Source organism: Chlorocebus sabaeus, chromosome 4 (assembly GCF_047675955.1).
Source record: "Chlorocebus sabaeus isolate Y175 chromosome 4, mChlSab1.0.hap1, whole genome shotgun sequence".
NCBI classification, from domain to species: Eukaryota; Metazoa; Chordata; class Mammalia; order Primates; family Cercopithecidae; genus Chlorocebus; species Chlorocebus sabaeus.
In genome coordinates this window covers 86,542,656-86,607,402 of record NC_132907.1, presented here as the reverse complement: position 1 = coordinate 86,607,402, position 64,747 = coordinate 86,542,656, and the positions used below count along the sequence as shown (strand labels likewise).

Genomic DNA, 64,747 nt, shown 5'->3' with positions numbered 1-64,747 from the left:
AAATTTAATGAAGCTGAGCTGGAGAGACTCAAGCACAGCAAGTTTGTGTGCCAAAGAGTTAACAGTAACCCTGGCCTAAGAAGCCGATTCAGGTCCCTCAAAGGGAAGACAAATGTGGAACGTTGTGTGCAAAATTCCCACGTCTAGAGCTCTGCAACTGAGGGGGATATTGAAGCTACTTCTCCATTGGTCAGATTGGCCCATGTGGCTCAGCTCATATAGACAACAGTTAGATGTTCCATTTCATTGAATTGATTTCAAACAACCAAAGCTTTAGAGAACAAAGTTTCTTAGCACTACGCCCTTGATGATAATTAACAAAGGCAGTTGTCAAAGGCTCACAGTGGTACAATACAGCCACGACGATTGCGTCCCCAGACCCTGCTCTCTTCCTTCTAAAACTCAGCTTACAAAGCACTGTGAGGCTCTCTCTCACTGCCCAGGCGGGCATGAGGTCTCTGTGTTCCCAGAGCCTTGCCTGTGTGTTGGGGTGCCAGAGTCCTCGCCACTCCCATCGCCTGCTCACTAACCCATTAATCTCACCTGCTTCAAGCCCCGCCAGGGCAGGGGCTTTTTCCTACTTGGCGCTGGAAGTCCTGATCAGCAAGTTAGTCATGTTCCTTCTTATAGACCATGCCTTATATGAACCCTCACCGCAAGCTGTACAATAAAGTTTAACTGAGAATGAATGAACACATGTGTACCAGTAACAATAATCGTACCCAATGCTCACTGAGTATTTACTGTTTTCCAGGAACTGGGTTAAACAGCTTACAAGATGTGTCTCATTTCACTCTCTACACGAAGTATTTAGACTCCAAATGGAGCTGGGTATATTCCCAGTTTCAGAGATCTCAGCCCTAAGGGGATAGTTGGCCTGGTTCCTCAGAGCCAAGACCCCTCTCTGGATTTGCACACATATTCTAGTAGGTATACCTTTTTTTTTTTTTTTTAAGAAGGATTGACTGCTTCCTTGTTTTCCCAGAATTCTATCAAATTGATGAATTTTTCTCCTTCCTGTATTTTCTTCCGCCTAACAAATATTTAGCAAGTATCCACATGTACCCAAGCGAAGCACATTCCTTACATAGAGGAAGGTAAGGAAAGGTAGAGAAAACTGTCTGTGTTGTTCAGGCAGAACTGTTACCACACTCTTCCGCAGCTCCTGCCTGCCTGCCATCTACACACACACTGACAACACACATTCAGAGAGGATCCACTCTCTCCTACAGAGATCCTCTAGTTTCAACTGCGGCAGCCCAAAGTCCTGAACTTTGCTGCCCCCTATTGATAGGCCCAAAGAATATCACTGCTGCTGCAAGGGTTGTGCTAGCAAGTAAAACAATTTTTTTTCACTCATTTTTCTTGTTTTGCTTTACTTTTGAAAACAAATATAGCAAGGTTATGCAATTATTAAAAGTATTATCAAATATATAGTTGCAAGAGCTATCATATTGAATACGTAATTGCAACTGACACATTCACATCACTTTTGCTTGTACAGGTATAGACATACAAATTAATTCATCAGCATGAGAATTCAGTTTAGCTTTATGATTTGACAAACTCTGATAATTCACACTTAGCTTTATGATTTGACAAAGCTTGTCAAATTCGCTCGTTAGTGAAACCAGCAACCTTATATTTCTCTATTAGCCTAAATTATTTTCATGTACTTCAGGATTAAAATTTGAACAGAGCCAGAGGCAGGTCTAGCTTCCCTCCCTGGGCCAATCTTGTATGCTTTACACTGGATGTTCCAGCCATGACAATTGCGTCCCCAGGCCCTGCTCTCTTCCTTCTAAAACTCAGCTTACTCTGAGGCTCTCTCTCACTGCCCAGGCGGGCATGAGGTCTCTGTGTTCCCAGAGCCTTGCCTGTGTGTTGGGGTGCCAGAGTCCTCACCACTCCCATCACCTGCTCACTAACCCATTAATCTCACCTGCTTCAAGCCCTGCCAGGGCAGCGGCTTTTTCCTACTTGGCCCTGGCGCTGGAGCACTGAGTGCCCCCAGCGTGATCAGAGCTGTGAGTGTCTGCTGAATGCGTACATGAAGACAGTAGGGGAGAGCCAAATGAGACAGGCTCAGCCGAGGCTGCAAGCGAAAACTGCAGGAAGAGCATCTGATTCTGACGAGTAAAGAGGGAAAAGCTTGCAATGGATGAGATGGACTTACATCAACAGCACAGGTAAAGAATGCTCGGGCTGTATTTTTCTTCAAAGCATTTATAACACACCATCATTATCTCTTCGTGTGGCTCTTTAACTGGTTAAGTCCCTCTCTGCTCCTTAAGCTGTATGCTTTTAACCTCACACCACATTTCTGGGTTGAGTTTCGCACCAAGAATTAGCTGAGTCATAAGGAGAGGTGTATAGCACAGTGAGGGTGGACCAGAGGCCAAGGAGGGAACCTGAGTTCACAAAAGGCAGAAAAAGACACAGGACTGGATATTAGCTGCAAGGAGGTGTGAAAGGGGTTTCTGAGGCCTGATGTGGTCTGGAACAGATCTTAGGCTCAGTGTCAGGAATGCCTGTTTTAAGTCATCGAAGAGCTGTGAAAAAGTGTAAATCAGCTAATTACCCAGATTTCAGAGAGATGTGAGAATCCTTCCAAGCCGGGTCCCAAATGACCGGCAAGGTCAGCTGGGTACATGGATACATCAAAATCTACCGTGCCTATCTCCCGCTCAATCTCCATTTGCTTCCATTGTCTCTCTTTATAACTGGAGACAAAAAGTGATCTTAGCTCATCCAGTTTCCATTTCCTATTCTAAAGATAAGTAAAGTGAAGTAAAAAGCATGATGGGGTGGACATTCAGACTACTACTAGCTAACTCACACTGTGTGCTTACTCTGTGCAAGGCACTTTTCTAAGTGCTTTATAGAATTATCATTTCAACCTGTTACAGGTTCAATTGTGTCCCTCCTCCCTCCTTCAAAAAAGACATATCGTAGTCCTGACCCAGTCTGTAAGAATGTGACCTTATTTGGACATAGGGACCTTAGAGATTTAATCAAGACAAGGCCATTAGAGTAAGCCTTCATCCAATATGGCTGGCATCCCTGTAAGAGGGAAATTTGGACACAGTCAAACCAGGAGAACACCATGTGAAGACAGAGACACATGCACATTAATGGCCACGAGAAGACACAGGGCCACACAGACACAAAGGGAAGATGGCATGTGAAGATGGAAGCAGGTAAGTTACGCTGCCACAAACTAATGAATGTCTGTCACCACCAGAAGCTGGAAGAAGCAAAAAAGGATCTCCCCTAGAGGTTTCATGGGGAGCACAGCCTGCTGACACCTTGATTTTGGATTTTCAGCCTCCAGCAATGTGACAGTAAATCTCTGCTGTTTTAAGTCACCCAGTTTGTACTTTGCTGCAGCAGCCAAAGGGACTAAGACAGAAATTCCATTATAATGTAAGAGTAGCTCTTAGGAAACCAAAGCTTGAGGTCACAGTTAGTTAGAACTCAAATCCAAGCTGTAGGATTCCTGAACCTAAATTTTTAGCCACTACATTTTATTGCTTCTTAGGGACAGATTCAAATCTGACATTCATCAGTGGTGATGAATGAAATATCAGGTAGAACATTCATCCTGAGCTAGCCTACTTCTCTGTAAAATAGGAACAATACCTAAATCAGAAGGCATGTGAGATCCACACAAGCACCATGCTAACATGCTCAGCATGGGCTCAGCACAGTCAGTGAACGATACACAGCAGCTGTCCCTGTCCAAGGTCACAGCACTACTTGGTGGTGAAGTCTGAGTGTCCAACCCCAAAGCTCTGCTACTCCGGTTGGCCCTCTTGTCCTCTTCTCCCTTGAAACTGTAACCTGTGATGAGGCAATGAAGGATCTGCAATGAACTAATGATGATTTAATTCATTCTTGATATACAATTTAGAAGATCCTCCCTCCAATCAAACACCTCCCCCAAAAACCTACCTAAATTGCTTTTCCATTTCTCTAAATGTTTATTTAAAAAAAGTTCCCACACTAATACATCTTATTAACTAAAGGATTGTTTCTGCCTAATTCTATGGTTATATCCAAAGCACTGTACTCTATTTCTCATTGCTCCTTTTCCTTACAGTACATCTCACCTCCACTCACAGAATAGAGATAAAATTTCTTCCTTACATCTGTTAGAAAACAAAAGGTCTCTAAAGAGCAAAATACTTTCATTTAGGAGATAACTATGACAAAATACTTAAAAATAACATTTATTCATTGAATTCCTTTACTGCACATGATCATTTGTTTGATGTATAAAAAGTATCTGTGACACTAGTATTAAATTAAAATTAATTTTACATTTTACCACAATAAATGTATATATAGTGTAAGGAAAACTATAGATGCTTCCCGATCACCAGTCTAGAACATATTCTGCGAAGTGGCTAATTCACATTGTATTCTTCTTTTAATACTGAGTTCCATAAAAATGCAAGTTCTTTCATTGTTTGGGTTCTGAGGCCAGTATTCGTTCTTGTCACCAATGAACAGTGTTTTGAGAAAACAGTTTTCTTTGTAAATATTCCACCAATTCACGTCTTGATTTTAGCATCCCAATCTCGTAATAGGGGATCTATAAAGGTAGAAAAGTAAAACTGGTCAAGATCCTTCAAGATCTGAGGTTCCTCTGGCTGTTGGTTACCTTGTTTGTTTCTTACACGCTTCCCCACAGCAGAATGTAAGCTCCTGGAAGGCAAATATCCCAACTAGCGTCTTCATCTTGTATCCCCAGTGTCTAGAACAGCGCCTGGCACTGAGAAGGGGCTTGGTAAATATTTGATGAATTAATATGTAAATAAGAATCAGACATGATGATCTCTTGTTCTCCAGGAGCTCACAACTTGGGTGGCAAATTAAATTACACAATAAATATAAAAAACAAGCTGTAGGTTGGTGATCTAGTGCTGAGAGGGAGTGGGCATTTCATTAGGTAAGGGTGGGGATGCCGACAAACTGCTGGAAGGTAGGTATTCAGAGAGCTGGAAGACGCAGCAGGGACAAAGAGGGAATGAAGAGAGACAGCAGGAGGCTCAGCGAAGGAGAGAGCCTGCTCAGCTGGGAGCAGAGGGGCCAGGTAGTAATCACGTGCCAGAAGCCTGGCTGCAGGCCAGCCATGGAGGGTCTTGAATGTTAAGATGTAGAGAAGTTTTTACTTTATTCTGTAAGCAGTAAAGAAACAATGAAGGCTTCTGAGTACACACTGGCATGATTAGTTTTAGGAATATTCAGCTGGGGATGTGCAAGATGGAGAAAAAAGTCAGCAGATATGAAACCACAGTGCTGCCTAGTACAGACAGCTTAGAGACTTAGGGCAGCTCTCCTTCTCATGCACTGCTGAGCCCTCACATAAGACATTCTTACATTATCTACAGTGAAAATACTTAAAAGGTCTTAAATATTAAGTGTTGGTGAAGCTCTTTATTTTAATGGATTATCTTGTCCACTTTTATTTATTAAATCAAGGAGAAATTAAAACAGAACATATATTCCAACAATTGAGTAAGTCTAACAGCAGAGTTAAGCAGAGCTTATAATGAATATAGGTATGCCCCACTTTTGAAAAATCAAAGCTCTGAAAATTCTGTATTTCAAAATATAAGTCAAGAGATTTAAGCCAAATTACCAACATTGGGATTTAAACTAGACATTAGATCAGTGGTCCACTGACTGGGCTGGCAGACCAGTGAGCACTGTAAAAGTAAATTAAAATGGAGCCTGTGCCTGAAAAATCCCTGAGCAGACCAAGTTAGTTAGGCCTTGAAAATAACCTTAACTTTGTTTAAAAGTGCAAATGTTAAGCAAAATTTAACTTGGGCTATTTCTTGTAAAAGCTTCTACTGGAGAAAAACAGAACTTAAGCTCAACCAGTCAGAAGCATCTCACAAACTAATAATTATATAACTAGGAACCTTCAACAGAATAGTTCAAACAAGGCAGCAAGAATATATAACAGTAACCAATCAAGTAGATTCTTTGTGTACTTCCATTCTTCCTATAAAAGCCTCCCTCTTGTGTTCCCAAGTCATTTTGGGTTTTGTGCTGTCTAATTCAATAACTGCTGTTTGATCAAATTCTTTAAAATTTTACTGTGCCTCAGATTACTTTTTAACAGTAACCTGGAAAAAAAATTCGAATTAGGATTTGCTTTTGGGAAACAAAAAAATAGGTGAAACTCTACCTGAACAACTTGATAACCAAGTAAGCGTAGGTGTCTTTGTTTAATAGCTTCTTTTCCCAGTAAGCGTTTGCTATTGGAGCAAAATCTTTTTGGACCATCAATACACAGTGCTATCCTGAAAAATAAAAAAAGAGAAAAAAACTTAATTTTTAAAATAATATGAAATATTTATTATATATTTTAGTTGCCAAAGTTTATTTGGGATTTGGCTATTACTATGTGCCAATATTATTTTCAAATGAATCATGAATTTGATCTTATGAATATTAATGCTTATAAAATATTACAAGGAATTTCCCAACATAGTATTCTGAAATGTAGTATTTTAATTTCCAGAATCATATCTATTTCTTTCACCTTCTTGAGAAAAAGATACCACTGCTTATTAGCCTCAACAAGTCTTATAATGCAAAAAACACAATATTTTTCTGTACCTTTCATGGATATCTTCATTAACTGTGAATGGCAATACAAATCCTTCTTCATCTAATTTAATTTCAACATCTGGTGAGAGAAGAAAGGAAAAATTCCTCGTGTGATACCCTCATAAACACTATCTTCCTGTATTCATTCCTTTGATCTGCTTTGATTCCTTCCATATTGCACTGATCAATTGGACTGAAGGCTGCAAAGTAATGACCACAACCAGACAATGGTGAGAATTTTAATTCAATTGGCTTTATGATCAATCAAGTCAGCCTTAAATTAAGAAAGCTCAACAACACTAAACCACAGAATGGGTTCTGAAGTTATCTGGGGTATGACAAGAACCACACATGCGTTCTCTTTCCCCTTATAACAGGTGGCAGAGATCCTTCAATCCAGACTGAAGAAAACCCTTGAGTTAAGCCGTTAGACATCTATGCAACTCATAACTTCCATCATTCCGACTTGCAGCGCCTCCATGGTAAGTAAAGAAAGCATGCTGCACCCAGACACCTGGTCTGCGGGCACAGAAGGCTTCGCTGTCCTTCCCCTCTGGTAAACTGCAGTTCCTTTCGTAAAGAGAAGAGAAGTGACCATCTGAAGCCTATGAACTGCTGTCCTTTATGAGAAGGCTTTCTTCTCCTCATCAAGTTAGAAGAACTGTAAGGACAGAGGACTTGGAGTCTCTAGTCAGTGCCACCCAGGAGAAATCTCTGTGATGTGGAAATCGTTATAAAGGCGCTGTCCAATTTGGCAGCCATGAGCCACATGTGGCTACCGAGCACTTGGAATGTGACTGAGGAATTGAATTTTCTTAAACGTTTAATAATTTAAATTTAAACAGCCACATGGTCTAGTGGCTACTATATTTGGACAGCGCAAGCCTAGGTTATAGTAGTAGCTAACTATTAGTGAGCATTTCCTATGTTCCAGGTACTATTTTATTTAATGCTTAAATAAGTCTTTGAGGTCACTATTACTATCATTTTACAGAGGAAGAAGCAAGCAGAAAAAGGTTAAATACTCTGCCCAGGACATACGTGGCTAACATGTGTGACTTAAACCCACACAGTCTTGACGCAACAGCTCTGCTGCTAACCACCTGTTTCAACTTGCCTTCAGGGAAGGGACCATTCCATTTTGCATTTCCAGAGACCTTCTATTACTTCTAAGTCCCATATATCTCCAAAATCGAACAGGATGCTTAGGTTTAAAACAACAAAACTCCTTATACTACTTACCTATTGTATAACAATAAGGTGTTAACACTTTTGAAGCAAAATATAATCTTGCTCCTAAAAGGTCAATCAGCCCAATCTTCACAGATTTATAAAGCTGAGAATCCATAGGGGTCTCCAGGGAACAGCATGGGGTAACAAATGACTTCACTTGATATTTACGAAGGAGTTTTGGACCCTAAAAAATCGTAAGCGCAAACATGAGAAAGAAAAATAAGATATAAAAACTGAGAATAAATTGAAGGTTACCTAGGTAGAAAAGTTTGATATAACACTACTTTAGAGGCATGATACTTTTCCAGAAACTGGGACAGGCATCTCTTTCAAAATGACAATGCAAACTTCTATTGTTATCATACAAGTCGAATAGTTCAAAATGTCTTTTATATGTGTTTTTACAGTAGTCACTAGTTACCATAAACAGAAAGAAAAGTAAAGAAGGAAGGTAAAAAAGAGTGAGGAGGGAGTGAGAAGAAACATAATAATGCTAACAGCTCTAGAAACATTTTTAGAACTAAGAATTGTCCCAAGGGTCTTAAGTACACACAACTCAAGTTTTCAACACAGGTTTAATTTCTCTAATCTGAAAATCCCAAATCCAAAATGCTCCAAAATCTGAAACCTTTTAAGCACAGACAGGCTGCTTAAAGAAGATGCTCATGAAGCATTCTGGATTTCAAATTTTTGAATTAGGGATGCTAAACTGGTAAATATAATGAGAATACTTTAAAATGTGAAAAAATCTGAAAGCTGAGACACTTCTGGTCCGGAGCATTTTGGATAAGGGATACTTAGTCTGTAATGGTAAATGTGACATAAGTGACATTCCAATTTAGGAAGAAAAGGATAGCAATCTAATAAACGATGATGGAAAAATGGTTATTTATTTGGAAAATAACTAAACTTCTGTCATCCGTTACACACTCTAATAAACTCCAAGAGTTACAACATGCTGACTATAGTTAATAAGAATGATTGTATGCTTGCAAATGGCTGAGAGTACTTTTTTTTTTTTTCTTTTTTTTTGAGACAGAGTTTCACTCTTGTTGCCCAGGCTGGAGTACAATGACGCGACCTTGGCTCACTGCAACCTCTGCCTCCCGGGTTCCAGCAATTCTCCTGCCTCAGCCTCCAGAGTAGCTGGGACTACAGTCATGTGCCACCATGCCTGGCTAATTTTCCATATTTTTAGTAGAGATGGGGGTTCACCATGTTAGCAAGGGCTCGTCTCGAACTCCTGACCTCAGGTCATCCAACCGCCTTGGCCTCCAAAACTGCTGCGATTACAGGCACGAGACACCGTGCCCGGCAAGAGTACATTTTAAATATTCTCACCACAAAATAAAATGATAGGTATGGAGGTAATACACATGTTAATTGGTTTCATTTAGCCATTTGACAATGTATACATATTTCAAAACAACATGAACACAATAAGTATATACAACTTTTACTTGTTAATTAGAATACATATACAAATAAATAAAAATTCAATTTTGCTTTTAGATCAAAGATCTAAATAAAATTTAAAAGATTTTTTTTTTAAATGTTGTAAAATATTCATGCTCTTAAGTTAGACGGGTAACTTGGAAGTCATAAAAGACATATTCGACTACAGAACATTTAAAAATACATCATAAGTAATATTAAAAAGTAATGAAAGAGTACAAATCAGGGGAAAATATGTACAACATTCACAATAGTTAATATCTGTTTTACAATGAATCCTTAAAGACAAACCATCCAACAGAAATAAATTAAGGTGTAGAAAGCAATTCAAAAGAAATGTAAATGGCCAACACATATTTGGAAATACGCTAAACTTCATTAATGCTCATTAATATGCAACTTAAATATATGATATGATGCCCTCTTTCATGCAGTTGAGTAACACACATTAAAGAGACTACTAACACACTGCAATAGAAGTGGAGGAGACATGGCCATCTTCATTCATTGCTGGGGACATGTGATATCTGTACTATTAGGGAAAAAAATTCTGCCATTATCCATCAAAAATTAATCCAGTGATCACATTTTTAGGAATCTAGTTTATTATGAAAAAAACCAAAAAGGCTCTAGTATGACAGGATTTGCAAGAATGTTTATTATAGCATTCTTGATAGAGACAAAAGTTGCAAAAAACCTCCAAGTGCATCGATAGTAGAATAGTAGAATAAACACCACGAAATATCATGTCTTTCTAAAAAGAAGCATGTGATCTGTACGCACTGGCCTCAAGGGATGGCCATGATATACTGGGCATAAAAGCAAAGTATACTTTGATTAGTCAGTCTCATTCCTTGAAAAGAGAAAAAAAACAGACAGCGTTTATGTATCTGTATACATTTGGGCACAGAAACTGCTTTTAATACTATTCCTTTAGAAATGGTAGGAGATTGGGATTAACTATTACTTATCTTTATATAACTTAGTACCGTCTAAGCTGTTTTTAAAAAGGGGTATTTTTCCATTCTTATTACCTTATTTCAAAAATCAGATACTCTAAACTAAGATTCAGAGTCAAGTAGAGAGAAGTGGAGAGAGAATGTTATAGTCTGGTGCACTATTTCTGATTCTACATAAGGAATATGACAGATAATAGGATAAATCTTTATAGGTCTTTATGGGAAGAGCAAACTCTAGGTAAACTAAACTCTATTAGATAAAAGTGAAATTTCACTTTTATCTAATTTCACTTAACAATGTACTGTACTTGCAAATAATTTAGGTATTTGTGCAGTCCAGACATTCACACTTTGATAACAAACAGCTATGGGAAACCTAGTAGTAAAACCCTGTAAAACCTTCAGAGAGAATGGAGAAATACTGTAACTCACATGCCTGCAGCACTTGATAAAACCTCCTAAGAAATCTTACACAGCAGGAAATTGTTCCTTCAAGAGCAAGAACTCGAAAATGGGGTCAATTTATCAAAGAAAAGCCTATCTGGTGGCAACTAACTCCAAGTAAATGAAATTCTGCTTTTTCAGGAGGTTATCGAGACAGATCAAAAGCAAAGGAACTTAATAGGAAACTACCCATAGGGAAATAAAGCCACATACAGTTCATGCTTTTACCTTATAGAAAGGGCATTCTAGGACTGAGGTTAAGAAAAGTTGGGTCAGTCGTGCCCGACTCAATCTGTCCAAACGAGATTCTTCACCTAAAACAGAAAGCATCCCAGTCACAGTTACATCTGAACTGAGGTATGTATGAGAGAACATCATGAACAGTCAACATCAATTTACACACTCCAGATAGAAGTATTGTACATTTAAATGACACTATGAAATGAACTTGTTAGAATTAATTCTGCCCTCCTCTTGCCACCAATGAAATTGGCTTCCAAGAACCCAGCTCCTAGCTACCGAGTACAATTAAAAGAAAGAAAATAAGTTCACAGAATTAGTGGAAATTTCCTTTAACTATAAAGTTCCGGAAATATGTGAGTGGCCTTGAATCGAGATGAACAATGCCATCCTCTCAAAAAAAAAAAAAAAAAAAAAAAAAAAAGATACAGTTGCTCACTCATCGAAGTTCTAATATGTTAATGTGGCTATTTCCACTACCATCACTGTATCTCCTAAGAATGCTGCAATTTCTCAGATAAGGCAAAAGTCAGTTTATCTGAGACAGCTTTCCTCCCTTTATATGAGTTCCTAGCATGCTTTAACTCTGTGTTTACGCCAGCATCTGTCAACTTCAGGTCTCATCTTCAGATCACTATGGAAGAAAAACTAAAGGCAACACACTGCCTTTATATGTGACTTGAAACCACTGCCAATTCAAAGGTTAACTTTTCCAACTGTCAGAATTTATAACCAACTCACCTTGCAGCCGTTGAAGGAAAAATGGGTTGAATATTTTTGCCATAAAGTTGACTGGATGGCATTCATTCAGTGAACATGAATGAAGAAGTTTCAATAACGTTTCAGGTGGAAAATAATCAAAATGAGTGAATAGTACATTTTCCAGCTTTCTAAATAAAGCAGAGGCATTTGGTGGCAAATAATTGAGTTTCCCAAATGGTTCCATTAATGCAGAAATCTGACTAGGTGAAAATTTTTCTGATTGGCAAACAAAAGTTTCTGCCACTGCATTGAGGATGGGTTTTGAAAGAATCCGTTTTCTACCGCAGTACTCCATGACTCCGCAGACAACTTCAGGATCCAACGTGAGGCACACCGCAGCTACACGATTCTCTAGGGCTTTTGTAAAAAATCTGTCATGGTACCCAAAATATATGAACGCCTCCAAGACTCTCCTAAGCTCCTCGTTAGTGAAATGTGGGACATGCCTCACGACATATCTGCCCAATTTTATAATCAGAGGAAATGCTTGACTTTGATCAAGAACCACCAGGGCAGTGAGCATTTGGCTAATCAATTTAGGACTCAGGTTGGAAACTATTGAAAGGGAAAAGTTGTTTATCTTATTTAAAAATGTTTGGTGTTCATCTACTTTTTCAGCACATGCCTGCAAGATTCTATAAAGGGCCACAATATCCTCTGGGGTAAATGTTTCCAATTTTTCACCTTGCAGTTGATTTATAATCAGTTCTAGTGTCACACAACCCGAACTGTGCAGTCTAATCAGACTCTCCCCAAGAATACAAAGATTGCGAACTTCCAGGCCACCTTTTGTGAGACGATTTTGGCATTCTGCCACCAGGTTCAGTAACGGGCTACTTTGAGGATCCACATGCAACAGAATCAGAGCTTGCAAAGCAGTCACCAAACTAGTGTTTGACAGCTGTGAGGGTTCCTTTTCCAACTGAAAGCATAAAGCTTGAAAGATGCTATTCTCCAGTATTTCTTTTGGCAACCCTTGATCACCATCCTTTTTTTCCACTTCACAAATTCGTTGTAAAGCTCCTGCTGCCATAGTGTCAGGCAGGGTTTCCATCGTGCTTATAAAACTTAGCACTTCCTCTGATGAAGTCAAGTTGCTCAGTCTCTTGTAAAACGTCTGACTCTCCCCATTTTTAACATTTTGTTCAAGCCTGACCCAGTCAGATACTTGAGAGAACACTGGCCCACTGAGTGGATGAAGGTCATTTCCATTTTTCGAATTAAACTTTTTACAATAGGCATGATGGAACCTGATCCTGAAAGGCTCAGATTGTCGTGAACAGAACCAAGGGCACAGACGCTCCTTGACTACCTTGTGAACATGATTTAGAGGTTGATTTTTCAAAGCAGCTCCACGCATCCGAAAATCAGATAAACGATAAAGGTTCTTCCTCAAGGTGATTAATGCCATGCCATCAGATTCTCAATTTGATAACTAAATTAAAACATTTGAAATGACAAGGTTAAATACATTGAGAACATGACTGACCCAACATCAATGTTGAAACTACAAACCAGTACCAGAAAAAGAAAAAAAAAAAAAAGGATGAATAACATATAAACACCAGAGGAGCAAGGTCTCTGCATCCTAGAATTAGAAAAGTGGCTGACATCCAACATAACAATCGCCACTACTTGCTAAACAGTTTCTATTAACTTACACAGATTAAGTACCTTTACCATCATTTTACATGAGGTAGAAGTTGAAGAACAAAGTTACTTTGCCCAGTTTATGCAGGTGGTTAAGTGGCAGAGCTAGGGTTCAAACTCAGGCAATGTAGCTCTTAAGGGTGGCCCCTTAAATGTTGGTTGAAGGAAGAAATTGCATTTGAATAGAAATCAAACAAAGAATAGGTAAAGCGCATGAAATTACGCGAGGTTAGAGTAAGGCAAGGGTAAAAACGCGCTGGAAAGGCCCTAAGCTGTTGGTTTCCCCTCGGTGTCCGGAGACAGGGCTGAAGGAAAGGGTCTACTTCAGCAATGGAAACAAAGTAGGAAAAGAAAAAGCACAACACAGATCAATGAAGGGAGAAGGTGTGGCGGCCAGTCCAGATCTAAAGACGCCGCGGGGGGATTTGGGAACACGAGTGTGCAGGACAGACAGGCGTGATGCCCCGGGGCGCGTCTTCCTAGGAATGAAAGGGACCCGCGGGCCGAGCACCCCCAAACTCGGCGCCCCGGGGACCTGCGCTGAGACACGGGCAGGGCGGCGCAGCCTGAGGAGAAAGCCGATAAGGTCTGTGACACCCAGCCGGGGAGTCCGCGTGGACACCTACCGCCCTCCGCCCGCCAATCATTCCGGGTGGCCGCGGAAGCGCCTGGGCGTCGTGGGCCTCCGTAGGAAACGCGGGGCGGGGCGGGAGCACGACTCACAGCCGCGCAATGTGATTGGCCCAGGTCCCCTTCGGAACTTCCTATTGGTCCTAGGTACCGAGCATGGGCACTACGGCAGTGCGCACGGGCGCAGCGTTGGTGGAAGTCGCGCTGTGCAGGTGTGTCCTCGCCTGGCGCGGCGCAGGTAAGCGCGCTGGTGGCTACGGTTTTCGGATTCCGGCCGCTGGCCCCGCACTAATCCCGAGGGAGAGGCGGCCCGGGCCGGGGAGCGGGGGGAGGCAGTCGGCCTGCGCCCATGGTTCCCACGCCCCTAGAGCTCCGGGGGTCGCCGCGGGGGCGGGCTCGGCCTCGGGCTCGGGCTTGGTCTTGGCCTTGGTTTCCCCGGAAGCGCGTCCCGGAGATCGGCGTCGATCTCTGCGCGCGGGGGCTCCTGGGTGGTGTGGGGCCTCTTGGCCTGTTCTGCTTTTGGTTCCAGGCACTTTCTAGGACTAGGGAAACCGCACTCGGGGACGTGGGGGACGGGGGAACGTGTCGGGTTGGGGCGGCGCGCTCCGGGGAACCGGGGATTTTCCGAGAGCCCACCTGGCGGGACGCGGCAGTGAGCTCTGCCCACCGCCTCCGCGCCGCCCCTGGGGCTGCTGGGGCCCGGGCCTCCTTTGAGAGTCGTGGGAACGTGGTGCCGGGCTGTGGGGCGGTAGCAGGGCTGAGGGGTTGATTGATCCTGGGAAGTCCTCAGGATGTGTGTGTTTCATGGGAAGTGGTAGAAATTTTAGCTGTAGTAAGATTTTCATCATCGTTTCCGCCGTTTTCTGTGAGCTGTAAATGTGTAGTGTTTTCATATTGTTCATTTACTCTTTCAGATAACTTGTCGAGTACCTTTTTTGTGCCAGGTGCCGTTCTGGGCGGTTCATTCACCAAAAGCCAATATTTTGGTTTGGGTTTCAGTTTAAATCTGTCTCCACAAATTGACATCCCACCAGTTTTAGCCATTAGATGAGTATGCAAAAAAAAATCTGTGAGTGTCGTTTGTTTTACTACTGCTTATCTCTTCAGGAAAAACATGTGTTAGTAAAATGTTTTAAGTGGATTGGAAATATTTTTTCTTTATACGCACCTGTATGTAATATGCCCATACACTCACATATTTTTGATTTCTATTAAATATAAAAAAGGTAACTGATGTGCTTCAGTTACCTTTAGTACTATGATTAGTGTAGCATTAGGATCAAGTAGGAACCAAGAATCCTGTCATTATAATATAATTTTTGCTTCTATATTTTTTAAGAAAGGGGACACCAAAAGATATTTAAGACTGTTAGGAATGATACTGTGCCTCAAGTTTTGTTCAGGTTCTTTTCTTGTGCCACATCCTTTTTCAGGTAGGTGGTAATAGTCTCATTTTTAGGATAGAGGAGCTGTGGTACTGGTCATTTGGGGAGCTTGCCTACAGGGTTGCACTTAGGAACCACAGATTCAAGCCCAAGTAGTTCCGAGCTGATAGTCTGATTTCTGAGCCATGGAATTAGAGTTTCATTCCTACACTCTCCTTAATTCGATGAATTCTTATTTAGGCTCATTTAAGATTAGTGCTAAAAACAAATTTAGAAAAGGCTATTTCATATTACGTTTGGGTATTGTTGCATTGTTTCTTAAAGATTGAGGGAGAATCAATACCTCTAGGTTGTTACTATTTCATTAAAAACAGGATCTCTCTTTTTTCCCCCATTTTTCAGTTTCACTGTTACATGCCTTGAAGGGATGAGGAGGTTTCTGTTACTATATGCTACACAGCAGGGACAGGCAAAGGCCATCGCAGAAGAAATATGTGAGCAAGCTGTGGTCCATGGATTTTCTGCAGATCTGCACTGTATTAGTGAATCCAGTAAGGTTAGAGCTGTTACAATGGATTTTTACCGTTTTGTGCTTTGAAGAATTTTGGTTGGGAAGTGATGTTTATGAAACAATAAAGGACACTAAATACCACCAGATAGTCCTTGTTTTTTAACAGAAATTGTTTTGTTCAGTGGTATGGTAAGATATCACTAGAATTTTTTTTTTTTTTTTTTTTTTTTTTTTTTTTTTGCCTAATGTAGAAGTGTGCAGTTGAATTAGACTAAATGGTCTCAAAAATTGAAACAAGTAACAACTCCTTCACTGTAAATGACAGAAGTAGCATATGCTGTGTCTATTTCACAGGGTGGCTCTGAGAACAACTGAGATGTGTGTTTGCCTGCTCAGATGTGCTTTCCGTCTGTTGAATCTCAGTGCCCCATTTTTTTCCCCAAAAGAAAGGCCTTGCCATTCATGTTAGAGTTCCTCCTGATCAAGGACCGCTTAGATTCTTTTGTGAAATAGAATTTAAAGTACTAGTGTAAGGATCTGGAAGACACTTGGCTGCTTCGTCAGGGACTAGTTGTTTACGTTCAGTCTTTGCAGAAGTTCCTACCTTAGGGTATTTGCAACTTTACAATCATATGTTCTTTTATTTAATTTGCTGCCTCCAGATTATACCATTTCAGACAATTCAGGTGATAACAGTTGGCAGGGCCTTCATACCACAAGCTGATTTGCCAGCCAGTAAGCGGTTAAAGTTCACTTCAACATTTCAGAGACTGCCCTGCCAGTGCTCTCTCACTCAAATGCACAACCCCCTCTGGCCTTTCCTGAGACTCTAGGTCAGAACACTAGACTGTATGCAGCTCAAGTGAATTATAAACCCAGCTCATGGAAGTAGACTCACCTAGTTCCTTTATGCAGCCCTGCCATGTGACTCTGGACACCAGAGAAAAGGGAGCTTCCTGGAGAAGACCGCCAGTCAGCAGACTCTGTCATTCTGCAATAACTTCAGTTCACATTGCAGTGCCACATGATGAAATACCTGAATCTGTTACTTTGGACAAAACCAAAGCCATCAGTATCATAAAACTAGTCCTGATTTGGCCCCTTGTGGTTGACCTCAGTAAGGTGATCAGCAGGTGTTTTGACAGTCAGATGAATGGTGAATTTTTTTTTTTTTTTTTTTTTTTTTTTAAAAACACCAAGTTAGTCATGCTGTTTGTCCTCGCTCGCTGATGGTTTCCTCTAGCTGTTCATAATCTAATCTTCCTAGTTCACATAGTCCTTTTCAAGATGACTTTACTTATACAAACTCTGTATGCAGAGTTTAACACCCAACTTATATAGAGTCTTGGAAGCATTAAATGCCTTGGTAAAAAGTTAGCTCAAGTCATTACCTCTTTTATCAGCATGAAAAATAAGGTGAATTATTTGGAGCCAAATTAGATGGTGTTCATGGGCAGTAGAGCTTGTGGAGTCCTTATAAGTAAGACAAGGAAGTGCTCTGTTTGAAATATTTAAATTTACACGAGAATGAGAAGAAACTTGATTTGTAAGAGTTTATAGCTCAGCTTATAGCTAATGATATTCTCAGAGTTAAGACAGTGAAATGCTCTATTTGAAATATTTGAACTTACGTGAGTATAAGAATAAACTTGATTTGTAACAGTTTATAGCTCAGCTTATAGCTAATGATATTCTCAGCTCTCGGGAAACCTGAGGGAATGAGGAGCGGTTCTTGATAGCCAGCTCGCTGATTTAGAAGGGGTAATACTTTTAATTTCCCAGTTTTAAAATGCCCTGTTGTCCCTCTGCCTTAGTGTCACATGCAGTACACGTGGCTGGTTTTATATTTTGCTAAAGATCTCAGAGCTGTGGTGTTTTTATTGCTGTCTTTCTTTACCACAGTATTCTACTTGTTGCTTCCTTGTCTTGCCATTCTAATCCTGAGTGCTTATGTATCAGTTCTCTTTACTTCGAGTCTCCCCATCCCCATTTTAACACCTCTTTCCTTGCTTTTTTTTTACTTATGAAAAGACGTTTCCACCCAGTTAGCTGCTGTTCCTCCTTGGCAGCTCATCACGGTGCCTCATTTTGGCTCTTAGCAGTGCTGATTTGCCTTGCAGATCAGAGCTCATGTTAATGTTTGGCCCATGACTTGGTGGCAAAGAGTTGACTGTATCCTATTTCGTCTGATTTTTCTGAAAATGAAGGACCAGACTAGATGGAAACCTGGGATGGGTCTTGTCTGTGCCTTTCTGGTGCCTGACTCTCATACACCACATGAAGAGAAAGACATGTTAATCCCCCAACTTCTTGATGAGCCTCAACAAAACAGACGCATGGTTTCCTTGAACGACATCCTGCATTAGGCAACTTGATTAAGCTGAGAGCATGTAGTCACTGGACTGGTCATCTCTAAAAACCTGGCAAGGAGGAAAATTGAAATACAAGACAGGAAACTAAGCTGATTGCTTTGCTGCTGTGTTAAATCAAAACTGCATGCAGTGTTAGGTCCCTGACTTGATATCCTTGTTTTGTAGTATGATCTAAAAACCGAAACAGCTCCTCTTGTTGTTGTGGTTTCTACCACGGGCACCGGAGACCCACCCGACACAGCCCGCAAGTTTGTTAAGGAAATACAGAACCAGACACTGCCAGTTGATTTCTTTGCTCACCTGCGGTATGGGTTACTGGGTAATGGTCTCTCTCTTCTGATCTTAATATAGTATACTGTTGTTATCTCTGGTATCTGAATTATCTTTCGGAACTATGAAGTGTGATCATAGAAGTTTTGTCTTTTTTATGTAAATATTATATCGGAACTATGAAGTGTGATCATAGAGGTTTTGTCTTTTTTATGTAAATATATTTATGTATATATAAATGTATGTAATGTGCTACCTTTTCTGAATCTTACCCAGACTACCCCAGAGCCACACCTCTGCAGAACCTCTTGAGTAGCATTTTAATTAAGGGTGCACCTCAGATGCAGCCTTGAAACATTTTCAGAGTAGCGGTGGCTGGGCCTCATCCTAAACCTACTGAAACAGTTGTTGAAGAAGCAACTTCTCAGGACATTCCTCTGTTTAGAAAAGCAAAGCGAAACAAAACACTCCCAATGATTTTGATAACTTCTCTAAGAACAATTCTCCCAGAATGAATGATTTTCATTCCTCAGCTACACATCAGGATTAGCTAGGGGAGTTTTTATTAAATTCTATGACTTACGCCCAGCTCCAGTGATTCTGATGTAATTATTCCAAGGTAGGTCCCTGGCATCGTTATTTTTAAAAGCTCCCAGGTGATTCTAACATGTATCCCAGGTTAAGAAAAACTGACCTAGGACTCTGTGAACCATAGTTTAAAAATGTTAAAGGATCAGAAGGACCAAATCAGCACAATATGATACCAGAGGGGAATTGAGAGTCCGCATTCCTGACTCGTGACCTATATATATATATATATTTTTTTTGAGGATTATTTTTTGGAGAGGGTATCTGGAAAGGATGGATTGAGTATAATAAATAACTGATTAGAAATTTGAGATTGTAACCCTGGCAATGATCTGTCATATATAACATGTTCAAGAGAGTATTTCACAGTATTTATAATTTTTTTTTACCTCAAGTTTTTATACTTTTTGTATTTTCAGAGAGAGAACACGTACTTGTTTAAAAATCCAGAAAAGACAGGAGCGGAAGCCTATCCCATTGTTCTAGTCAATGTTAGGCCCGAGCCTGGAACCACTGATTTCTCACCCTTTTGTAGAGAAAGAACATGGAGATGACTACTCAGCTGAGGAATTGAAGCTTTTTTATTTATTTATTTATTTATTTATTTTTTACCATGAGACATAGAAGCAATTCTTAATTTCCCCAACACAGAAACCTTTATAGCACATCGTTATTGTGGTTGTTTATACGGCAGGTGTACCTGTGTATATCAGGAGTCAGCAAACTCTATCTATAAAGGGCCAGATAGTAAATATTTTAGGCTTTGCAGGCCTACTCAACTCTTACTGTTATAAATAATATATACACAAATGGACCTGACTGTCTTCTAATAAAACTTTATTTACAAAGAAAGGCGGTGGGTTGTATTTGGCCCAGAAGCTATGGTTGGCTGACCCCTGCTCAGTATCAGAAAAAATGTACAGATAACAGATATTGTGGTTTTGCAACCTGTCTGACCCTAGTTTTAAGATTTCTATATTTTTACACATAGTCAAGGAGATGAAAGTGTGAAGTCTTTTCTTTCACCAGTGGCCAATAAGTATTTTGTTTCATTATATCTGGTACTTTTATATTGTAAAATAGAAGAAAGCTGCCTGCATGCATAGTATTACTCAAGGAGAATAAAATGTGAGGCTGTACATTATTACTCCATTCAAAAGAGCATGGAATAGTATTATTTTAGATACTTTATTTACCTATTCTTTATGTCCTTAAATTTAAACCTTATTGTGCATTAATTATGTATTTGGGCTCTTTAGGTCTCGGTGATTCAGAATACACCTACTTTTGTAATGGGGGGAAAATAATTGATAAACGACTTCAAGAGCTTGGAGCCCGGCATTTTTATGACACTGGACATGCAGATGACTGTGTAGGGTAAGGGCAGTGTTCTCTGTTTATTCCAATAAGCCCTCTGTGCATGATGAAAGTTCATTTATAAAACGTGTTGACTTTTCATTTAACACTGAACTTTTCCTCAGTTTTACTTTTGTTAGCTTTTTTGGCTTTAGGACCCAAGAGGGTCAGCCAGAGCTTGATTTACCTGTTTTGCTGATTTTCTTTTGTGTCTGTCTCATCCTTCTCAGTGTGTGCTAATGGCAAGCGTTAGAAAAGGTACCCCAGTACAGTTATCTTTATTTTAAACAGTGTAGGTATTTGCAGAAATCAGCTTGTTCTTTAGCAACTTGAATCGTGCATGCCCTTCTCCTTGCCGTGCACACGGAGCCTTTGGATTGGGCTCTTTACATGGAGGGAGCCTGTTGAGCCATACTTCACTGTTAGAGAACATGGGTCTGTGGGGCCTGCACTGTAGGCTGCATTGCTTGGCGTGCTCTTACCTTCTGAACGGCCATTTGCCACCATGCCAATCAGACGTTTACAGACACATGCTTTATCTTTTCATTACTTTTATTCTTGTTTTTACAAGTCAGTATTTCACCCAGTGTGGCACCTTTCAAATTATCCTGATGTGTTTATTCAGTGGTCTTACAGATGTCCTATAACTTACTTAGCCTTTAACTATTTTAGCCAGATAATAGCACACACCCTTGATTTTTTTCTACTAGGTCCATGTATTAATTTAATTTTCTCTCACTATGTTACTGAATAATCTGTTTATGAGAAAATGACAAATTCAGCAAACGTCTTGCTTTTCGGCATACTGTATTTCTGCTGAACTCACCCTTGTGCCCACTTCTTCCATCTTTCCCTTCAGCCGTGATGCTGTGGGTTTTTTCCACATCCCCAGCACACATATTGTTCCTGATTGTGACAAAGCTTTGTGACATTTCTTTGCGAATTCACTTTTAGCTCTGTACCTTTATGTTGAGTTTTCTTTTGCCAGAAGCTCATTGACATTAAATGCTCAGTCTTGTATGGGCTGTGTTTAACTGTTAATGTAAAGCTTGTGTCATCCATTACCATTAGGCCCATCACTCATCTATATTTCACTTCTCTTCAAAGGCTTTCATTTTCTCTGTTGATTTATTGGTGTCAGTATTAAAATGCTTGACTGTATATTTCAGTAGACTACACTGCTTAGATTTTTCAAGCTAACTACCTTACTTCAATTTTTCCTTTTTCTGAAACAAAGATATTTTCAAGACATTCTTGCTTGATGTACATACCACCACACTAAATGGGGTTACGAATGCACGCATGAGTCCATTACCTGGGTTCAAATCCTTGATCCCCCACTTCCCGACTGAGAACTTGATCAAATTACTTAAGTTTTTTGTTCCTCGGTTTTTGCCTCTATGCAATAAATAACAGTAATCTATTTACTGTGTAAGCTTCGTGGTATGATCAAACGGATTAATACATGTTGTCCTCTTAGAAGAGTGCCTGTCATCATGTGGTAAACACTTAGTGAACGTTAGCTCTCTTCATGGTTAACGCATATTATCCCCTTAATATTTCTGAGTTATGAAAGTGATATTTTAAATGTAGCTGTTATTATTGAACCTGTAATTTTATAAACTTGTTTTCACAAAGGCTCCTCAGGGCAGATCTAATATATAACCACATTTTGAGCAGTGTACTACATGAGCACTTACCGAGCACAGTGAAATGACAGCTTGAGTCATGATGAGACACAGGCCTGAAATGTGCGTCCTCTTAATACTCATTTCGCTTTAGGAATTAGAATTTAATCGAACCTCCTTTCAGTTGTGATTGAAAGTGGTGTTATTTCCACAGCCCTGACACGGTCTTATCCACTGACTCTACTTCTCTGTTCAGGGAATGGCTGTTGTTATCATCATTTGTTAATAGGTGGACTGCCACATTTAAAACAATCTATTTATGATGAATTCAGCTTTCCCAAAGGATAGTTGCTTTTTTTTTTCTCCTGTTGTCAGCTTCCCTGGGAATTTTACTAAAATGAAAATAAATAAATAAATAAAATGGTTCAGGACTGAGAGAAAGGCATTATTTATTTAGTCCAAGGACTTGGCATTAATCTGTAGTGATTTCTTGGTGATATTTTAATCTGTAGGAAAAACATCAGTAAATCGGCTAGGCAGAAAAAAAAAGGTGCATTTGATGGATGGAATGAGCATTTGCAGCATTATGGTGGGCTTGGATTTTGGTTAAGTTCTGTTAGCATTAGTATGCCTATTTAAAATGATATCTTCTTAAGATAAAGTTTACCAATTCTGGTTTGAGGAATTCTATTCCTATCATCCTATTACTAGAATATCTTCCTGTCCCTCTTCATTTCTTTTACCTTTATACATGCTCATGTTTTCAGCTGCAGTGCTAATGAACACATAATATATCCTGCTTTTTAAAACTTAATCATGAAGCATTTTTTGTACTCCGAATGGTCTTCGTAGTGTTTCTAACAAGTGCATACTTTGCCAGATGGACAGACTGTCATTGTCCTGTTCTGCGTTCAGATGGAGAACTTAGGCATTTGTTTGGTTTTTCCTTTGCTTTTACTGTCCAGTTTAGAACTTGTGGTTGAGCCATGGATTGCTGGACTCTGGCCGGCCCTCAGAGAGCATTTTAGGTCAAGCAGAGGACAAGAGGAGATAAGTGGCACAGCCCCGGTGGCATCACCTGCGTCCTCGAGGACAGACCTTGTGAAGTCAGAGTTGCTACACATTGAATCACAAGTCGAGCTTCTGAGATTCGATGATTTAGGAAGAAAGGATTCTGAGGTTTTGAAGCAAGATGCAGTGAACAGCAACCAATCCAATGTTTTAATTGAAGACTTTGAGTCCTCACTTACCCGTTCGGTACCCCCACTCTCACTAGCCTCTCTGAATGTTCCTGCTTTACCCCCAGAATATTTGCAGGTACATCTGCAGGAGTCTCTTGGCCAGGTAAGCAAGTTTTTCTTTATGCTGTGGATGCTTTTTAATCATGGATATTTGCTTTGGGCTTTTAAATTATTACATTAGAAGAGAGGTCAACAACCTATGGCTCACTGGCCAAATGTGGCCTAACACCTTTCTTTTGTAAATAGATTTCACTGGAACATAGCCATGCCTTTTCGTTTAGGTCGTGTCTGTGACAGCTTCTGAGCTACAATGGCAGAGTTAATGGTGACCACAGGGGCCTGCAAAGCCTAAGGCATTTGGCCCCTTCCAGTAAAAGTTTTCCCACCCAGGTATTATAAAAGGTCTTGTATTATTATTTCTGTATTTGAAGAAGTAAATAGTTAAGAACTCAGTTTTGTCATTATTTTGGAGAACTAACGACTTGGTTTCTCATTTTAGATGAGTCAAACAGAGGTAAGTTGTATGGGCAGTTAGTTGAGTATCACGTTGCATAATAGCTAATTTCTCGCCATAGTCAGTGTATGGTACCCTGAAGTTTTTTCTAACCTGCTTAAAATAAGTTTCCAGGGCTAAGTCCTCTTTCTGTTGAGTGGCTGTTTGGAGTTCCACATGGACTTTTCTTACAAAAACCACAGCCTTACTGCAGTTACTACCAGTTTTAGTGTCTTGTTCTCTTTTTTTAATGAAGACAGATGTAGACATTTAAGAAATAATTTGGATGCAGCATCTGTCTTGTATGTTAGCACTATTTGTAGACACCTCGTATGATAGCAATTTTTTTTAGCATCTTTTATAGTGTCTTTCTAAAACTTTCATACAAGTATGATTTTGTGTATAAACAACTATGGGCTATTGTTTTTGCACTTGTACTTCATTATTTTGTGAATTGTTTAGTGAGATAATTGCAGTAAGTGTATCTCAGTCTGGTTTGGGAACAGACACAATGTATGCCTGGTCTGGTGGGAGCAGATACAGTGATGCACCAGAGACAGGATCAGTTCATGGCAGCGGGGATAGAGAGTACTCATTCATCTGACTAGGAGTTTTAAGTTAGGAGGAAGATCTGTTTAAGAGTTTGTGGGTTTTTTTTTTTTTTTTGAGACGGAGTCTCGCTCTGTCGCCCAGGCTGGAGTGCAGTGGCCGGATCTCAGCTCACTGCAAGCTCCGCCTCCCGGGTTTACGCCATTCTCCTGCCTCAGCCTCCCGAGTAGCTGGGATTACAGGCGCCCGCCACCTCGCCCGGCTAGTTTTTTTTGTATTTTTTAGTAGAGACGGGGTTTCACCGTGTTAGCCAGGATGGTCTCGATCTCCTGACCTCGTGATCCGCCCGTCTCGGCCTCCCAAAGTGCTGGGATTACAGGCTTGAGCCACCGCGCCCGGCCGGGATTTTCCAGGAGGCGGAGGTTGCAGTGAGCCGAGATCGCACTACCGTACTCTAGCCTGGGTGACGGAGTGAGATTCTGTCTCAAAAAAAAAAAACGGTTTCTAGGTTTTTTCTTAATAGAAAGTGTCATTAAATAGACTTGAGTTGTAAATAATGTAGTTAAAAGATTTAACAAATCTGAAGTATTTAAGGGAGACAATATAAATATGAAATACTATACTGAGAGAGTGAAGACTTGGGAAAAAAAAGAATGTTTTGTAGGCATCCTCTTGGGACTATCGCCTTGAGGCACAGAGGGGTTGGAAGCAGGATTTGGCACAGTGAGAAGCTGAGCTGCGATGCAGTCTCAACAGAGGCCTCAGTCAGCCCCGTATGGTACCTTTCTCCCATGCGGAAGTATTACCTCTTATAACCAGAGGGTCTTCTGGGTTGTGTGGTAGAGCGGCAGGACCTGTTAACAAGCACCGTCACTTGGACCTGCTGTAGAGCCCTCTCCTGCTCTGGGCCCCATGCAAAGCTGGAGACCTTTTCTGTCACTTGGTATTTGGGTCTCAGCAGTCCTCTCAGGTATGGGATGTGCTATCCACAGATCCTAAAGACGCTTAGCAGTGATTCTGCTTCTCTCTAGGAGAAGTGAGGTACAAGGTGCACTAGTGTGGCCTTTACTTGGGAGGGGATGTCCTGACATGCACCAAACTGTTAGAACCCTAAAAATTGTGCTGACACTGCAAGCCCCTAAATTGCATAGGGCATGGGTCTTACCAAGGACTCCAGTATTCTGACCACTTCTCGTTGCTCATTCAGTCTGATAGCACAATGCCCCTGATAGAGTAAGCTGGTTAGTGTGGTGCTTTGCAGGTGTTCCACATTTATTCAGACTCATAACAGCAGGCAGACTTATGAGAGCCCTGGGGCATAATTGTAAATGTATACGTTGTTCCAACTCAAAGTGAACTGTTTCTGATCCTCTTTAGTGATAGGGTTGGGAAGGAGCACTTTGACGAAATCATTGTCCCTGTACCTGAGGCCATGCTAGTCTACTCTGTCAAGGAAAACCAGCTTGCAGAGAGGCTACAGCGGACCTGTTACTTGTTTGAGTTTCCAGTAGTTCAGTGTCATCCCCCAGGATTTGTGTGGTTTTTGCAGTGGTCAAACTGGTGAATTAAATGGAGATATGAGAGACCATCCCCTGTGTCCATCAGCTTTTTAAGGATGTCATTTCTCTCAGGATGCTATTTTGTTTCTCTTGTTCTATCTCGGTGTTTAGGGAGGAGGATGGCGTCAAATTCAGAGACTTCTTCTTGGCCTTCCCCATGATAATAGATCTTATGTCAGAGGCCAAGAATTCGGTGTTGCCCTGTGCCAGCTGCTGAGTGGCCACTGGGGGTCCTGGGCCAGGACTCCATTTACCGCCTGCCCCCCATGTGCCTTGCTGTCACAGACGAGCTGTGCTGATGCTTTGGGTCCCTAGGTAACAACATTCATTTGAACCCCCTCTTCACAGACTCTGGAATGCCTGCACATTCCCCTTAGCCCAGTGTACATTTCCCCTTTGAGAGAAGGACTGCAGAAGCCATTGCCAAGTACAGTTTTTCTAGTGTCGCACAGTCCCTCCTCCTAGGGACCTGTTCTCTCCTACAGTCAGTGGGTTGCTGGTCTGGAAACAGAGCAAAGGGTCGTTTTTATTGGAGCGGCTGCCTACAGCTCCCTTTACATGTCTCCTTGATTTCATTATAAGGATTGATCCAGTGCCTTTTTGAGCTGCTCATTTTTTGCATCTGTGTTCTGCCCTCCTCAATTTAGGACCTCAGCTGTCTTGTCGTGTGCATACTCTCCTGGCTCCTGTGGGGGCGTAGTGCTCTGTCCTATACTTTCTTAGGGGTTAGTCCCTTACCTTCCTTAACTGGCCCAGGGCTTTAGTGGCTGAGTGTGTCGCAACAACCCCAGTTATTGGTCTAGCGACCAGGAGAGGGGATGGGGTGTGGTAGTGGGGCACAGGCATATGCTGTGGGCAGAGGTCCCTACACCATCCAGATGTGAGAAGGGAGTTCTTACTCTTCATGGGAAGGACTGGCCGCATCTGCAGGCTCAAAGAGTTCAAGGGAATCTGGGTAGTAAGATTTTTCAGGGAATCTGGGTAGTCAAGATCCTTAAGGGATTCTTTGTAGTCAAGATTTTTAAGGGCTTCTGGGTATTCAAGATTTTTTTTCCCAGTTAGTCCTTGGCTTTCTCTGCCTTTGCTGTCATGAGCTGTGTGAGATGCCTGTGTCTTTCTAAGCTCCTGTGGATGTCCCCTGGCTTTTATACTTACTTAATTGTTGATTCATCATTTAAGCTTTTTGCTTTTTTTCAAGTATGAGTGAAGTTTAGCAGTAGCCCCCCCAAGTCCCACCAGTCTTCTCTGCTACTATTTCTCCATAGTTCTCAAGCACCTGATGGATCTTGCAAGGTAATGCATTTGCTTCCACTGGCTCTCCCTGCTACTTACGGTGGCATTGTTGCTGTGTGCTGGTGCCATCTGTCTGCTCTCTCACTAGTGTGGTGGTCTCATTGTCAACCAGGCAGATGATCCAGCTCCAGACTCCATTTTAGCATCTTTCCTAGGCTACCCTGGCACTGACTGTCACAGGCTGGTTCCAGGAGTCAAACAATGAGATGTCTTTAGGGCATCCTCTTGACAGCATCATCTTTGGGCATGGAGGGATGGAAGCAGGATTGGGCACAGAAGGAAGCTGAGCTGCTGTGCAGTCTCAGCAAAGGCCTCAGCCAATCCCACAGGGTTCTCTGGAGCTGGTGGGTCTTCAGAGTTGTCCTGAGTTGGAACAAAGAGGCTGGACGTTTGTAGTCATTGATTAGACATTGGATGTGGGCTGCCTCTGAAAGGAGGTGTGGGCAGGGGCAAGGTGTGACGTGAGAATGCTGAAGTGGTTCTTGCAGGTGGCAGAGATTGTCATTATCAGCACTGCCATAGCCTTTGCAGAAGGCAGTCTTCTTAGGGGTACATCTCAGTACCCCACACCCCAGACACCCAGAACTGACCTTCATCCCAGCTTTCCCATATAGCCACTTATCCATGATTAATTGACTAGTACTGTTAAAATGTTTTGTTTTTAAACTTAGGAATATAGAAAAGGAGTAGGGAGTATTATAAAGAATTGGGATTTTTTTGCAGTTTTCCAAGACCTACTATGTCTGGTACAAGAGCTGCTAGCCACATATAGCTACTTAAATTTAAATTAATGAACATTTGTTAAAATTAATTCTGTTTCTTAGTGACACTAGCCATATTTCACAAGCCATATTTCAGCAGCCATATGAACAGCATTACCCCACACTAAGGGGTTCCTGTGACCATCTACACACACACACACACACACACACGTTGCATTCTTAAACATCTTTCACATCCTTTAAGATCTCCTCTCCTTCCTGAAACATTTGCATACATACTGTTTCCCTGTACATAGTTTATTAGGAAAACTACTCGATCTTTATGTGAAAATGCCAGTATTTTGTATTTTCTAAGTGTATTTCAGAAATTCTAATGTCTAATAGATAAAGAGTTTGAAATAGAATCAAGCTTCTCTTCTGAAAAAGTTCCATATGTCTGCACTCCTTTACCTTGGAAATGAATACTAAGTAGCCAGGAGATTTTGTAAGTCCCTATGGATCTTGCATAGTCACTAAGCGAAAGAAGGGTATAATTGAAAATTGCACTTACATTTTGTCCCATTTGTTTCTAAAGGAGGAAAGCCAAGCATCTGTGACTTCAGCAGATCCAATTTTTCAAGTTCCAATTTCAAAGGCAGTTCAACTTACTACGAACGATGCCATAAAAACCACTCTGCTGGTAGAATTGGACATTTCAGTAAGTTGCAAAATTTATTTCTCAGCACAGTAATATTGTCAAGATGTGCAGAAAGACGTGTGGTGCTTGGTTACGTACGCTGAGCTGCGTGGTGCTTGGTTACGTACGCTGAGCTGCGTGGTGCTTGGTTACGTACGCTGAGCTGCGTGGTGCTTGGTTATATAACGAGAGGTCTACCGAAAAATGATTACACTTGTCCCTTAGTATCTTTGAAGGATTTGTTCCAGGACCCCTTTCAGATATCCAGATCCTCAAAGCTCAAATCCCTTATATAAAATGTTATAGTATTTATATGTAATCTGTGCACGTCCTCCCCTATACTTTAAGTCATCTGTTGATTACTTACAGTAACCACAGTGTAAGTAGTTGCTGTACTGTATTTTTAAGTTTACATTATTTTTACTGTTATTTTTTATTGTTTTTTTCCTCCCAAATATTTTCCATCCAGGGTTGGTTGATTCTGAGGATGGAGAACCTGAGGGTATGGAGAGCCCACTCTATATAGAAACATTTATATACAGTTTTAGTCTGAGATGTGCCTCTATGTACCCCGTCCATGGGCCCCTTGGCCACCCTCCACACCCTGCTGGAATCCATTGACCTTAGGTTAAGAAACTGACTGACAATCCTAAAATAAGTGCTTGAGCACCTCTTCAAAGTCATTTAGCTGAACCCTTTATTTTGTGAAAGTCTTGAGAGGTTAAGTGGGTTCTTTCAGAAAAGCAAGGGCACATTAAGGCCGTCTATGTAGATTTAATTGAACTTCCTAACAGAAAAAAAGAAATATAGTGTGTCAAAACTAAATGGTTTTGCATCTATAAATATTAATACTATGTACACCAAAATATTTTTTGTTCTGGTGTTTTACATTTTTGTCATAAAGAGGCAAGGTTTGGTCTGTGCTTAATCCAGTCTGTCGCCCTTGCTGGCAAGAAATGTGAGCTTGTGTCATTGTGAGAGGCTCCTTCCCAGAGCCATAGCCTGCATCTGTATCACTCTAGGGCTTAGAGACAATGGGCCTAGTAATAGACTTGACTTGGGAAGTGGTGGCTTTTTCAGCCCATGTTTGCTCACAGCCAGTATCAAGCCAGATGGTGTAATGTTTTAAACTTAAGGAAATAAAGTACTCTTTCCTGTCCCCTAAAGGAAAAGAGTGAAGTAAGGAGAAGAAAATTGAAAACCAATGCTTTTGATCATAATTAATTTCTTTGGGTCATAATGTATGTTTTCGTGTGTGTGTACATCTGTGTTTTTGTAAGAGGGATTTTTATATTTACATGGGTTACTGAAAACGCCATAGGACCTTACTTTGTAGAGAGCAAGGAAGGTCTGACTTCCATTCTTTAAGTATGCAATGATAAAAGGCAAAACACTGGATAACTGCCAGATTTCTTTTTAATAGTAACTGCTAATAATGAAAATATGTTTATTTGGTTAGTTGGGCTTACTTTTTAAAATCGTGTTGTGTGTTTTTTGAAATTCTATTTTCTTTCTGAGTTCATATATTAAAATCATGATATTGAAAACTACATTTTTGTTCCCCTGTAGCTTAAACTATGTAACACATATAATGGATTTTTTTTTTTTTTTCATTTTGGCTCTTCCCTAGAAAACAGACTTTTCCTATCAGCCTGGAGATGCCTTCAGCGTAATCTGTCCTAACAGTGATTCTGAGGTACAAAGCCTACTCCAAAGACTGCAGCTTGAAGATAAAAGAGAGCACTACGTCCTTTTGAAGATAAAGACAGACACAAAGAAGAAAGGTACAGGCTGTGACGTTAGGGTGTTGTGGGCCAGTGACTGGAGCTGATGGTGAGAGTGTGGTTCTAAGGTTCAGTGTCCTGTGTGGTGGCCGCACAGATGCCTGGGGCTCAGCTGTGCATCAGGGTCTGGGAACACAGGCATACGCTGGTATTGCTAGTTTCTTAACTTTCATGTTAATTACACTGAATAAGAAGATCATGGATGTTCCGATTATTGGACGTTTGTGGACATGAAAAATGAGTGTAAATGTAGTTTTTGAGAAGCATTGGCTTAGGTTTTTAAAAAAAATTCTTTTCCTATTATATTTACTTCTCATAGTATGTTTGTTTCTGCTCATTTATTATAGAAAATAATTGCTTTATCCATAATTATTTATTTTTCAAAATATAAATATATTATTTACTTAGAATCTTGAATAAGTCCTAAATTGATTTTTTGAGAATAATAATACTAATGGATTACTGCTATCTTTTTAGCTTTTTTTGTTTCTTAATTTTAAATAATTTTCCTTTCTTTTATATGGCCTATCTTGAATTTATAGTCTTTTATTTTTATTTTTTTGTAAGGTGGAGTTTTGTTTACTGTATTCATTTTGGGGAATTTTTTTGACTGAATAAACATTGCCACAAGTCGTATTGCACTTTGATGTGCTGTAAAGTACTACAGTAATTGTGTTTTGGGGAATGTGTAAAACATTTTATTCTTTATCTTCTATGTCATGAACCCCTTTCTTGTCTTTACCTGAAAAGGAGCTGCCTTACCCCAGCATATACCTGCAAGATGTTCTGTCCAGTTCATTTTTACCTGGTGTCTTGAAATCCGAGCAATTCCTAAAAAGGTACTTTTTTCTCTCTTCTTCAGGTAACTATTTTAAAATACGCTTAGCTTTGTTTAGGATTGATTAAACAAATCTAGAATCTGCCCTTTGCAGTCTTAAAAAATACGATCTTGATAACATGTTTTTAGTATTAGTTCCCAGAGGTATGTCCTATCATTGTAACTATCATATACAAATCTTTTTATGTTGTATTTGCATTTAAATTTTTGTTTGAAATGAAGTTGTTTAAATAGGGCTTTTTCTTAGTCTTATTTTTACTAGTCATTAACTGTGTAGCACATTCCACAGTGATGGAGGTGACTGCAGTTGACCTTGTGTTACCCAGCTACACGTTGCTGCTGCTGCTTTAATTGGTGACAGGAAGCTAATGAGAGCTTAGGATTCCCCACCACCACCACTTGCAACTTCCTGCAGTTGTTAAGATCTCCTTTGTGTAATACTATGTAACTATTTATTGCTGTAACAGAATGCTTCAGGAAAAATGGAAGGGTTTTGGTAGGTAATAATCAATTTTTAGATGAACTTGGAGGTAGAACGATCCACTAGATGTCAGTATTGTACCAGGAACTGTTTTTTTAAAACTACTTGTAACTGATTTCTTCTAACCAGTTCCCTGAAGTGGCCATTAATGGCTAAAATTTTTCACATGTCCCTTGCCACACTTGTATCATCAGTGAGCATAGAGAGTGTTGTAATTAGGCCACTATCTCTCCAGTGTGGTTTTCGTGTCATTTATTAATGTGTTTATCGCATTTCTAGTCTTGGATGAGTAAACTACTTTAGAGAGAGGCTCAGCTGTCTCTAAATATATGTGTGTGTGTGTGTGTGTGTGTGTGTGTGTGTGTGTATATATATATTTTTTTTTTTCTATCTTCTTTTCCTGGTAATCAGCTCGAGATGTAATTTGAGTAAATTTAGAATTAATTTACTGTGATGAAAGCTTACCGATTAAGTCACAATTTTGGTTCAGCTCTACTGCTTTTAAAATATGTGTAAAGTGTGTGTGTGTATGTATGTGTGTATATATATTTGTGTGTATATATATGTATATCTGGGTTTTTTTTTTTTCAAAAATAGTATGCTCATTGGAAAAATTCTGGATACAGAAATAACCTAGGAAACCAAAGTATTTTATAATCAAACCCTCAGAGTTAACACTTGAATTTTGCTTTCCTGAGGAAAATATGGGGATCCATATTATATGTGCTGTTCTATAACTTGCCTTTTTAACTTAAATCAAGAATCTGTATATTTCAGGATGGAAAGAGTTTTAATGGATACTATGGATACACCATTATTTGTTGATATAATTATGGGCAATGGAGTCATTTTTGCTTTTTCACTATTAAAAAAGAAAGGCAAACTTTCTTGTATTAATGTTTGGACACTTACTTGAAGTATATTTGTAAAACAAATTCCTTGGAGTAGAATTGCTGTTTTAAAAATATTTACATTTTAAATTGTAACAGTGTTTGTCAGCTTGTTCTCCAAAAATAGTGCAGTATTTCCTATTTTAGTACCATAAAGTTTTCATAGTTCTGAAGTGAAAAAAGTATGTTAAAGGATTTAAAATTGTCACTGTTTTAGCTTTTAATTTAGAAGATTGTATTGGCTTTAGAATTTACAAACTGTTACTGGTAGATTTTTTTATTATCGTCCAAAAAGTCTAAGCAGAGATTTGGGGTGTCCATTTAGCAGCGTTTCCTGAGTCCTTGTTTTTGTTCGACACTGGGTTTGGCATTTGGTGTAATTTGTTAGTGTCTTGGTGTTTTAGACAGAGATTCTTCAGCTAAACCTTTGGAAACCTGTGACTCCTTCGGGAACAGTGATTTTGTCCTCCCTGTTAAGGAAGTCCAGGACACAATCGTCTTGAGCCATGGAATTTAAAGTAGCAGTACCCATTAGCATTTCACATAACATTTGATGTGAATAATGACTGAAGTGCTTTGTTCCTAAGGAGCCCTTGAGAAATAAGCTATGTATGCATGTAATTAATAGCTTGTAATTGCATTGAAATAAAAAAAAATTCTTATTAGCAAGTTTGATGTTTTGTTCAGGAGTTTAGACTTTGAAAATTGGGATTCAGAATTTTATTATTTTTATTTATTTATTTACATTGTGAAATTTTTCTAACAGGTCAACATTAAAGCAAATGGTAAATTAAGTTCCCTCCTCCTGACAATAGCTCCTAGCGGCTTTCTCATTTTTTTCTTGGGTAATTGGGCGCATCCCCAGGCAGACACTGAACTGAGTATTCTAATAGCTCTACCCACAAATTGTGTCATAATTTAAGGCGGGCTCCTTTTTGTAGGCATTTTTGCGAGCCCTTGTGGACTATACCAGTGACAGTGCTGAAAAGCGCAGGCTACAGGAGCTGTGCAGTAAACAAGGGGCAGCCGATTATAGCCGCTTTGTACGAGATGCCTGCGCCTGCTTGTTGGATCTCCTCCTCGCTTTCCCTTCTTGCCAGCCACCGCTCAGTCTCCTGCTTGGTGAGTAGTCGCTTTCACAAGCACCGTGGTGGCTGTTCGTGCACTGACAGGCGGGCCACCTTTCTGTAGTAAAGAAAATTTGCTGCTCTTGTCTTACCCTTTGTATTCTATGCATAAAGAATACATCTAAATGAATGGTGGTGATTGGTAAGTAAACATCTTGTATCTTGTTCTCAGGGTGCTGTGACATCTGTGTGCCCTTCCAGAAGTCACATAATTTCCCTTCCAAACTTTTGGTTTTTCTTTTTTTTTTCCTTCCAGCAGTGTCACTATCATTTTCTCTCCTAGCAGAGTCACTTGTTATTCTCTTTTTTTGCCTCAGAGTTGAGCATCTTTTCTAATTTAACTTTTTTCAGAAAGGTTGTTTAGCTAAATGTCTAAAAATGAGCTTTCTATTAAAAAGTTACCTTTTTCAAAGCTAATGAACATCATATTGAATTGATAGAGGTTGATGCAGTCTGTGCTGTGTACAGAATGCAGAAATGCCCCCATCTGAGCCAGTCCAGATCGAGGGTCCTTCAAGAGCAAAAGGGGCCTATGTCGTCCCAGTGCCAGTCGACATATTCATGGCACTGCCAGGCAGAGAACCATCCCATTTCGAATGAAAGGTAACCCATTTTTTTGCCCAGAGTGACTCTTCTAGTCCTCATACTCCAACAGAAGAGACCTAAGCGTTTTCCCTGAGCAGTCGATGTCCAGGGGGCGTCTCTGTGGCTCTCAGGAAGGGATTGAAAATGCTTACTGGGGTGAAGACTGGGTGCTTTAGAGGACTTCAAAGCCTTTATTACTTTCCTGTGCTTATAATTTTGTCATCTCCTTTCCCATAGTGGTAAGTAGTCATGCCTTTAACATTTGCATTTTTCTTTGGTGACACCAAAATGTGTATTGTCCTTTTTACTCTTAGGCCAACAAGATCCTTTTCGATGCCCAGTACAATTAAAGGCACCCTCCTCTGCAAGTCAGGGCCTGATTTCTCCTCCTTTTTCTTAGTGTTCTTTCCACTTAGGACCTCCCAAAAGGGACGACATAGGCCCCTTTTGCTCTTGAAGGACCCTCGATCTGGACTGGCTCAGATGGGGGCATTTCTGCATTCTGCACACAGCACAGACTGCATCAACCTCTATCAATTCAATATGATGTTCATTAGCTTTGAAAAAGGTAACTTTTTAATAGAAAGCTCATTTTTAGACATTTAGGCCAGCAAGATCCTTTTCGATGCCCAGTACAATTAAAGGCACCCTCCTCTGCAAGTCAGGGCCTGATTTCTCCTCCTTTTTCTTAGTGTTCTTTCCACTTAGGACCTCCCCAAAATGGTAAGACCATGTTGCTGAATGAGGCCGCTCTTCTCGCCATCCTGTCCTAGGCTGGCCCTCTCACCCTCTCCAGTGAAGTCTTTGGAACCACAGCAGGATTAGGATGACAGAACACAGGGTGGGGAGTTCTAAGTAGTAGTGGAAAGTTCTCTTATCATATACTATTTTATTTCAATTCTTTTCGTAGATTTTTTGTTGCCTTTTAGAATGTTTGTAACAATACCACATGTTACATAGTTATATAAAAAAATTAAAGTCATTGGGACTTATAAAAAATTATATTATTTTCTAATTTCCTTAAGAAAAATTAAAATATCTAAAGCTTAATATTAAGTCGAACACCCTACTAAACCTTATTTTGATGTTTAAAACTCTAAACCATTATACATAGACCTTTTCAAATTTTCAGTTAAGTAACTGCTAAACATAAAACATACCAAAACATAAAACATTTCAAAGTTTATTAGTGGATAGTTCAATATTTAAATACAGATTATTTAACCTGCTTTTGAAAGAATACCTGTGTATTTTGAAATCACTGAATTTTTTTTATAATTTTTAAAAAACCAAACACTTTAATTATTTTAAATGTAAGATGGAAAATCTTCAAGCCTAAGTATTTTCAGTAATTCTTGAAAGAGTAGCCTTTAATCTTTTTGGGATCATGACTTTATTTTAAATCTGAAAACGGGACACCTTCCTGCAGAAAACTGCACATGCCTGGTAAGAGTTGACTGACTCCTCGCCTCTGAAGCCACCTCATGGACCCGTTCCTAGGAGCCTTTGCTTTCAAAATTTACCATTTGGATAGAAATACTGACTTATGAGTAAGGAAATGCGTCTTATCTCGTTTTTAACTTTACGAATTGAAGAAAAAAATAGTAATATTTTACTTGAACACAAAGAATTTATACATGCTCTTAACTATGATTTAAAACTAGAACATGATTTATTTTGAGTATTCTAAATAAGATGTGGATTTTTTATTTTTTAGGTAAGGTTATTTTCAGTAGTAGTGAATTAATAATTGCTTGTTTTTATTTTTTTCTAGAACATCTTCCTAAACTCCAACCCAGACCATATTCGTGTGCAAGGTACTAATATTCATTCACATAATATATAGCATCATTGTTCAACATCTTTTGGCACTCAGACTTCCAAATCCTTAGAGTTTACTAATTTATTCAGTGAAAACTTAGCTGATTTATGGAAGACAGTACCAGGCATGATAAAGCAGAAGAAGAATCACAGAGCTCCTGTCCTCTGGGACTTCATAGAATTTAACGTCTTGGGTGGCTCCTGACGGCCCAGCACTGTTTGCCCACTTAGGAGTCTCAGGCTCCTCCACATGCTTCCTCTTTTGGTGTGCCCAGCCCCCGTCACTGAATGGCAGCAGAAGGTAGGAGAGACAGAAAAGTTCCACTATAAAACATTTGATGAGGCTGGGTATGGTGGCTCATGCCTGTAATCCCAGCACTTCGGGAGGCTGAGGCTGGCAGATCACAAGGTCAGGAGATGAAGACTATCCTGGCTAACACTGTGAAACCCCGTCTGTACTAAAAATACAAAAACAAAATTAGCCGGGCGTGTTGGCGGGCGCCAGCTACTCGGGAGGCTGAGGTGGGAGAGTAGCGTGAACCCGGGAGGTGGAGATTGCAGTGAGCCGAGATTGCACCACTGCACTTGAGCCTGGGCAACAGAGTGAGACCCCGTCTCAAAAAACAAAAACAAAAAACATTTGATGAGCACTGGCTTGTAGGATTCTCCCTCTGGCCTTCCTTCCATTGCATGGCCTCTGCTGTTTCCCCATCTGGCTCTCTGTTTTGCCTTTCATTAATAATACAAGAAAGTGTGCCATTCTTTTGGTTGAAAAAGGAATTAAGAATGAACTCAAGTTCTTTCGCATTATATACCCTGTAATGTGAAAAGAAATCTGTTTTTGTAGGGATGTCTTTTAAAGATGTTTTTACTTTGAATTTTTAGTTTTCTCTTTTCTGGGTGTATACTTCAGTCACTTTCAAGTTTTGTGATCTTACCGGTAGATAATGTATGGATATTTGTTAGAATTTATCCCCATTTCTTCACATGGTAAAATGTCTTTATAATATTGACTGAGTGAGTCTTTTACATGAAGATCCTTAGGGCATATTACTTTTTATAAGTCTCATCTAGTCCTAGTGCAAGCAAATAAAATTGGAAACTTTCTTGAGTAACACAAAATATAGGGTGTGAGAGTGTGAGGGTTGGGGGCAGTTTTTAATTATGTAATAATAGCTTTCCTCTATGAGGATTTGGAAGTTGGTTAGAGCCTATAAGGAAATATTTCTAAACTGAGTGAAAAAAGGATTGGTTTGACCCATGTGTGTAGTCGTACTGATACCGAGTTCAAAACTTGTCTGTGTATCTTTGCAGCTCAAGTTTATTTCACCCGGGGAAGCTCCATTTTGTCTTCAACGTTGTGGAATTTCTGTCTACTGCCCCAACAGAGGTTCTGCGGAAGGGAGTGTGCACAGGCTGGCTGGCCTTGTTGGTTGCTTCCGTTCTTCAGCCAAACACATATGCATCCCATGAAGACAGCAGGAAAGCCGTGGCTCCTAAGGTAAGAAATTAGTACCTTCACTTCAACATTGTTAACTCATACTCTTTGTTTGATTAGAAAAAAACAATGTCTTACCCACATCATTCATTACTATCATAAGAACATTTATGCTGTTCTTGAATTTTAAAATCTCTATTGCAAGAGCAGAAACTGTTTACTCTCTGACTAGTGTGTGTATTTTCTGAATATGTCAAGCATGAATTTTATATAGTACGGTCTTTGCTTGTCCTATTCATGGAAAAGAAGACCTTTTATGTTGATACTCTTGGTACATCGGCCTAGGGAGGGGTGGAGAAGAGTCTAGAAGTATTTAAGGGGGTGATGAGAGACAGTCTCATTTTATGTTTAAGGTGTATACTGCCTCTCAAATAAGTAGTTTTACCATGGGAGTCTGAGGGCAACTAAGGACTAATTTTATGTTGTCTAATTTTGGCTAGTAGGATTCCCGCATCCCCGTTTCTCTCCTTTTGTTATCTGTGGTGTCTGACATCTGAATTTGTGCCATTATTGAGAAGACATTATGGCGGTAAATACTTTTACCACACCTAGGAGTAAAAGGTTATGTGATTTTCTCAACAGATTGTGGACACTTTACACCTGGACTTAGTGACACCTGTTTTTATGTTTTGGTATGGCACTCACCAGAATTTTGAGACCATGTGTGTAGGGAACAATTTAAAGTTGTCCACAAGAATGGTTGAAATAAAGCAACATTTCAGGCTTTATCATGAAGTCCGCTTTCTTCATGGTAAGGAAGAAATCAGTGATTCACTTGGAGTGTTGTCTTAGGACAAGTTTGGTTTCTTGAAGTTATTAGAGGTGAAATGTTCATAGACGTTAGGGGGGATTAGGACTTCATGGGATATACTTGAGAGGATGAGGGATGATTGCTGCTTGAAGTTGCCCTTCAACTTGATATTTTTCCAGTCTGCTGCCTGGAACAGAGAGACGCTTTACTGTGTTCACTATACATCATATATTCATTATACATCTAAATATTAGAAACCTTATAGAAACTTTATTTTTTGAGAAGAAATATTATAGTACTGATATACAAGTATATGTCACATGGTGATTGTATAAAGATAGCAGATGATCTCCAGAACGTTAAAAACAATGTGTGTCCATCATGTATCATAAACACTAAGCATGGGTGCCTTTCACCTACTCCTCCTTTTCTCCCTCCCTGTCTTCCTCCTTCCTTCCCCATTTTAACAGATTTTTATTGACTATCCACTCTATATGCAGTAGAAGTGCAGATGTGAAGGATATAATTTAAAACTATCTGAAATTCCCTGTGCTTGTGCCATGTTTTATTACAAATTATAGAGAATGTTGACCTTTGCAAGACCTATCACATGCTCTGCCTTACTATGGCAGATAGTACAGTTGTTCACAGATTAACCCTGCCACTGGTGTTCAGCCTGGCTGTGTGAAGGACATCTGCCACATCTAAGCAGGAGCACTGAGCCTGTGGGTGTGGCATAGACTGTCTCTCTTCTTCCCATCTGCCATGATACTCTCTCCACATAGACCCCCAGGTGAAGCAGCACCACAGCCTTCGAGGAAGAGAGCCCCAAAACATAGAAAGTATGCTGTTGTCACAGGATCTTTGCACATGTGTTGTCTTTTCTGCCAGGAATATGCTGTGGCATGGCTAACTAGCTTGATTCAGATCGTGGTCAGAGGTCTCGCTGTAGACATGGGCCTTCTTTGGCATTGGTGTTTGAATTATAAGCTCACTGCCACACCCATCATTTCCTTACCCTGTGTCATTTTGCTTCCTAAGACATTAGGAAGTCATTACCCATCATTCTGTGGATACACGTGGTAATGTGTATGTTTATTTTCTTTTTCTCTCACTAGAATGTCAGTTCCATAAAGACAGGGATGTTGTTTTGTTCATTTCTGTATCCCTAATGCCTGTCATAGTGAATACTTTCAGTAAATCTGTTAAATGAATGAAGCGATAAGGCAAATGTAATGTTAACTAGTTTCATTCCCAAGTAAGAGCAATAATAAGACACAGCTCTGCCATTCCTTCATTTAAAAGGTATGGTGTTCAGGCTCTTCATTACTTCTACAGTTGTCCTTGAGTTAAAAGTTAAAATGTATACAATTACACCACCAGGCAAGGTGGAGGGGAATCCTGTCATTCCTAAACCTCGGTACCACTCACTATGACTTTTGCATATGTCAGTGAAACTGGAAGTGAAACATACTCAGATTGATTCAGAAATATATTTTGAAATTTTAACAAAAAGATTTTGTTAATTTTATGATTTGTTTAGTTATGACAAAAATAATTCTGGGTAGTATTGAACCCAGAATAGCAAATATAGCACCATTATCTAGAATATTTGGAGCAGCCCCTTAATTTCTTTTCAAGGTGCCTGACTTTTATTTAAAATTTTTCAACCTTGGCCGGGCGCGGTGGCTCAAGCCTGTAATCCCAGCACTTTGGGAGGCCGAGACGGGCGGATCACGAGGTCAGGAGATCGAGACCATCCTGACTAACACGGTGAAACCCCGTCTCTACTAAAAAATACAAAAAACTAGCCGGGCGTGGTGGCGGCGCCTGTAGTCCCAGCTACTCGGGAGGCTGAGGCAGGAGAATGGCGTAAACCCGGGAGGCGGAGCTTGCAGTGAGCTGAGATCCGGCCACTGCACTCCAGCCTGGGCGACAGAGCCAGACTCCGTCTCAGAAAAAAAAAAAAAAAAAAAAAAAAAAAAAATTTTCAACCTCATCGTGATGCTAATCTTTATTGTCTTCATATTTAGGGTACCTTTCTCCATAATATATACTGTTGTCTGCCCACCAGAAAGCAAATCTTATCCATGGACCAAGAAACATGATTTGATCATTGTCTATTTAGTGTTCTACCTCAGAGACACAATGCCTATCATTTTTTAAAACATTTTTTATTTCAATAGAAAAGAAAAATTTGTAAGACAAACTCTTCCTGTAGTGACAAATGTGCTCATGGTTTCAGTAAAATCTAATGCTGCTATTTAGTGATGTTTCTTTGATGGAAATTTTCCCTTTCTGATTTGTTTAGCAAAGGTCATATTGGTTGTATACTCTTTCCTAGGTTTTCTTTCATGCTTACCACATTTGATTTGATATTTCAGATATCCATCTCTCCTCGAACAACAAATTATTTCCACTTACCAAATGACCCCTCAATCCCCATCATAATGGTGGGTCCAGGAACTGGCATAGCACCGTTTATTGGGTTCCTACAACATAGGTATGTTCTTTTTTTGGCTAATGGGAAAATGTATTCCTGAGGAACTGTTTTGGATTCTTTAGTCGTTTTTAGGATAATTGGACTTTGATTGTAAAATTTTTATTTAAAATTTATTATTCAATGTGTGATAACATAATTTGTCAGCATGGGAAAAGGAAACACACAATGTAGTAGAGATTTTGCTTTGTACTAGAACTTCCTTTTTTAACTGTGGCACTTTTAGTATTTCCTTTCTCAGCTACGGTGTGGTTTATATCATATGTGGTTGGGGACAAATATTGGGCCTACCTTCGTACTGTGATGATATACAGCTGTTGTATCTATCCCTTAATTGGATAAAATTGGTAGTAACAGATCCAATTACAGTAAAAGTTTCAACATTAAACTCAAACATCAGTAATTTTCAACAGAATATTAATAAGTATAACTTTATATCAGAACAGAATTATTTGATATGAAATAAGTAAAATAAAATTGTGCTTCTGCTTATATTTGAGAACTAATGCGCAAGTCTTGGGTACTATTCCTCAGTAGAGTCCTATCCTTTGGACAGTTATTTTACTTCGTTTTAAGTTTTTCCTTAAGGAAGCAAAAGCGTAATCACAGATGTCTCTGTCTCATCAGTGTGTTCATCGTTTCATCGACACTTTACACATTCTACCTTTCACAGCCCTGTGCCACTTTTCCATAGTAAGAGTTCATTTATTCATAAAATTGCTGTTAATATTATTGAATGTAGAACTCTCTCTGGATCTCACAGTGTGATACTTTGAATTGTCCTCATTTTGTGTACGTCGTATGTAGCTGCTTCTCCACACACTTGCCTAGCGTGGTGCCTGCTGGAGTGGCCATGACAGCATGTGGAGAGTAAAACGCTAATTAAATGATTGAATGTTCAGCTGCAGAGGTGGATTTTACAAATCTGTCTGAGTTTGTTGGTGATAGTTCCTAATGAAAGAGATTAGTTTTACATATTCCTTATATCACACACCTAAACTTTTTTTTTTCCTACTTAGAGAGAAACTCCAAGAACAACATCCAGATGGAAATTTTGGAGCAGTGTGGTTGTTTTTTGGCTGCAGGCATAAGGATAGGGATTATCTATTCAGGTATTGTACAATCCCAGTATTGTACTCAACCACTGAGTGTACAATTCTAATTCTCAGACTTTTTCAACTTGACAACCTTTTAGTGATCCATTATATATTATATTTCAGAAAAGAGCTCAGACATTTCCTTAAGCATGGAATCTTAACTCATCTAAAGGTTTCCTTCTCAAGAGATGCTCCTGTTGGGGAGGAGGAAGCCACAGCAAAGTATGTGCAAGACAACATCCAGCTTCATGGCCAGGAGGTGGTGAGAATCCTTCTCCACGAGAACGGCTGTATTTATGTGTGTGGGTGAGTCGTTATCGTGCCTAAGTCGGGTAGGAGAGGGCCATTGGTGATGTCTATAGAAGAAACAAAGGACTGAGAAGCCAATAATCTAGATATGTAGGGATAAGACATTTGATTCTTAAGTACAGGAATAGAAATAACAGTTCTGAAATGATTTTGACATATTTACTAGCCCAGAAGTTGTTATTATCAGGTAAATAGTGGTGAAAGTTAATGCTTGCATTGTACCTTCTTGGTACCATTTACATACCTGTTTTTCACGTCTGAAAATTACACTCATGTTACAACATTAATCATGTGAATTGAAATCTCCAGATTGATTTTGTTGTATATAAGAATAGGTGATTTGTGCTTTTTGAACTGTTAATAACTAAGAAAGAAAAAGTATGATTTTGACCCTGAGAATGTGGATACTAGGATTCTTTCTCTTCTAGGCATAATTTGTGGTGATAAAGTTGACAAAAACCCAGAAACATTCTGTGTTACTAAATTTGATCTACTTTCTGAGGCAAAATCTGTTACAGAAACCCATAATTGCCGTAGAAAAATTGTTTAACACTTATTTGCTTATTTTAATGAGACTCAAAAAATTTCTGCTAGTGAAAAAGAATTTTTGAAGTAAGAAATTCACTTTTTCATCCAAATACGTTCCTGGGATTCAACACATTCTCTGAGTCGGGTTCTTTTGTTTTTTTCAACTGTAATGCAGAAGACAAAATACTGGCATCCTGACCCAGAACATATGTATAAATACAATTGAAACAAGTTTCATGAAACAAAACTTAACATTTTCTGTTTAGTTTTTATAACACATTCTGATCATTTCTTTTCCATTGTATTTAGTTTGCTTTAAAAGCTAGCTTTGGCTACTAAGTTGATTTCATGTCCTTTCAATAGATTTTGACTCTTAATTGAAAAACATTGCTTTAGGTCGATAAAGGGCAAACATTCTAGACATTGTTTTGGTTTACATTTTCCTTAGCTTTTAATGAAGTATTTAGTCTGCATTTTGTTTGGCGAGGACAGTGCCATTGGTGGTCAAATACAGAGTTTTAGAGATGTACTTCTAAATAGTAGAGGCAGAGTTAATTGTACAGATCACAGATAACTGGTAATTGAGAACTTGGAGAATATCTTAAATGTCCAGACTCTTTTAAAACATTATTCCAGAAATAACTCCTCCCAATCATTGGTGCTTTACTTTTCACATTGGTGAAATGCACTTGGAAGCATTAATAGCAGTGGTCAGAGGGCTCAGAAGGAAACCCTGGGTCACTTGAACATTGACGGCCCATCAGGGAAGCGGGAATGAAGTAGACAGAAGGAACAGCCACCAAAGAAGCAAAATTGTCCCAAAGCCAAGAGGGTACTGTCTCAGGGAGGGAGCCTGTACTGCTGATGTGTCAAGTGAGAAGACAGCGGAGCAGACTCGTGGGGTGTAAGTTCCTGGGAGAAGTGGAGGGGAGAGCCTCTTGAGAAAGGTGAGACAGCCACCACAGACACCTCTCAAGAAATTTCACTGTGAGGGGCCAGGACATTTTCCTAACATAGTGGAATCTTGTCTGACACTTTGCTTCATTCAGCAAACACCCAAGTGCTGGGTGAGTGCTTGGGCACATTCAGATGTCGATAGATACGAGGATGTTTCGGTTTTTGTGTTGCTATAAAGGAATACCTGAGACTAAAGAAAAAAGATCTAATGAGCTCATGGTTTAGGCTGTACAGGAAACATGGTGCCAGCACCTGCTTCTGGTGCCCAGGAAGCTTCCACTCTGACAGAAGACAGGGGGAGCGGCACCTCACATGGCAAGAGAGGAAGCAAGAGGTAGGGAGAGGTGCCACACTCTCAGCCAGATCGCTCAGGAACGTAGAGGGAGAACTCACTCATTACAGCGAGCATAGCAACAAGCCGTTCATGAGGGATCTGCCCCCATGACTCAGACGCCTCCCACCAAGCCCCACTTCTAACGCTGGGAACCACGTTTTAACATAAAGATTTGGAGAGGGCACACGTCCAAACTGTATCAGAGGATAAGTGAGTTACACTTCCTACCCTCAGACAACTTACTCCCTGGCGAGAAAGCTGCACATAAACACATTTCTAACGTCGGAAGTGTTCCAGAGAGCACTGCAAGAGCACCCAGGAGGGGTGCCTCCCGTGTCTTGTAAACTGAAGAGTTAAGATGTAGAAGCACTTCAAAAGGACCTGGCACATACTAAGTCCTCGATAAAGGTGTCTGTTACTAATTATATGTGCATAAAAACCTAGAAGTGTGCAAGGGATCTGGTTCCCTTCAGGAGTACGAGTCTACTGTGTGCTTTGAGAGTGGAAGGCAGGGAATGAGGGATGAGCCAGCAGGTGGGCCGGAACCAGGCGGGGCCTCAGATGCTTGTTTGACACCTAGGAAATTGTTGGCCTACTGTTGGGACCTGGAGCCTATGGAGGATTGGGATCTGTAGAACCGTGTGGTCAGCTCTGCCTCCTACAACAGTCACCGTAGATGAAGGCCTGGCCTGGAGGCTGGGAGATCTATGTGAGATGTTCCAAGAAGAGGGAGGGAAGAACTATGGTGGTACAGTCAAAGGGAATTAGACTTGTGAATTAAGGAGGATTTAGTAAAAATGCCTGCTTGTAAACAATCATCTTATTTTCTTTTTTAGAGATGCTAAGAATATGGCCAAGGATGTACATGATGCCCTTGTGGAAATAATAAGCAAAGAGATTGGAGTTGAAAAACTAGAAGCAATGAAAACCCTGGCCACTTTAAAAGAAGAAAAACGCTATCTTCAGGATATTTGGTCATAAAACCAGAAATTAAAGAGAATTAAGCTTTTTTGACTGAAAGTACTAGAAGTCAGTTTTACTAGTGCCGGGACTTTAAATTTTCAAAAGAAAATTTTCTTTTAGCATTTCTTGGAGGAGATGGAGTGGGGATTGGATCCTTTAAGAGTATAACAAAACTTCCTGATTGGTTTTACATGTCTTCCACCTACGCCCTTCCTGTGCCTATGACTCTCCCCGAACTGCCCTGTTGCCTGTGGGCTCTCCTGAGCTGAGGCAGCCTTCGGTCCCCATCAGCACCTCCTTGACTTCCCGGAGAACTTCACAGAGACGCTGTCCTTCCATGCAAAGGCTTCCCGAAATAGGGAGACTGACTGAGTAGCTCATTCGTGTGAACTTACAGTGCCAACATTTAAAAAATATGAAAATGATTTATTTTTGTATGATGTATACCCGTAAAGAATGCTCATAGTAATGTACTTAAATTACACATGTAGAGCATATCTGTTACATGTTTATATAACTGTCAAATGGTTATTTGTTACTAGAGCTATATTTCTGATAAAAATATTTTAGGATAATTGCCTACAAAGGGATTTATTTTCATGATGCTGGAAATACGAAATGTATTTTAAAGTTTCACTCTGACATATGATTTATCTATCACCATTACTTTTTTTTAAGTCACAATTTCAGAATTTGGGAACGTTTGCGTTCGGTTTACAGGTGCCAGAACGTACATAGTTTAGTAAAAGGATACAGCCTTTTTCTTCTCTTTACAAACTCCTTTTAATTCTGCTGCTTGGCACAGTTTTGGGTTTTCCCACACTCTTTATCTTGATACCACTCGAGCTGTGTCCTGTACCTAAAATACTGACTTGAGAAGTATCCTTGTATTTTTAGATTCCCAGTGTCTAATTCTCTGTTATAATTTGTCCAAACAAAACAAAATAACAAAGGATTATGATAACCTTTTTTGACTCTTCTAGTATATATTGTATTTTTATTTGATAGCTTGGCATTTAAAAAATTTCTGTTGAAGGCTTTTGATCCTTTTGAGAAATAAAGATCTGAAAGAAATGGCATAATCTTAAAATGTAAGTTTTTGTGGCTGTTTAATCTCTTCTTTTCATTATTATATATTTTATAATAGAAGCCAATCTAAAAGTATGGGATAGGAACATACACTAAGCAAGTACTGTGTAACATGCATAATTATATGTATAAGTTGTATGTATCAGCCAAGATACACTTAAGGTGAAAACATTAAAAGAGACAACAATATTCCTTATTAATAAGATACAACAATCAAGAACTTGTGTCCACCTACCAATACTGTCTATAATTACATGACCCAAAACTTTTATCTATAAAAAGAAACTGACAAATAGTCAATCATAACTTGGTGTTGGAAACTGACCTAAGCCAATTTGCTTATACACAGCATCCAAGTTATATCTAGAAACTACTAGATTATCTACGTTTTAGGTGGGTATCGTTCAGCCGCTCCCTGCAGCCTTACCAGCTAGTGATAGTGAAAATACATTTCATTATAAATGTGGCTGTACATACAGATATGTATTATCATTTTTTAAATGTATTATCTGTGATTTATTAGTCATCGGGCACAAAACAGTTGTACTAACCTAGTTTCTAAGCTTAATGAAGTTCCATCTGTCTTTTTAGGCACTCCACCACATCTTGCAGGAAGAGTTTACTCAAGGTGCGTCACAACGTGGATGTGACTACTCCAGGGGCAAAATTTTGTCCTTACCATGAACCATCCTCTAACCTAGTGACCAGACATACTATTTCAGAGGTAAGCCTCAGGCACCAGCCTAGGGCCTTGCTAGATAAAGTCTTTAACCTTGTTTATGTAGGGATAGGGAGAAGTTAGCAGTGAGGGACCTTTTTTAACCTGTTATTCTAACAAGCCACTATTGCACTCATTATTTTTAATAGCCAGTCTTCATACGGCTCAGTGATAAAATTAACAAAAGAGCTTGTGGTAGGCAGTTCTGCAATGTGACTTTTCTGATTAGAATGCTCACTGCACCTAGACGGTTCCGTTCTGTGGTTCAGACTTACAGTGTTTGTGGGTTATTCTAAAGTGAGTTACACTATTAAACTGAAACAGTCGTTCTATTGAGTCATACACTACCAGATAAAAAATAAAAAGCATTTGGATTTCACAGCAAACTATATGATAATATATGCCGCACCCAACAAACTGGGCACCCTTGTTGATTTCAAATACTCTTTAACCATTTTAAAACATTGACCATGAACTAAGCCATAGAGGAAAACTCAACAAATCCCATAAAGCCTTCTTCACTGACTAATGTAATAAAAAGAACCCACCAAGGCCACAATGAAACATTTAAACACGTGCAGATGATTCATAGCTTAAATTATTAAATGTACACATGGAATTCAGGTGGAACAATACCCAGGGGGAGGATTCATTCATCTATTTCACAAAGTACTGTGTACCCAGTGACCAAAATAGTTAAAACACCTTTGTTTTCAGGGAGCTTTACATCACGTTGAGGAGAGACAAAATAATCTGAATTGCATAGGGTCTGAGAAGGTGATGAGGGCTATGGAGGATGACAAGTCAGAGTAAACGGGATGTGTGGCCTGCAGTCTTGGAGGGTTGGGGTGACTTTATAGGGAGTCTGTGAAGGTAAAAACTTGAAAAAGACAAAGGAGCCAGCCATCATGAGTATCTTGTGGAGGGAAAAGTCAGAACGAAGGCCCTGAGATAGGATGGTTGCAGGAAATGTGTCTTAATCCAGACCCCAAGAGAGAGTTCTTGAATCTCTTACAAGGAAGAATTTAGGGCGAGTCCATAAATTATTAGAGAAGTAAAGAAACAAAAGAATGGCAACTCCATGGAGCAGCCCCAAGGGCTGCTGGTTGGCTATTTTTGCGGTTATTTCTTGATAATATGCTAGGGTGGATTATTCATGAGTTTTCCCAAGAAGAAGTCGGGATTTCCCCAGAACTAAGGGTTCCTCCCACTTTTAGACCTTATAGGGTAACTTCTGGATGTTGCCAGGGTATTTGTAAACTGTCATAGTGCTGCTAATCCATTATAATTGGCGTATGATGAGCAGTAAGGACTACCAGAGGTCACTTGTTGCCATCTTGATTTTGGCAGGTTTTGGCTGGCTTATTTACAGCATCCTGTTTTATCGGCAGGGTCTTTACAACCCGTATCTTGTGATACCAATCCCACTGACCTTCCATCCTGCAATTAAGAATGCCTAACCTCCTGGGAATGCAGCCCAGCCGGCCTCAGCCTCATTTTGCCCTGAGCCTATTCAGGATGGAGTCACTCTAGTTCAAACACCTGTGACAGAACTGCCAGGCAAGTTGGAACAGCAAGGAAGGGCATCGGGTATTGAGCAGAGTGACAAAGGGGGAAACTAAAAAGTGATGACTACAGAAGACAAATGGGGAGGTCTGATAATGGTTTCAGATCATCATAGCATTTTGGTTTTTACTCTAAATGAATACAAATCCATTTGGTCAGAGTGTTAAGGGTGGAAGGTATTTGAGTTACCAGCAGCGAATCTGTACGGGTCTGCAGCAACCTCAGTTCTTGCCTCCTCTGAAGAAAGAATTCAACTGAAGGAGATAAGGCAGAAAAAGACCAAGGCAAGTTTCAGAGCAGGAGTGGAAGTTTATTTAAAAGGCTTTAGAGCAGGGAAGAAAGGAAATGAGAGTATGCTTGGAAGAGACCCAACCTGGCACCAAGGTCAAGTGCCCTGTTTAACAGTGGTGCTAGGACTTTATAGGATGGCACTTTTCCCATGATTCTTCCTTTAGAGTGGGCTACCCGCACACGCAGTGCCCCCCTTACTCTTGGGAGGTGAGCACCCGCAGTGTGTTTAGGAAGCTGTGCACGTGCCCATGTGAGACTTTCTTCCCTTTTCCTGTGGAGTGCCCCTGAAGGTCATTCGCTGCAATTTTGTCTCTTAATGCGCATGCCCAGGAAGTTGCTTCTCCCTGGTGTCTGCAATTAACACTTTAGTGCAACAGGTGCAGATCATCAGGAAACACAGTTTATCACTTTTAGAGAGGCATTGTGATAATTGCTGAACCATTACCCAACATTCCTAGTGTGTGGGAGAGCCCTCTTCTGCCCTGCTCATGCCTGTCTTAACTGCCTGTAACAAGAGGAGTCCCATGGCTAGCTTACCTTCTAAAGGGATTATTGTGGTGGTTGTAGTTGAAGCAGGCAACCACTTAAAGAATTGAGATAATACAAAAGATCAGATTATTAAACCAGACTTATGAGTCAGAAATGTTAGCCATTCTCAAGCTTGACTAATATCAAAGGTACAGGAAATTTTAGAGGACTGCCTATCCCATTCCCCAAGTTCTTCCTTGCTGCATTAGGTCTTTCCTAACTGAGATTTACCATGTGACTTCTGCATTGCTTATGGGGTATCACTTATTTTAAAAAGGAGCTATTTAGGTCATGAGATGTCTATATTGTATGCCAAATATTGTCTGCATTATATGCCAAAAATTAGGCAGCTAATACAACATTTTCTGCACAGCCATATCCCATCAATCAATCTATACCTCTCAGGTTTATTTACAGGGAGCGCCCTATACAAGTCAAGTACATATTGCTGAAAGCATTCAGTAATTATGTTAAATGTAATTGTACTAAACAACTCAAATGAAAGTTTATTAAGCAAACCTACCAATATGTTGAGAAGAGACACATTTTAAGACACAGAAAGTCTGCAAATTTGGAAAAGCATATGCCACGCAAACAAGAAAGTAGGTGTAGTTATCACAGAAAGGAGACTCACAGAAAGAAATAGTACTAGAGATATTTTCACAGTGACTAAGTCATTTGAAGACATGCAAATTCTATGTATGCCATTAATAACAAAGTTTCAAAATATATAAAGCAGAAGTTGTCAGTACTAAAAGGACAAAAAAGCAAACCCAAATTAAAACTGGGAAATTTAACATACCACTCTTAGTAGCAGGAAGAACAAGCAGATAAAATACTCTGGAAACCTTCAAAAGAAGGTTTTTAACAATGTGATTAGCTAGTTGGACCTAAATGACAACTCTAAAGTCAACAAGTTCAGAATGGAAATTATCATCTAGTTTATGCTGAGTAATCACCAGCATAGACCAACTGTCTTTTTTTTGTTTGTTTGTTTTTTTGAGACAGAGTCTTGCTCTGTTGCCTAGGCTGGAGTGCAGTGGCGTGATCTCGGCTCACTGCAAGCTCCGCCTCCTGGGTTCACGTCATTCTCCTGCCTCAGCCTCCCGAGTAGCTGGGACTACAGGCGCCCGCCACCATACCCGGCTAATTTTTTGTATTTTCAGTAGAGATGGGGTTTCACCGTGTTAGCCAGGATGGTCTCGATTTCCTGACCTCGTGATCTGCCCACCTCAGCCTCCCAAAGTGCTGGGATTACAGGCGTGAGCCACCGCAACCGGCCAGACCAACTTTCAAAAAGATAGATAACAACCCTACCGTGCATGTTTTCTGAGATTTAAACCAGAAGTCTGTAACTAAATTGAACTAGAATAATCCTCAAATATTTGGAAAAGAAGCAACACACAAAACGATTTTCCGTGAGTCAAAGAAAAGTCACAAGGGAAATTAGAAATTATTTTGATGAAGAATAAAAGGACATACCAAAATCTGAATTATGCAGCTAAAGCAGTGCTTTAAGGGAGATTTATGGGGCTACATGCTTATATTATAAAATTTAAAAATGCTTAAAAGTCAATGATGAAAGGTCCCATCTTGAGAAGTTAGAAAAGGACTGGCAAATTAAGCACCACGGATAGAGAAGTAGAAAAAGATGAGAGAAGAATCCAATAAAATACAAAAAACGAAAAGTACAATAGAGAAAACCACCAAAATAAAAGTTGGTTAAGATTAATACAATTGATATACTCCTAGCAAAAACTAAGCCAGAACAAAAGGGCCTATTTCCAGTATCTGGAATGAAATAAGGAACATTATGACACATCCTGCAGACTTACTAAAAATCAGGAGAAAATATAATCAACTTTCTTATGTCAATTATTTGAAAATCTAGATGAATTGGACAAATTCTCTAAAAAATTCACCTTACCAAAACTGACAGGCACAACAGAAAACCAATACTTTTAATTTTTATGCCTATTTAAAAATTAAATCTTGAATTTAAAACCTTCCAAACAAAACCCTAGGACAGATGGCTTCACTGGTGGTCTCCAAATATTTAGGAAAGAAAGAGAACTTGCCTTGTTAAACCCTTCCGTAAAATATGTATATATATATTTTAAATTCCAAACTCATTTTAATGAGGCTAGCATAACCATGATATCAAAACTTACAGATGAGGTACCACAATCTATACACACATCAAAACATTATGTTGTATACCATAAATATATACGATTTTTACTTGTCATTAAAAAAACTTAGACATTACAAGAAAATAAAAATGTGGGTCATTTACTATTTCTTATAAACAGAAATGCAAAAATTCTAATCTAGATATTAGCAAATTCAATCAAGTAATATATAAAAAGATATTGTACATTATTAAGTGAGGTTTTTCTTGATATGCAAGGTTGATTTAACGTTTAAAAATCAATCAACGTAATAATACACATTTACAGAATAAAGAGAAAAAATATCCTTTAAATCATGGGTAATGAACTTTCTGTAAAGGGATGGAGAGTAAATAAATTTAGTAAATAAATTTAATTTAGCATTACTTATACTGACATTAAATCAATTCTAGGCTTTCATGTATGTTTTATTTAATGTTAACATTTTGCTTTTTAAATGTGGTGGGCTTACATTTGATGGAAATCCAAATACTGATTTTGGCATCCATTAAATTTTTATGACTAGAGGTTGTGATGTGTTTTTTTTTTTTTCTTTTAGGTTAGTACAGTTTTTATTTATAAAATTATTATTTTAGTGTGAGAGAGAATGTGAAACTGGATTTCAGTGAAGTAGATTGATGTATTTTATTGTCTGATCAGTTTCTCTTCCAGCATTTATTTATTATGTCGACTGTTCTGGTGCGTGTAACTCACTATTCTAATGAGTGATCCGGTCAAATAACAAGCTCAGTTCAGAACCAAGGAGTTCACTGGGTCTGCCCACTTCCACCACGCTCATTCCTTATCAAAGGAGCTAACTACCCTGTGTTAAACACAATGTCAGAAAACTTTTGCAGGTCTCATAGAGTCATAACTGAAGTTCTATGAGATGTGTCATTATTCTTAGTTTGCAGATGAGGCAGTTGGGGCTTAGAAGGTTTAACTGTCTTTTCCAAGGTCAGGGGTTGTAAATGTCATAGCCAGACTTTCAAATCCAGATCTGTTGGAATCCCAAGTCCATTACCTTTTATTTAAAAAAAAAAAGTGTCATACTTTTTTTTTTTTAATTTATTTTTTTTTGAGAGGGAGTCTTGCTCTATTGTCCAGGCTGGAGAGCAGTGGCATGATCTTGGCTCACTTGAACTTCCTCCACCTCCCCAGTTTAAGTGATTCTCCTGCCTCAGCCTCCCAAGTAGTTGGATTACAGGCATTTGCCACCACGCCCAACCTATTTTTGTATTTTTAGTAGACACAGGGTTTCACCATGTTGGCCAGGCTGATCTCGACCTCCTGACCTCAGGTGATTCACCTGCCATGGCCTCCCAAAGTGCCGGGATTACAGACATGAGCCATGGCACCTGGCCATATCATACTATTTTATTCACAAAATGCATATGTGTAAATACACATTGTTAAATATACGTAACAAATGTTAGTTATGACTCAATAGTAAAATGACACCATAAACTTACAGAGCCTTGTTTTTCTTCTGAAGGAGTGTCTTGGCTGTTCTTATAAACACCATTCTATGCTCTACTTCTTGGAGATCAACTTTTTTAGCTACCACATATGAGAGAGTACATGCTATGCGATATTTGTCTTTCTGTGCCTGGCTTTTTTCACTTAACGTAATGTCTTCCAGTCCCATCCATGTTACTGCAAGTGACAGAATATCATTCTCTTTTATATCTGATATGTATGTACCACACTTTCTTTATCCAATCATCCTCTGATAGACACTTAGGTTGATTCTGTATTTTGGCTATTGTGAATAGCGCTGCAATAAAGAGGGCAGATGTTTCTTGTAGGAAACTTTACACAGTTTTCAACTTTTATGCAATTTTCACAGTGGCTGTACTAATTTATTTCCACTAACAGTGTAGGAGATCTCCATGTCCTCAGCAGCAGCTCTTATTTTCTTTTTGATAAAACCCATTTTAATTGGGGTGAAATGATATCTTACTGTGGTTTTGATTTGCATTTCCCTGATGATTAATGATATGTTGAGCATTTTTCATATACCCTTTGGTCATTTGTATGTCTTCTTTTAAGAAATCTATTCAAATCATTTGCTCATTTTAAATTGGATTATTTATTTTTTGTGTTGCTGAGTTCTTTGAGTTCCTTGTATCTTCTGGTTATTAATACCTTGTTGGAGGGCTAGTTTGTATTTTCTCCCATTCTGCAGGTTGTCTCTTCACTCTGCTAATTGTTTCTGTTCCTGCACAGAAGCTTTTTACCTTGATGTAATCCTTCCCATTTGTCTGTTTTCACTTTGGATGCCTGTGCTTTTGAGGTCTTTCACAAAAAAATCTTTGCCCAGATCAGTGTCCTGGAGCATTTCCCCAATGTTTTCTTCTAGTAGTTTCGTAGTTTCTGGTCTTAGATTCAAGTCTTTAATTCATTTTGATTTGATTTTTGTATATGGTGAGAGTGGATCTAATTTCATTCTTCTGCAAATGGATATCCCTGTTTTCCCAGCACTATTTATTAAAGAGACTGTCCTTTCCCCAGTGTATGTTCTGGGTGCCTTTGTCAGAAACAAGTTGGCTGTAAACGTGTGAATTTATTTCTGGGTTTCCAGTTCTTTTTGATTGGTCTCTGTGTCTGTTTTTATGCTAGTATCATGCTATTTTGGTTACTGTAGCTTTGTAATGTATTTTGAAGTCAGGCAGTGTGATGCTTTGAGCTTTTGTTCTTTTTGCTGAGGATTGCTTTGGCTAGCTGGCATTTTTTATGGTTTTATATAAATTTTAGGATTTTTTTTTCTATTTCTGTGAATAATTTCATCACTATTCAGATTGCATTGAATCTATAGAGTCCTTTGAGTAGTATGGAATATGTCGATTATCTTGGGTTGTCATTATTTTTTATAAATTTTAGAGTCAACTTTTCAAGTTCATTAAAGCATTCTGATGAGATTTTTAAGTTGGAATTGCCTGGAATCAATAGACCTGGAAGAATGGAAATCTTTGAAATATTGTGGCTTGCTATCCATGAAAACAGTATTGCTCTCCATTTCATTAAATCTTATCTAGTGTCCTCTAATAAGATTTTACAGTCTTATCCATACAGGGTTTGCACATCTTTTGTTATTTTTATTATTGCAAACACAATTTGTTTTCTGATTCCTAAGTTGCTTTTTCAAGATTTAAAAAATGCATTTATTGAATTTGAAAATCTAGTTTGAAAATGTGATTTAAATAAGATGAATCACAATAATTTAGCCAATTTATCAAATAATAAATTCACTAAACCACACAATAATGATATTATTGTAGAACTAATTTTGATGTGATTTTTAAAAGTTAAACCCTAGACTTTATTCTTACTTCACTTTTCCCACCAACATTTTTCTGTTCCAGAATTTCATCCAGGATATCACCTTGCCTTTCGTTCTTTCGCCTCCTTAGTGTTCTCCAGTCTGTGATAGTTTCTCATCTTTTGTTGTTTTTCATGACCTTAAAGAGCCCTGATCAGGTATTTTGTAGGAGGTTCCTCTATTTGGGTTTGTCTGAAGTTTACGCATGATTACATTGGGTTTCTGGGTTTTGAGAAGAGCACACTAGCAGTTTTTTTTTTTTTTTTCTTTTCTCAGCGTTTCATATCATGGAGTATATGGTATAATATGATTAATCACTAGGGATCTCAACCCTGATATCTTGGTTAAGGTGGTATCTGCCAATTTCTCTACTATGAGGTTACTCTTTTTCCCTTTTCATATGACATTGTTTGGAAATGAGTCACTAAGTTTGGCCCACATTCAAAGGAAGAGAAATTAAGCTCCAACTCCTGGAGGGGTTATGATCTACATGTATAATTTGTAATTCTTCTGCAAGGAAAAGCTGTTCCTTCTCCCAATTTATTTATTTATTTTAACACGTATTTCTGGAAGTATGGACTCATGGATATTTATTTAATACTTTGGGTTATAATATAATACTGTATTACTTATTTTATTGCTCAGATGATCATATGTGATGTCTCTCAGGGTGACTGTTGTGTTCCTTTGCCATGCTTTCCCTTTTTGTTGGGGAGGAGGGCCAAGCCATTTTGTTAAGGGAAATGGAAAGGGAGACAAGGAAGCGCTGATGACAGTGAGATCTGACATCCTTGGCTGGGCCACAATCTTGAAGGCTTTGCAGTTGCAGAACTAGTTTTGTTTTTTTTAAGTTTCACATATATATGAATGTTGTTTATACATGATGTTTTGAAATATGTATAATTTGTTTCATTTTTTCAGCACTTTTTTTTGTTTTTGATAGTCTAAAATGCTTCAGGTTGCCCTTGTTTTTTACCTGTCCCAGTGTTAAGAATCAACCATTTCTCCAGTAAGTCATAATTCTTTATATCAGAGAACCCCTGACAACCACTTAGCTATTTTCCATGCCTATAGTTTTGCCTTTTCCAGACTATGTGATATAACTGGAATTATACAACATTGAGCCTTTTGGGTCAGGCTTATTTCACTTAGTGAAATATATTTAAGGTTAACCCATGTTGTGTGAGTTGATATCTGGTTCCTTTTTATTGCTCAGTACTATTCTGTTGTATGGATGTACAGTGGTTTATTTATCCATTCGTTTATTGAGGGAAACCTTGGTTGCCTCCAGTTTATGACAATTATGATTAAGCTACTGTAAACATTCGCGTACAGATTTCTGCATGAACATAAGTTTTTAATTTACTTGGATAAATACATCAGAGTGGGATTTTTGGGTCATAAATGCTAAGGTTTTCTTTTAATTTTTAAGAAACTGTCCAAATGTTTTCTAAAGTAGCTGTCTCATTTTACATTCCCATGAACAAAGAATGAGAGTTCATGGATTTGTTTTTGAGAGGCATTTTTAAGAGTTCAGAATTGTTAGAATTTGCTTTGGTGCAGTCCATGTCTCTAGTCCCTGTGCGTTTAGACTAGTAGATTCAAAATTAAAATGATAGCATAGAAATTATAAACAACACAAAGAAATACAAGTGGAGGTACTTTAGTTCTGTTACTGTGTGTGTGTGACCACTTGAATATTTCCTCATGATGACTTTTGTTTAAACATTTGGAAAACGTTTCTTTCAGTCTCACCTCATAGATGAAAAATGCTTCAGAATATGGTTATAACTGTGAAAAGACCATCCCTGATGTTATGATTTGCTCACGACAAAGCTTTGCATGCACTACAGACAAATGTTGGAAAGTCTGTCTCAACTTCAAGGGCAGTGAATTCTGAAAGTTAATGTGGACACAAGAGTTTCTTCTCAGTTTTCCTCCTCTGCTGCAGTTTTTTTGAGTTATCTTCTTTTCTAGTATGAAATTGTCAATCAAGTAAGTCAGATATAAAAATATTTGCAAACAGCCAAAATTAGCTCTAAAAATGATGTAGTGAAACTCAAGATTTTAAATTGTTCCTTGAAGAGCAGCACACAAAAATTGTGTAGAAAATTATTAACTATGCAACAACAACAAAAAAGTCAATGACATTTAAACAGAAAAAAGAAGAATCAAATTCCTGAGAAGAATATTAGGGAAAAGAGCAGCAACGCCTGGCCTTGCAGTAGCAGAAGGAATTGCAGGATGTGTTGAATATTTTCATTATTTCCACTAGGAACTAGATAGTTCTAAAGCAGTGGATGAAACATTCTCAAGTTCGTTAATATTAGCCCATTTTCCCATATTCTTTTAGCAGAGAAGAAAAATTTTAGAAGCTTTCACCTGGTGTAATACAAACTTGTGATGAATTTTCTGGTGAAAATATCTTAGGGGAATTTCTTCTATTGCAGAGATGTTTGAAAACTATTATAATCCACCCTGAAGAAAGAAAAACATGAACAGTATTTCAATTTCTGGAGCTTATTGTAAAATGTGATTTTTATGAGTCTCTGAAAAACATCCTCATACTTAAGAGTTTTTTCAAGTCTTCATACATCTGTGACTCCACGTGAAAAAAACTTTTCAAAATTAAAATTTAAGAAGTTTTTCAATTCAATTTGAGTAAAGAAAGCTGATAAATTCTCTTATACATCCATAGAACTTGAATATACAGAAATTAATTTTTATAAATATGCAGAAGTTACAGATCAAAAGCAGACACTGTAATATAATTCACTAAGGTGTAAGACCAATATGTAGGTATAAGTTTCCCTTGTTTTCCCAAAAAACACATTAGTGCAATTAAAAATAATTTATGGCTTTTTATCTTTAAAATTTTTAAATTTATCCAAATAAATATAAAATTTGGGGGCTATATCTGCTAACTTAATACCTTCATATAATTTGTAAAGATAAAATCACTGTAACTGGAATATCCATTACCTTAAATATTGTTCTTTTCTTTACGCTAGAAACATTCAAATTATTCCCTTCTGACTATTTTGAAATATTTAATAGATTATTTTAACTATGCTAACCCTACTGATCTATCAATCACTAGGTTTTATTTATTCTAACAAATTGTATATTTGTCCCCATTAATCAACCTTTCTTCATTCTCCCCTTCCCTCTACCCTTCCCAGACTCTAGTAATCACCAATCTACTCTATATCTTCATGAGATCCATTTTTTTGTAGCTCCCACATATGAGTGAGACTATGCAATATGTGTCTTTCTGTTGCTGAGAATGACAAGATTTCACTGTTTATGGCTGAATAATATTCCATTATGTATATATACTATATTTTCTTCATCCATTGATGGACACTTAGGTTAATTCTGTATTTTGGCTATTGTGAATAGTGCTGCAATAAACATAGGAGGGCAGATATCTTTTTGATATATTAATTTCCTTTCTTTAGGATTACCCAGCAGTGGGATTGCTGGATTACATGGTCATTCTATTTTTAATTTTTATGAGGACCTACATACAGATTTCCATCATGGCTGTACTAATTTACCTTTCCACCAGCCATGTAGGAGGTTCCTCTTTCTCCACATTCTCATCAGCATCCATTATTCCATCTTTTTGATAAAAGCCATTTTAACTGGAATGAGATGGTGTCTCATTGTGGTATTAATTGATTTCTCTGATGATTAGTGATGTTGAGCACTTTTTTTCACATGACCACTTGTAAGTCGTCTTTTGAGAAATGTCTATTAGATTTTTTTGGTCTATTTTTAAATTAATTTTGTTGTCATCGTTGAATTGTTTGAGTTGCTTATATATTCTGGTTGTTAGTCCCATGTCAGTTGAATGGTTTGCAAATATTTTATCTCATTCTACAGTTGTCTCCTCACTCTGTTAATTGTTTCCTTTCCTGTACAGAAGCTTTTTACCTTGATGTAATTTCCTTTGTCTATTTTTGTTTTGGTTGCCTATGTTTTCAAGGTCTTACACAAAAATCTTTGCCTAGACCCATGTCTTGGGGCATTTCCCCAAAGATTTTTTCTAGTAGTTTCATAGTTTCTGGTCTTAGATTCAAGTCTTTAATCCATTTTGATTTGATTTTTGTATGTGGTGAGAGATAGGGTTCTGGTTTTATTCTTCTGCATATGGGTATCTAGTATTTTCAGCACCACTGATTGAGAAGACTGTCCTTCCTTCGGTGTATGTTCTTGTTGCCTTTGTAAAAAATGAGATGACTATAACTGCATAAATTCTTCCAATCCATGAGCATGGGCTATCTAATATCCTTTTAAATATTTGTCTCTTCCTCAATTACTTTCATCAGTGTTGTATAGTTTTCCTTGTATAAATCTTTCACATCTTTAAATTGATTTCTAGATATTTTATATTCTTTATTGCTATTGTAAATAGAATTGCTTTCTTGATTTCTTTCTTATATTGCTTTCTTATGGCATGTATAATGATACTAATTTTTGTATGCTGATATTGTATCCTGCAACTTTACACTGAATTTGTTTATTAGTTCTAACAGTTTTTGGTTGAATTTAAGTTTTTCTAAGTATAAGATTACATCCTCTGCAAACAAGACTAACCTGACTTCTTTCTTTTCCATTTGTAAGCCCTTTATTTATTTCTCTTGCCTAATTTCTATGGTCAGGACTTCCAGTATTATGTCAAATAGAAGCAGTTAAAGTGAGCATCCTTGTCTTGTCTCAGAGAACGTTTCAATTTTTCCCCATTCAGTGTGATGTTTGCTGTGGGTGTGTCATATATGGCCTTTATTATTTTGAGGTGTTTCTCCTATACCTACTTTGTTGAGAATTTTTATCATAAAGGGATGTTGAATTGTATTGAATACTTTTTATTATCTATGGAAATGATTATATGGTTTTTGTTCTTGCTTCTGTTAATGTGATGTATCACATTTATTAATTAACATATGTTGAACCATCCTTGCATCCCTGGGTTGAATCCCACTTGATCATAGTGAGTGATCTTTTTTAACGTGTTGGTGAATTTGGTTTACTAGTATTTTGAAGCCTTTTTATCTATGTTGTGTTAGTCTGTTTTCACACTGCTATAAAGAACTACCTGATACTGGGTAATTCATAAAGAAAAAAAGTGTAATTGACTCAGAGTTTTGCATGGCTGGGGAGGTCTCAGGAAACTTAAAATCATAGCAGAAAGTGAAGGGAAACAAGGCACATATTACATGGCAGCAGGAAAGAGAGAGTTAGGGGGGAAGTACCACACTTTTAAACCATTAGATCTTGTGAGAACTCACTCACTAGATCATTAGGTCTTGTGAGAACTGCATGGGGGAAATCCACCCCCATGATCCAATCACCTCCTACCAGGTCCCTCCCTTGACGTGGGGATTACAATTTGAGATGAGATTTTGGTGGGGCCACAGAGCTAAACCATATAATTCTGCCCCTGGCCACTCCCAAATATCATGTCCTTTTCACATTCTGAAACCAATCATACCTTCCCAATAGTCCCCTGAAGTCTTAACTCATTCCAGCATTAACTCAAAAGTCCGAGTCCAAAGTCTCATCTGAGACAAGCAAGTTCCTTTTGCCTCTGAGCCTGTAAAATAAAAAACAAGTTAGTTACTTCCAAGATACAGTGGGGGTACAGGCATTGGTAAATGTTCATTTATCAAATGTGAGAAATTGGCCAAAACAAAGGGGCTACAGTTCCCATGTGAGTCTGAAACACAGCAGGGCAATTCACTAAATCTTAAAACTCTGAAATGACCTCTTTTAACTCCATGTCTCACATCTAGGGCATGCTGATACAAAAGGTGGGCTCCCAAGGCCTTGGGCAGCTCTGCCTCTGTGGCTCTGCAGGGGATAGCCCTCGTGGCTGCTCTCACGGGCTGGCGTAGAGTACCTGCAGCTTTTCCAAGCTCACAGTGCAAGCTGTTGGTGAATCTACCATTCTGGTGTCTGGAGGATGGTGGCAGTTTTCTCACAGCTCCACTAGGCAGTTCCTCAGTAGGAGACTCCGTGTGGGGGCTTCAATCCCATATTTCCCCTCTGCATTGCCATAGTGGAAATTCTCCATGAGGGTTCTGCTTCTCTAGTAGACTTCTGCCTAGACATCCGGGCATTGCCACACATCCTCTGAAATCTAGGTGGAGGCTCCCAAAGCTGAACTCTAGTCTTCTTCACACCCACAGGCTCGACACCATGGGGAAGCCACCACGGCTCAGTATTTGCACCCTCTGAAGCTATGGCCGAAGCTGTACCTTGGTCCCTTTTAGCCATAACTGGAGCTGGAATGGCTGGAATACAGGGAACCATGCCCCAAGGCTGCACAGAGCAGTGGGGCCCTGGGCCTGGCCCACAAAATCATCTTTCCCTCCTAGGCCTCTGGGTGTGTGATGGGAGGGGCTGCTGTGAAGATCTCTGAAGTGCCCTGGAGACATTTTCTCCATTGTCTTTGCTATTAACATTCAGCTTCTCTTTACTTATGCAAATTTCTATGGCCAGTTTGAGTTTCTCCCTGAAAATAGTGTTTTCTTTTCTAACACATGGTCAACTTGCCAATTTTCCAAACTTTTATACTCTGCTACCCTTCACTGTCCATATCACTATGAGCATTTTGGTCAAAACCATTCATCAAGACTCTGGGAAGTTTCAGACCTTCCCACATTTTCCTGTCTTCTTCTGAGCCCTTCAGACTCTTCCAACCTCTGCCTGTTACCCAGTTCCAAAGTAGCTTCTACATTTTCAGGTGTCTTTCCAGCAGTGCCCCAACTCTGGTACCAAATTCTATATTAGTCCATTTTCACACTGCTATGAATAACTACCTGAGACATGATAATTTATAGAGAAAATAAGTTTAGTTGATTTACAGTTGTGCATGGCAGGGGAGGCCTCAGGAAACTGGCAATTACGGTGGAAGGCAAAAAGGAAGTGAGGCACATCTTACATGGCAGCTGGAGAGTGAGAACGGAGAAGTGTCAGTTTAAACCATTGTGTCTCATGAGAACTCACACACTATCAGGAGAAGAGCATTGGGAAAATCTGCCCCCATCATGCAGTCACCTCATACCATGTCCCTCCCTTGACATGTGGGGATTACAATTTGAGATGAGACTTGGGTAGGGACACATAGCCAAACCATATCATATATTCACCAGTGATATTGGCCTGTATTTTTCTTTTTTGTTGTTGTGTTTCTGTCTGATTTTGATCTATGAGAATATTGCTGACCTCATAGAATGTGTTCAGAAGTATTTCCTCCTCTTCAATATTTTTGAAGAGTTTGAGTAGAATTTATATTAGTTCTTCAAATGTTTGGTAGAATTCAGCAGATAAAACTTCAGGTCCTGGGCTTTTCTTTGATGGGAACATTTTTCTGATGGCTTTGATTTCATTACTCATTGGTTTGTTGAGGTGTTCTGTTTCTTCATAGTTTAATCCTGGTAGGTTGTAGGTGTTCAGGCATTTATTCATTTATTTTAGGTTTTCCAATTTGTTGTCATATAGTTGTTCATAATGGTCTCTAAAGATCATTTGTATTTCTGTGGCCTCAGTTGCTATGTCTCCTTTTTGGTTTCTGATTTAATGTATTTGGATCTTCTCTCTCTCTCTCTTTTTTCTATTTTAGCTAAAGGTTTGTCAATTTTATTTATTCTATTCAAAAAACCGGCTCTTTATTTTGTTGATTTTCTGTATTGCTTTTTAATCTCCAGTTTATTTATTTTTGCCCATAAATTTATTATTTATTTTTTGCTACTAATTTTTGATTTGATTTGTCCATGCTTTCCTAGTTCCTTTAGATTCATCTTTAGGTTGTTTACCTGAAGTAATTCTTTTTTGACATAGGTGTTTATTGTTATAAATTTCCCTGTTAGTACTGCTTTTGCTGTATACTATGGTTTTTGGTTTGTTTCATTTCCATTTTCATTCGTTTCAAAAATTTTTTTGAATTTCCTTCTTAATTTCTTCATAGACTCATTGGTCATTCAGAACTGTATTGCTTAATTTCCATGTGTTTGTGTGTTTTCCAAAGTTTCTTTTGTTATTTTTAGTTTTATCGTATTGTGGTCTGAAAATAAACGATATGATTTATACGTTTTTGAATTTGTTGATACTTTTTCTGTGGCTATTCTGGACTTTTGGGGTCTATTCTGGACCTCTATATGCTGATAAGAATGTGTTTTCTGCAGTAGTTGGATGAAATCTTCCGTAAACTTTAGTTAGACCTAGTTGGTGTATAGTTCAACTCCGATGTTTCTTTGTTCATTTTCTGCCTAGATGATTTTTTCCTTACTGTGGGAGGAGCGTTGAAGCCCCTACTATCATTGTGTTAAAGTCTATTTTCTCCTTTCAGTTTATTAACATTTACTTTATATACTTGGGAGCTCCAGTGTTGGGTGCATAGATATTTATAATTGTTGTATTACTGTATTAGTTCACTTTCATGATGCTGATGAAGACATACCCGAGACTGGGAAGAAAAAAAGGTTTAATTGGACTTATAGTTCCACATGGCTGGGGAGGCCTAAGAATCATGGTGGGAGGTGAAAGGCATCTCTTACATGGCAGCAGCAAGAGAACATGAGGATGAAGCAAAAGTGGAAACCCCTGATAAACCCATCGGATCTCATGAGACTAATTCATTATAATGAGAATAGCATGGGAAAGATAGGCCCCATGATACAATTACCTCCCCCTGGGTCCCTCCACAACATTTGGAAATTCTGGAAGGTACAATTCAAGTTGAGATTTGGGTGGGGACACAGCCAAAGCATGTCAATTATCTTATTGATTTGGCCCCTCTATTATCGTATAGTGACCATCTTTGTCTCTTTTTTAGTACCTCCAATTTGTAGTCTATTTTATCTGATGTAAGTATAGCTACTCCTGCTCCCATTTGGTTTTAGGGTTGCATGGAATATGTTTTTTCACCCCTTTACTTTCAGTCTATGTGTGTCTTTATAGGTATAGTCATTTCTTGTATGCAGCATGCAATTAGGTTTTGTTTCTTTATCTGCTCAGCCATTTTATGCCTTTTGATTGGAGAATTTGGTTCACTAACATTCTTTGCTATTGATAAATAAGGATTTACTACTGACATTTGCCCCATGTTTTCTGGTTGTCTGTTTTTCTTTTTATAACTCTTTTTTTCTTTTTAAAAACTGTCTTCCATTGTGGTTAAATGAATTTCTCTGTTAGTATGTTTTAATTTATAGTTTTCTTTTTAAATTTAGAGACAGGGTCTCACTCTGCCACCCAGGCTGGATTTCAGTGGTACAATCATAGTTCACTGCAGCCTTGAACTTTTGGGCTCAGGCAAACTTCCCACATTAGCCCCCTGAGCAGCTAGAAGTACAGGTGCATGAAACCATACCTGGCTAATTTTTAAAATTTTTGTAGAGAAGGGTCTCAATATTTTTCCCAGGCTGGTCTTGAACTCCTGACCTCAAACAGTCCTCTTGTCTCAGCCTCTCAAAGTGCTTGGATTACAGGTTTGAGCCACTGAACCCAGCCTGTGTTTTTATTTTTATGAATCCATTATAGATTTTGCATTGTAGTTACTATGTGGCTTACAGAAACCAACTTATACTTGTAAAAATTTATTTCAAAGAGATGAAAACTTAGATCACACAGAAAATAATAGAAAAAATGACAAAAAGCCCATATACTTTTTCATCACCCAATTTTGACTTTACATTGTCTCAATTTTCATATTTTTATACTGCCTATTTCTTAACACGTTGCCCTATCTATTACTGTTTTGATAGACTTCTCTCTTTTTCTTCATACTAGAATTATGAGTGGATTGCTCACCATAATGGCAGCATTAGCGTGTTCTTGGTTTTCTATGTACTTAATTCTATCGGTGTGTGTTATACTTCCAAATGTTTTCTTTTTCCACTTAAGTGTTTTTTATTTATTTTAAAGAACACCTTTTAGCATTTCTTGTAAGA

At 38.9% G+C, this 64,747-nt stretch overlaps 2 protein-coding genes across 6 annotated transcripts; one reads left to right on the top strand and one right to left on the bottom strand.

Annotated features, from left to right (window-relative positions):
• Positions 1-4,216: 4,216 nt before the first annotated feature.
• FASTKD3 (FAST kinase domains 3) lies at positions 4,217-14,079 on the bottom strand. 2 transcript variants are annotated; one of them, XR_489925.3, is made up of 7 exons: positions 13,997-14,079; positions 11,700-13,155; positions 10,947-11,032; positions 7,870-8,044; positions 6,637-6,827; positions 6,203-6,317; positions 4,217-4,597 (listed from the first exon to the last, which is right to left on the bottom strand). XR_489925.3 is itself a non-coding variant. In XM_007961189.3 (7 exons), the coding sequence occupies exons 2-7, from the start codon at positions 13,129-13,131 to the stop codon at positions 4,502-4,504; spliced, it is 1,974 nt and encodes a 657-aa protein (XP_007959380.2). In that variant the 5' UTR covers positions 13,132-13,155; positions 13,997-14,079; the 3' UTR covers positions 4,217-4,501. The 2 variants fall into 2 exon arrangements, 1 of the variants encoding a protein (XP_007959380.2); XM_007961189.3 differs by having other exon boundaries at positions 6,637-6,706.
• A 76-nt stretch (positions 14,080-14,155) lies between these two features.
• On the top strand, positions 14,156-46,183 carry MTRR (5-methyltetrahydrofolate-homocysteine methyltransferase reductase). 4 transcript variants are annotated; one of them, XM_007961185.3, is made up of 15 exons: positions 14,156-14,238; positions 15,788-15,941; positions 18,434-18,587; positions 20,386-20,503; positions 23,076-23,454; positions 28,542-28,664; positions 30,274-30,427; positions 31,178-31,266; positions 33,578-33,758; positions 36,123-36,165; positions 37,484-37,670; positions 40,803-40,921; positions 41,938-42,030; positions 42,139-42,321; positions 44,980-46,183. In XM_007961185.3, exons 2-15 carry the CDS (start codon positions 15,813-15,815, stop codon positions 45,122-45,124), a joined length of 2,097 nt encoding a protein of 698 aa, XP_007959376.3. In that variant the 5' UTR covers positions 14,156-14,238; positions 15,788-15,812; the 3' UTR covers positions 45,125-46,183. The 4 variants fall into 4 exon arrangements, with proteins under 4 accessions (XP_007959376.3, XP_007959378.3, XP_072870943.1 ...); XM_073014842.1 differs by having other exon boundaries at positions 14,196-14,212; XM_007961187.3 differs by lacking the exon at positions 18,434-18,587 and having other exon boundaries at positions 15,788-15,936.
• The last annotated feature ends 18,564 nt before the right edge of the window (positions 46,184-64,747 follow it).

What these genes read in the sequence shown, in the direction of transcription:
- FASTKD3 (XM_007961189.3), bottom strand. Translation starts at nt 13,131, where the DNA reads ATGGCATTAATCACCTTGAGGAAGAACCTTTATCGTTTATCTGATTTT. An exon ending in TTTCCTTCAACGGCTGCAAG is followed by an intron (nt 11,033 to 11,699) that starts GTGAGTTGGTTA and finishes TTTCTGTTTTAG; the next exon opens with GTGAAGAATCTCGTTTGGAC. An exon ending in TTGGTTATCAAGTTGTTCAG is followed by an intron (nt 4,598 to 6,202) that starts GTAGAGTTTCAC and finishes CTACCTTTATAG; the next exon opens with ATCCCCTATTACGAGATTGG.
- MTRR (XM_007961185.3), top strand. Translation starts at nt 15,813, where the DNA reads ATGAGGAGGTTTCTGTTACTATATGCTACACAGCAGGGACAGGCAAAG. An exon ending in CATGCAGATGACTGTGTAGG is followed by an intron (nt 20,504 to 23,075) that starts GTAAGGGCAGTG and finishes TTTACTGTCCAG; the next exon opens with TTTAGAACTTGTGGTTGAGC. An exon ending in TCCGAGCAATTCCTAAAAAG is followed by an intron (nt 31,267 to 33,577) that starts GTACTTTTTTCT and finishes TCCTTTTTGTAG; the next exon opens with GCATTTTTGCGAGCCCTTGT.